General features: G+C 47.2%; 3 protein-coding genes across 6 annotated transcripts; 1 reads left to right on the top strand and 2 right to left on the bottom strand.

The window, feature by feature from the left end:
* Positions 1-15,793: 15,793 nt before the first annotated feature.
* On the bottom strand, positions 15,794-30,071 carry MED20 (mediator complex subunit 20). 4 transcript variants are annotated; one of them, XM_052648067.1, is made up of 5 exons: positions 29,941-30,071; positions 27,299-27,453; positions 23,198-23,451; positions 21,493-21,684; positions 15,794-16,083 (listed from the first exon to the last, which is right to left on the bottom strand). In XM_052648067.1, the coding sequence occupies exons 1-5, from the start codon at positions 29,952-29,954 to the stop codon at positions 15,952-15,954; spliced, it is 747 nt and encodes a 248-aa protein (XP_052504027.1). In that variant the 5' UTR covers positions 29,955-30,071; the 3' UTR covers positions 15,794-15,951. The 4 variants fall into 4 exon arrangements, with proteins under 4 accessions (XP_052504027.1, XP_052504028.1, XP_052504029.1 ...); XM_052648068.1 differs by lacking the exon at positions 15,794-16,083 and adding an exon at positions 19,790-21,244; XM_052648069.1 differs by lacking the exon at positions 15,794-16,083 and having other exon boundaries at positions 21,127-21,684.
* A 115-nt stretch (positions 30,072-30,186) lies between these two features.
* BYSL (bystin like) lies at positions 30,187-41,236 on the top strand. Its single transcript, XM_052647964.1, has 8 exons — positions 30,187-30,309; positions 30,483-30,754; positions 34,636-34,792; positions 36,867-37,005; positions 37,265-37,398; positions 37,975-38,135; positions 38,243-38,345; positions 38,825-41,236. The coding sequence occupies exons 2-8, from the start codon at positions 30,487-30,489 to the stop codon at positions 39,168-39,170; spliced, it is 1,308 nt and encodes a 435-aa protein (XP_052503924.1). The 5' UTR covers positions 30,187-30,309; positions 30,483-30,486; the 3' UTR covers positions 39,171-41,236.
* Positions 40,582-47,605, bottom strand: CCND3 (cyclin D3). Its single transcript, XM_052647965.1, has 5 exons — positions 47,324-47,605; positions 46,221-46,436; positions 43,128-43,287; positions 42,477-42,613; positions 40,582-42,004 (listed from the first exon to the last, which is right to left on the bottom strand). Exons 1-5 carry the CDS (start codon positions 47,519-47,521, stop codon positions 41,837-41,839), a joined length of 879 nt encoding a protein of 292 aa, XP_052503925.1. The 5' UTR covers positions 47,522-47,605; the 3' UTR covers positions 40,582-41,836.
* Between the last annotated feature and the right edge of the window lie 22,975 nt (positions 47,606-70,580).

Raw genomic sequence — 70,580 nt, 5'->3', positions numbered from 1 at the left:
TTCTTTAACTAACACAATGAAGCACTTTTCCACCAAATCTGTTCTGGCAAAAACACTTGCTCTCAGTGTTCAGCATACATGAAGACAATGAGAACAGATTAGTAAGATGCTTTAATTGTAGCATACTTTATGGCTTTTCAAGTTGAATGCTTAGAAAAAGGTTCATCATCTCTTGGAATCAGGAAGAAAAACAATAAGATTCTGCATAAGGATGACACTTTTTGAAGTTTGAGAAAATATATTAACACCTTGCAAAATACAATGTGTAACCAAAAGTTCCTCCAGCTTAAAAACATTAATAAAATACTATGTTCAATCCTTCATGCTCATTTCACAGAAAGGAAACAGCTAAAGGAAAACAGAATATGAAGAAATGCACAATTTTTTTTAGAAAGGAAACAGCTAATTAGAATATGAAGAAATGCACAATTACTAGTAATTAAAAAAATACAAATTAAAATCAGACATTATTAAATGGCAAGTTAGAAATGTGGACAATACCACATGTGGGGGAGGTTGGGAACACAGTGTCTGTGGGGTGTAGAGTGATACAACCATTCAGCAGCCTGACAATCGCATCCCACAACACCACTCCTGAGTGTATCCCGAAGAAGTTCTCAAATGTGTCCATAATGAACATGGACAAACCTGTTTATTGGTAGCACGGTTTGTGGTAGCCTAGGCAGCTATCACTATGGAAATGATGTGCACCACGGAACACTATGCTGCAGTTAGGAGCAACTAGCTAAATGTACAGCCCAACACACACACACACAGACACACACACACACAGATCTTAAAATGGTGCTAACCAAAAAAGTCAAGACTAGAGTAACATCTACAGCATTTTTACCGGGAGAATTCTCTAGCCAAGTTCTACAGCAGGGTGGTATGATGAACAATTTCGGAATTAAAGATACACACACACACAGAATCACTAAGTATTTTATAAAGATGTATATGGAATCAAGGACCTGTATCAAACACATTAGAGAGGGTGTTTGTGGGGAGAGGAACATGGGCATGGAGACGGGAGCTGAACAGAAGGCCTTTATACAGCAATGCTAGGCTGTGCCCAAATCACAGAGTATGAAGTCCAAATTCAGAATAATATTTTTCATTCATGTGTGTATTAATTTATTCAATAAAAGCTTACTGAACACCTCAAGTATGAAGTGCTGTGCTTAAATATAAATTTTTCTTGTTATTTTGGCTAACTTTTTTAAACCTCAAAAAATAACTGTTTTAAGATACATTTTAACTGGAAGTAGAAAATAACTTACACTACAATGTACAGTATATAATGAGAAATCCACCATTCTTAAAAGTTTTATAAATATTTTTCATGAAATAGAAATATACCTTGAAGTTCTTTAAGTGATAAACTTCAGTGAAAAATCAAAATGCAAAACGAATTTGCTTTACAGCCCTAAAAAAACTGCACTGTCCATCTTCAGCCCACAGGTAGAACGTCTTCTCTCATGGCTCTCAGCAGTGAAACAATTTCTTTTTGGTAAATAATTTTTTTGCTACTTTATTTGTTCTTTGTAATTCCCACTCCCCGCCCCCCGCCGCAAAGATATTTCAATTGCTCAGGAACACTTCTCACCAGATTTCTGTTTCCTAAAAGATTTCACAAGAGGACTGCTGGCTGCCAAGGAAGGTGTTGTAGCTAATATGCTCATTACATTGCACTGCTAACAAAAACTGATTAACACTTTCGGTGCAAAGTGACATTTCTATTCTACATCCCATGAGCATAGAAAATGATGTTTTTCTCCCCAAATTATCTGTTCCCATCTTTTTACAGGCCCCAAATGTTAGGTAGTATACATGATATTACTGGTAAACAAACCTAAGAGCAACTTGTAGGACATCATATGTCTAAAGCTCTAGAACTGTATTCAGATTTCAGATGTTGATCTAAGTGTCAGCAGGTGGGAGAACCAAAGGTGAAGAACAGGAATGGTTAGGCCAACCATCAATACTACTGGGAAAAAATCCAAACTACATGTCTGTCAATGGGATTAGCAGAATTATCACCACACACAACACATAAATTTATTCAGGCTTACAAAAGATGAGGTATTTTCATTCAATAACAATAGCCAACACTGAGCACTTACTAGGTGTCAGTCACTGTTTTAAGTATTTTATACAGGACGTCCCTGGTGGTTCAGTGGTTAAGAATCCAATCACCAATGCAGGGGACACAGGTTCGATCCCTGGTCTGGGAAGATTCCACATCCTGCGGGGCAATTAAGCCCGTGTGCCATAGCTACTGAGTCCTCATGTTCTAGAACCCGTGCTCTGCAACAAGAGAAGCCACTGTAATAAGAAGCATGTACGCCACAACTGGAGAGTAGCCCCTGCTCGCTGCAACTAGAGAAAGCCCATGCAGTAACAAAGACCCAGCACAGCCAAAGATAAAAATTGATTAATTAAAATATTTTATATGCATTATTTACTTCAATCTTGACAACAACTCAATAGGACTAGGTACTATCCTCATCTCTGTGGACTGTTTTTCAAATCAAATGCAAGCTCATTGCCTTTCAAATCTCCACCAAATGTTCTCGACTTCCACTACATCCCCTCTTCCTGCCATCCAGTCCTCACTTCTTACTTAAAAGCTTGACTGACATACCTCATATATCTCTTATGAACAGAGCAGTTCTCTTCTCTGACCAGCCTCTCACTCCTCCCTTACTACCATGGAAATTTCCTTCACGAAAACGCTCTTAATTAACCCCTTCTTCACCTGCTTATGAAAAGCAACCACTGCAGAAGTACACAGAGGAAAAAGTCAATTTGTTGTTGTTTAGTCTCTAAGTCGTGTCTGACTCTTTTGCGACCTCTATGGACTGTAGCCTGCCAGGCTCCTCTGTCCATGGGATCTCCTAGGCAAGAAGCTAAAGTTGGTTGTCATTTCCTTCTCCAGGCAATCTTCCCTACTCGGGGATTAAACCTGCGTCTCCTGCACTGGCAGGTGGATTCTTTACCACTGAGCCACCGGGGAAGCACAAAAATACCTTCCCTCCTAAACAGCAACACCTCAATAGCACTTCTTAACATCTTACAAAAATAGGAACATTCTATATTGTCCTATATCGTGACTTAAAAAAAAAAAAACTTAAAAATGGACATCTTTCTACATCAGCAATAAGAGATTCACTGCATTCCTTAATAGCTGAATGGTATTCCATTGTATGGACTCCCTACACATTATTTAGCCAGTCCCTAGCTGATGGACATCACTGTTTTTGCAGGGACAAACGATGCTATAAAGAAAAACTTTATACTCATTTTTTCATGCAAGTGTATAAATATATTTATAGGACAAATTTCTAGAAGTAAAATCTCTAGGTCACAGGATACGCACATTTAAAATTCCAACAGGGCCTCCTTGGTGGCTCAGCTGGTAAAGAACCCGCCTGCCAGTGCAGGAGACATAAGAGACGTGGGTTCAGTCCCTGGGTCGGGAAGATCCCCTGAAGAAGGAAATGGCAACCCACTCCGGTCTTCTTGCCTGGAAAATCCCATGGACAGAGGAGCCTGGAGGTGCACAGTCCACAGGGCTGCAAAGAGTTGGACACGACTGAGAATGCACATTGCAGTGCACGTACACGCACAGCCGAGTCACTGTGCTGCACAGTGGAAACTAACACTACGTTGTGAAGCTGCTGTTAAGTCGCTTCAGTCGTGTCCGACTCTGTGCGACCCCACAGACGGCAGCCCACCAGGCTCCCCCGTCCCTGGGATTCTCCAGGCAAGAACACTGGAGCGGGTTGCCATTTTCTTCTCCAGTGCCTGAAAGTGAAAAGTGAAAGTGAAGTCGCTCAGTCATGCCAGACCCTCAGTGACCCCAAGGACTGCAGCCTACCAGGCTCCTCCGTCCATGGGATTTTCCAGGCAAGAGTACTGGAGTGGGGTGCCATTGCCTTCTTCGTGTGAAGCTGCTGCTGCTGCTGCTAAGTCGCTTCAGTCGTGTCCGAGACTGTGCGACCCCACAGATGGCAGCTCACCAGGCTCCCCCGTCCCTGGGATTCTCCAGGCAAGAACACTGGAGTGGATTGCCATTTCCTTCTCCAGTGCATGAAAGTGAAAAGTGAAAGTGAAGTCGCTCAGTCATGCCCGACTCTTAGCGACCCCATGGACTGCAGCCCACCAGGCTCCTCCGTCCATGGGATTTTCCAGGCAAGAGTACTGGAGTGGAGTGCCATTGCATTCTCCGTGCGAAGCTACTATACTCCAGTTTTTAAAAGTTCAGCAGATGCTGCCAAATTTATCTTCAAAGAAACTTACATTCCCATCAAAAGTGAGACTTCCAATTTCCCCACATCCTCATCTACTACCGGCCACATCAACTTGTTTAATCTCTTAATCTAACAGGTAAAAAAAGTGGTAATTGTGTTTTATGTTATATTTATTTAAAGGAATAGAATTAGAATTTATAGCTTAAATAGGTTTTGAACTTCTTAGCTGTAGGCAAAGCTGAATGGCCTATGAAGAAAAAAGAATTTAAGAAGTATATTAACAGTATAACTAGGAACAACGTTAATGTTTAACCATTTTGGGAATAGACAGTGATGCCACCACAAATGAGTTTGATCTCTTCACTAAGGCACACTTATTTACCTTTCACTTGAAACATACAGTTATCAGTTCTTCACACTATGCCATATATTGTAGAAATGTTTCTTTTAAAAGAATATATTCAATTCCATAGTCATATATTCACTTTCTTACTTTTAACTCACAATACCCATATGATCAAACCCCTGTGATATTTTATTTTTTCATGTTGTTTATTAATCTGACCTTTGACCTCTTAGATGTGGAAGCACAAAAGTGTAATCAATATCTCGCCATGAACATCTAATATAAATAAGACAATGGATATAGGTGGTTATACTAGAACACAGGAAAAGGAGAGTAAAGAAAGCAAATGTTAGCAAAGGCCAACCACAGAAACATTCAGAACGCTAGCACAGCCCCGCATACTCAGTGAATGCTAACATAAACGAGACATCCTCTGTTCATGAATACTGCTTCACTGTCAAAAACTAGACGTCTATGATTATAATGCTATTAGCAACGATGGCTGAACTGGGCTATTCACACATTTTCTTACCTGATTTTCTTTGTGGTTACCTCCAGGTAACAATTTTTGTCAGGGAGACTCTAATTAGCTCTAACAGGGATTGTGACCTTATTATCCTGATGAATGAGGATTCCTAACTGCAAAAATAAGTACCACAAATTATCAAGCATTCTAGAAAGGTTTTGGCTCAAAACCGATATATCAGTAATCGCCTCTCTACCCTTCCTTTAATTCTCAATTTAAATTTCTATTCCTCACAGAACAAACTGATCCTTAAGACTTTTATTTCAAAGTCAATCGCTCCTGCTGCATTACCATGCTCACATCACATGGCCTATCCGAGTGAACACAGGACAGACACTACACACAGACGTCAGAGTCCCATGTCAGAGGCTGAGAGAGACAGCATGGGGCCAGGAGAGAGGGGAACACCAACGTGACAAAGCGCTCAAGCCAAGCTCTAAATGGTCTTCTGCTCACTGGCGGCTGCATTCTGAAAACACTGACGGAAAGGTAGGGCCTGTCTTTGCTTTGGAGAGAGTCAAGTGTCATATAAAAGCATGCTGTCCTCCCACCCCTCACACAAGCTGCCCAGCAAGAGAGGCACTGCTGGCTCCTAGAGACAATGACCAGGAGCTCTGTATTCTGTCCAAGGGACGGAGCAGTGAAGACCAGCTTCCTGGGCTCTAAACTATGCCAGACTGCCCTGCTAATCCCCGCTAAATCCTACAGTGTGGGGGTGGGGTGCGGTGGGGGTGAGGGTGGGAGACAGAATAGAAAACAGTCCGAAGTTGAAGCAAGGGCAGTAGCTCTGGACTGCAAGTCACAACGTTTCTGTTTGAATGGGGGAGGGGCAGGGGCAGCATGGCAGGGGATGCAGATACGAAAAGCCTGTGTGTTTATAAAAACACAACACAAAAATAAATTTTATCCGTGATTCTTCTGATGTGCTAACCAACATCTGCCCCCCCATCATTTGCCAGCCCGGGCTGCATGGAAGGCGCAGAATAGCAGGCATTTTCACACGCTGAAAATGCGAGGCTGAAAGAGATGTTACTAGAGTGTAAATTACTAATTAGCTCAATAGGAGACAAAGAGAGAAAATACCTGTCACAGAATGCTGTTTACAACTTGACACATAATAAAAACAACCCTGGAAATTTCAGAAGAGTGTCTTACTTTTCAGACTTCTATTAACATGCAAATGGCAAAGGAACAGTAGTATAGTCTTTAAAACTGCCCATGACTCAGAAACAATAACACATGACTGGAAAAAAAGCTTTTCCAATAATTTGTAATTTTCTCATCCTTGTAAAAGCAAAGTGTTTTTCATTATTATCACCAGCTTTAATAAGAGCTATATTTTATAGCTTTGATGATCACTTAACAGGGGCGGGGGTGGGGGCAGTGCTATATTTCACCTTGGTTAGAATTCAGTTCATAATCCCTTCAGCTGAAATCAGACAGGCCTCATTCTGCAGGTTATGCCTTTATCAAACGGACAGGCTACCATTTTCATAAAGATGAAGGATGAGCTGGACGGTGGCAATGGGGAGAGGGTCTGTAAAATCCCTTCATGTCACAACAACTGAATAGACTCCCCAGATTTAGGTTTATTTTGGGGGAGGTAATAGAATGTTAAGATATTTATATTCATCTCTTTACCATCAGGCAAACCTACTTGTGTTAACTGCAAGCAGTGTTTCTCAGGCAGTCTATTTTACACTTAGATCTTTTCCAGTTCCTCGAAGCAACAGAAGGGTCTTTAGGTAAAATGTGTATTTCACTTAAATATGTCTCAGTCAAGGAGTTGAATGGTGCTGTGGCTCCTGTTTTTATGCAGTAATTACCCACACATCATCCAGAGCTGGCATATGCTGAGGACCACTTTGTGTGAGCATACCGTCCAGGGTACTAAGGAGGCCCCTACAAAAGGGCAGACCAGGACAGCTTTTGCTGATGAGGAATGTTTTTCAAAATATCATGAGGACAACAAACCATGAAACCGCAAAATCCACTCAAAGTCCAATCTTGAGATTCTTTTGCTTCACATGCTTGACTGAAATCAAACACATACCAACTTGCTGATATACTGAAACCATTCTTCCCTTTTCTTTTTAAGATTAAGGGCTTCATATCCATTTTTCTTTCAAACTTACTTCTCTAAAAATACACAGGTGAGGATATGTACGGTCCCTTTCGCTGTTCACCTGAAACTATCACAACATTGTTTGTTAATCGGCTATACCCCACTATAAAAGAAAAAAAAAATACACAAGTGAGAGAAAATGATAAAATAAATGGGGCAAAATAAAACAATTCCTGGATTTGAAGAAAGGTATATATAAACTCCTTGTATTATTTTTTCAACTTTTCTATAAATTTGAAAACTGTAAAAAAAATCCAAAGTCACCGAAAAAAAACCTGAGTAAAATCCCCACAAAGAAGCTTTCTCCTAATGTTGTTTTGAGTTTCAAGCAATTCACATACAATTTACATAACTCATGCTGGGTACTTAGAAAACACTAATAATAAAAAATTATTACTTATTTTTTAAATGTCAATTGTAAGAAACCACTTTGGTGAGGGATATTGATAATGGGGGGAGGTTATGCAGGTGTAGGGTCAGGGAAACCTCTGTACTTTCCCTTCAATTTTACTGTGAACCTAAACTGTTCTAAAAAAACAAACAAACAATCCCATGGAGAAGGAGCCTGGTGGGCTACACTCCATGCGGTCGCAGAGTCGGACACAACTTAGTGACTAAACAACCACAAAAAACATGCATAAATGTCTTTAACATGTGGCCTACATAGGCACATACAAAGAGAATTCAGGGGGCAAAAATCAGCAAGCATCTGAACAGACTTTGTTTATGGATAGCTATCCACACTGAAACCTGAGTTCCATATTTTCCTCGGTGGGCAAACAATTTCTCATCTACAAACCTGTATGGACTTGTTATATACCATAGAGGTCTGCAGATGAGAGACTGTTACCCACTGAGGAAAAGCCAATGGCCTCTTTCTAGCCAACAAAGTTGACAATAATCAGTCTGAAATACAATTTGGCATCTTATTGATTTGGATTTGTTTTGTTTTAAAAATACAATTTTGTAAGGAAAAATATACAACAGTGTAAGAACCCTGATGCAATCTTTGCATCAAACACAGCCCTTATGGTGTCTGTCCCAAGTTCCCCATCTAGGAAGGACTGAAATGGTTAACAACAGAATCACAGGGCTAATTTAAGGATTGGCAAACAAGACTGGTTAGGGATAAAATAATCTGAAGAGCATGGTGATGGATCACCTCACAACAGTCATGCAGAGGTAATACTAAAGTAAACTGCCCATAAAACGCCAAGGTTCAAACCCTATCCCCACCTCACCCTACCTCCTTATAAACTAAAAGATTAAATCTATCCTTTAGTTATTACCTGATTAAAAAAAAACCATATAATCTGTACTACAAGATTATCAACTATCAAACAAGTAGCTGTAGAAATATCTGAATATAACCTTGGGCAAGTCATTTAATCTCAAAGACCTTGTATTTCATCCCATGTAAAATGAGAACAGTAGTATGCCACCCTCACAGGACTACTGGAAGGACTAAATGAGTTACAGTCTGCAAAGAGCTTACAACAGTGTCTGACACAAAAGCACTATACATGGGGAGCTACTATTACTGAGTTTACGAAGAAATAAGGTCATCTTGATTTTCGAATATAAATATCTGCTTACTATAGTATCAAGAATGGGGCAAGAGAGAACAACCACAAATACTGTACTTTTATTCTGCATTTGTTCTGTATTCTGGATAGAATACAGACTGTCCTGTTAGAGAAAATAATTAAATGCTGGAAATGTTATATATTAATGTTGTATATTAACTACAAAGGTTGCCACATTACCTCTGAAGATTTACACAAAGAGGATAAATTTTTATCTACCTGGGATGATTTAAGTGGCATATTGACTGAAGTTGCAGGATAAACTAGAGGTCCTTTCAAGATCTCTTCCCATCCAAAGAATCTACAATTAACCAGAAAAACATTTAATTATATACAACCTACTGGCTGAATAAATAAACTTAAAAGTTTTCGGCTTAGCAAATAAGACTGTAGCCAAAATAAACTGAGTAGAATTCTGCTTGATGAAAAAATGGAAATAAAACTTTAATTTATCACTGAATTCCTTACTGACAAATAGTATTATTTGTACTAAAAGAGAAATATCAACTGAGAAATAACCATTTACAGTGAGAAGGAGAGATTTAACACATCACAGCAGCATACAGAAACAACAGCTAAGGCCCAAATGGACTTTCCTCTGGTTTATCTTGTAGTTTATATTTTCTTCTTCATCATTACCAAGTAAGTCTAGAGTAATTTATACTAAGATATCAAGTACAAAACAATTATAATATAAAAATGGCAATACCACACACAGAATACAACCTACTAGCACTGCCAAACACATGTAGAAAGGACAGGGACACACACACACACACTTCATAGAGACAGATGCCTCACACCAAAGTCACCCTTCAGTTTGAAAGTTAACATTCAGACTAATCCTCTTGAAACTTAGCAGGAAAAAATAGTAATTTTTAAAAATCCTGTCAAATTGCTAAACCAATCTAGTCACCTTGAACACCTGCTCCACAGAATCTGGAATCCATGAACACAGCAGCTGAACCCAGAAATTTAATTTAATATTCTAAATTACTCACCTATATTAATGACCAATGTTTCTGATGTCCACTAATCAAGATCTAATCTTTGCTAACTATCACAGATACCATAAAGCTGATCTTTGCTATTTATACAAATATCCAGAAAACAGTGGCAATCCAAAATTTACACAACTTTGAAGAAAAAGCATCTTTGTGTATCTGAACGTACACCAATGAAATAACCTCATATAAGAGTCTCAAAAACAGTTTGTGGTTTTTTCTTAAGTAAATTATATGCTATCCTTTGGTATCATCAAATGCAAAGTAATAATCGTTCATATTTTTAGCTAAATGTAAAAGCTTCCGGATTAAAAATCATCAAAACAAAATACTTGGTTAAGAATAACCTAAGTTTTGTCCCAAATTTATCTTCCTTTAAATTCCCCAAAGTGTCTTAAATATAAAAAACTTATTCTAGAAAAATATTAATTTTTTTATTCACAACTACAAAACAGGAGAGGCAGTGGAGCTGTCCAAGGCTCCAGCATGCATTACCTTACAGGTTATGATAAAATTACTCATAAACCCATTATTTAACTGAAAGATAAATCCCACTGTAAAAGCCTCTACTATTCTAAATCTCCCTTTCTTTATTCCATTTTTGTCAAATGGGTGAGTTCTCTGTTACAGTACAAAAAGTCACACACAAAGCTAAAGACAGCTAAACCCTCAGCACGCTGATTTAAATCTCTTCCCCTGCAAACTTCCCTGGTTGGCTATTTGCCTTTCTCTGAAATGATTTCAATGTTCTCCAGCCATCAAAAACAAGTAGGCAGAAATTTGGTTGATTAAACAAAACAAAAAGATTTTCATCTTTATCTATCTCAATAACAGGGTGCTCGCCACTGAAAATAAAAATGCTGTCGAGAAAGCACTGCCTAGCGCTTGTCAGGTACCACACTGCTACAGCACAACACTGTCACACCATACAGGCACAACCACACTGGAAATACAACCCAGTTTCCTATGATCACACCACCAGTAAAAGGCAGAGCTTCTCAGCACCCAGTTGACACTTAATCATTCATACAAGAACAAAATCAAAATGGGTCTCATCTTTTCAAAGTGGACATGAAAAGTCGATTTAAAAAACCATGAAAGGTGGAAGCAGATTCAAGATTCCTTGAAGAGAGAAAGAGGTTTCTGGAATTTCCTACTTTCATGGACAAAAGGACTCACACTTTCAATACACTAACAGTTCTCTTCTCAACAAAGAATTCCTTTCCTGCAACCCCCACCTCCACTGTTACTTTCTAGTTTTTGCCCCTATCTCTAGGTCTCTTTGCACTCACCATGGTTCCTCCTCTTCTGCACCAAAGGCTCCCTACTCTTGATCATTCGCTAGAGAGTCTGTGCCCTGACCCAAGCGAACCTTCTGGAGCATCTCCCCCAACTGTGCAGTCTCCCCCAGGTTGAAATCCATCAGGCTTCCCCAAGCTTCCCTTAACTCTGTTCTTTTCCCTCACTCCCCATCTCATCCTTTAAATCCTGGGGTCCATCTCTTCCTTGCTCCTCTCACCCTATGCTTTCAGCCTTGTCTCTTTACCTCAGTCTGGACCTAGGATCTTGCTGAACCTCGGCGATTAACACAATTCCCCAGTTACCCCGTCCCAGACCGCCATCACATCTCACACCCTCACTCTCTTCTTTGAGCTTTTCTGGCCCCCGAATTGTCCTACAAACGCCCCATCTCTCATGTCCATTGCTTTTCACCCTTCCAAATCGGCCGCACTTATTCCTAACTCCACCTGGTTACTAGTCCAGTGTTTAATTCCCCTCTTCCTCACTTTCAAGAATTCACACCCACTGCCCATCCACTAACCCATACCTTTCTCAGACCTCGCAGTTTCCACCCATCGCCGGTCCTAGTCGTTCAGCTCATCTCGCTCTGCACTAGTTCACACCCTTGTCACGTCTGGCTCTTAATCACTCTCTCTCCTCTACTCCCAACTACTCCCCCAGCTCTGCCGCTCCTTGCCTTCCACTTCCAACTCCTACCCCTGTAACCCTCGCCCCACTATCATCCCCTACCAAGCTTTCCCCTCCAGAACCCTGCTCTCACACCTAACCGGGGGAGCCCTCTTCCCGGGCTCGGTCCTCCTAACCTCATTCCCGGCCCGGATTCCTTATCACCCAGCCTGGGCTTTGCCTCCTTCCCACCTCCTTGGCTGGCTTTTCCTCACTCCTTCTCTCCCTGCCTACTACCCCTTTCTCCCCTTAATCCTCTTCATCTCATTCTCAGATCCGTTCCCCCGAAACGCCCCCAAGCCTGCCTTCCCTTCTCCCCTCCAGGCTTTTACCCCAAACCCAGCGGTCGCCCACCCCGCCAAAATAAAGGGCCGGCGCGCCAGGACAGCCGGCTCTCGCCTCCCGCGGGCCCCCGCCCCGGGCGCCCCCAGCCCGCCGGCGCCGCGGTCCCGCCCCCTGCCGCCACTCCTCCCGCCCGCTAGCCGCGCGCCGCCTTTGTCGCCCCTCACCCGGTGTGTGAGGATTTTGCTTCTTTAAAGGGGAGGGCCAGTGTGCCGGAGACTCCTGTCCCCGCCTCCGAGTCTCCGAATGGGATCCCTGGCCGTCACGTCCTCCCCGGTTCCCGTCCCCCCACTCTCTGGAGCTACCCCCTTTGCGGCCGCCCCACCTCCTCCGCCCCCTCCCCCGACCCCCCTCTATTTACCGCCATCGTCAGCACGCGCGAGCTGTCACCAGGGCGCGAGACAACCGAACGCGGCCCCGCCCCCTTTCCGCCCATTGGCCCGCCCGCCGGAGCCCCGCCCCCCACGCCCCGCATTGCGCCAACGGCGCAGCCTAGGGCCCCGACCCGGCACAGACATCCTCTCCGGGGGTTCGCGCTGCGGCCGCCAAGTTTAGGGTTAGCCACCGACGCGCGGCCGACTTGAGCCTGGCGTAAGGGGCGGTGGCGTAGAGGGGCGTTGTGAATCGCGGGTCGAAGTTTGGTTGAAGCACAGGAGGGTAAATAAGGAGGTTTCCAGACAAAGAGACTCTTAAAGGTACAGAGTCTTACGGCCGTCCCTCCTCCTTAAAGGACCAGAGACTCACAAGAGCCCATCTCCGCCCCCTTCTCCGCAGCCCTTCAGCCTGCGGAACTGTAAAGGAATCTTACGGTAGTTCGCCGCACTCCTTTGGGATGGACCGTCTTTAACATCTCTTCCCACTGCCAAGCGGGAAAGCGTTCCACATTATACCGTCTAGGTTTTTGTTTTGTTCTGTTAAAAATAAGACTATCAGTTTTCACGGTGTCCGAAAGATCCTGAGTCAGCTTTTGAAGAAGTTACTATTGGTTCCCAGGCGATAGAGCAAGTGTCTCACGTTTGCCACTGATGACCCAGTCGGGATTCCGCCTTTTTATGGAAATTCCCCTAAGGAAGTGGTTCGCTGCTGCTGTAAACTGAAGAAGTTCAGCAGAAGGTGGGGATGGAGACCCCAGGGAAACAGAACTGCGGCTATTTACAAATCTACTCAACATCAGAAGAAGTTTCCTTCCCGAGGAGCCTCTTGGGTGCATTGTCCTGACATAGTTGGGGGGGAGTTCCTCCAAATAAGACCAACACTGTTACATCACCCAACTGCAAGGCTGAAACAGGTAAAGGCTTACGTTTAAATACAAGCGCAAGGAAAAGAAACACATTCCTTACTACCTACACTGGCTCAAAGCTACACACTTGTAAATATGAAACAGAGAATTAACAGAAGCCAAAGAACAACAAACAAAATAAGTGGGCAGGGCATGTGCATGTGTAAGCATGAATCTACAGCCTGGAGTCAGCTCTGTGACACTTCCAAAGGTAACTAACTTCAACACTTTAAAAACGTCTGATGAAGCGATAAAACCTAGTGATTGATTAATCGATTTGATGAGGATTTGCCATGTGGTTCAAGAGCTCAGTGTTCCTGTTCAGTGTGTGACCCTTGGCCACCGCACGGACTGTAGCCCTCCGTGGGATTTTTCAGGCAAGAATACTGGAATGGGTTGCCATTTCCTCCTCCAGGGGATCTTCTTCACCCAGGGATCAAGCCTCCATTTCCTGCACCTAGTCACCTGGGAAGCCCACAAGTTAAGACCTAAAATTTAGCACTCCCTTTGCTAACACCTTTAACATAATTTTAAGGAATTCGTATCTTACATTTTAACTCAATTATCTAGTTTCTCCTCCTGCTCCCCAAACCCTCAAGAAAATTTCTGGAGAATAAGATCGTATTTTATTCAATGTTATTTCTCTAACAAAGTTCCTGACACATGGGTGCTTTTTTGAGCGAAGGATTTTGGAGTCACTTCTGAAGGAAGGGCTGGCTTGCAAAAAAGCAATTCTCAGTACTGTAAGTATTAGACCAGTGGTTCTCAAAGTGCGGCCTGTGGAGCCCTGGTGACCCGAAGACTTTCAGGAGGATCCCTGAAATCAAAACTGTTTTCATAGTAGTAAGATACTACTTGCCTTTGTCACTGTGATGACATTGGCGCTAATGATACAAAAGTAACAATGGTTAAAACTGCTGCTTCCATAACACAAATCCAGGAAATGGCACTACATTGTACTAGCAGTCAACGCAGTCTTCACTGCCATCCAGTCACAGGAAAAAAGAATTATACCTGTGTCACTTTAAGGAGCTGCTTGATGAAACACTAAAATAAAAACTTTGTTTTATGTAAGAACATATTTTTCCAATAATACTGTTCTATGTGATTAAGTAGATAGAGACATAAAGCACTTTGGTGCCTTATAAAGTTTCTCTTGAGGAAAAGCACTTGTTCAATTTCTCTGAATTTTGAGCTGAATTAGCAATTCATGCAATACCATTTTCACTTGGAAGAACAGCTAACAGTCATTCAGCCTTGGGTATCTGACAGATATTTCCTCAGAAATAAACAAATTGAGCCTGACAGCATTTGTTAGTAATGATCAAACTCAAGCTCTCAAGCAAAACTTAGGATTTTTGAAAATGTATCTACCACTCTGAGCTTAATAGCTTCCCAAGACTTTTCTGTTGAGATTGATGGTGATATTAACAAATATGATTTTTTGATATTGTATAATGAAATGTGTCAACATTTAAAAGCTCTGCAGTATTCTCCAAATGACCAATGCATGCTACAAAATCGTGTATGGTTAAAAGAGCCCTTCACAGTGCAAAATAAACTAATCAATGTTAATATAACAGAGTACAGAAAGCTCACTGATAGAATTTGAGATTCCACATTGCAACTAACCTTTAGCAGAGTTGTGATGGAGCATCAAAGAACATCCCCTATTATTGGAAGACAGTATCACTGTGTGGTGGTGGTTTAGTTGCTCAGTCATGTCTGACTCTTTGTGACCCCATGGACTGTAGCCCTCCAGGTCCGTCTGTCCGTGAGATTTCTCAGGCAAAAATACTGGAGCAGGTTGTCATTTCCTTCTCCAGGGAATCTTCCTGACCCACGGTTTGAACCTGCAGCTCCTGTGTCTCCCACGTGGCAGGTGGACTCTCTACCCCTGAGCCACCTGGGAAGCCCCAGAATGTGTGAGGTTGGATTTCTTCACATTCTTCAACTGAATAACAAATTTCAACAGACTGACTAAAGAAGCAGACACTAGGATCCATTGTCTTCGACTATGCCAGATAGTCAAGAGATTTGCAAAAATAGAAAACAATGCCATTCTTCTAAACTTTTTTGGAAAAAAGTTACTTTTCATTAAAATATTTTATTTATGTTAACATGTGATGGGTTTATTATTACCTTTAGATGAATTAATGCTTTTTCATTATAAATAAGTTTTAATTAACTATCAATGATACAACCCACACTAAGGCTCTTTGGGGTACTCAGTTAATTTTTAAGAGCATCAAGGAATCCTGATACCAACAAGTTTGAGAATTGTGCATCAGATGGAAGCAGAAAGAATAAAAAGGCTATTTTATTTTAGATAAGTAAAACAGGAAAAGCTTATGTAGGATAGCTAACAAAAAGGTTTTATTATAGCTTCAGAGTTAACAGCTTAGGTGGTTCATCAGTGAGGAATGGAAAACACAATTGGGAACACTGAACTTAGCCACCACTGGCTGCAAGTAAAGCCACCACATACATCCGTATCAGAAACAGTTCAGAAGCAGGCACTAAGACTTGGGAACTGAGGAGAAACAGGGATGGATGTACTGCATAAAGAAGATATAGTAAATTCTATATATTTCTATACCCCCCGCCTTTTTTGTTGTTGTTGTTGTTAGTTCAGCTTCTTTTCCTTTAGGCTGTAAGAGAACAAGTAAACATCTCAACCCTATGAGTGAATATTACAGTCCCTACAACTATGCTCACTGATCTGGTTACAAAAGTACACCTGTATGATAGACACTTTCTCTGGACCCTCTCCCCACATTGCTTGGTCTCCATTACAACTATTTCCTTTGCACTGGAGCAGAATTTTAATCTGCTACCAAATAGTAATGACCCCGTAGCTTCCCGTCTTCAACATCCTAGCCATACACAGTACCTTCGGTGCCATTAAAAAGAAGCAAGAGCAGAGGCAGCATCACTTGCCTACAAGGCACTCTCACCCCTCTTCTCCCTTGAGCCTCTCAACAAGCCTATGAAACACAAAGGGCATTGTCACTCCCACTACACAGATGAGACCCAGAAAGGCCAACGTGACTGAAGCTACCTGGCAGGTTAGGGACGGTACTGTGGCAAGCACGCAGCCATCTGTCTCCTAAAGCCGTGTTCTCTTCCCTTTAGGAGGCTGCCTCGGAACATCTGTCCTGTCACCTCCACATTCCTAGCCTTGCCTTTCCCACAAGACAGAAGATGTTCAATATTGAATTCTGCCTTTATACAATCTAGAATATACATACGTGGACCCTAAATTATTTTTTAAAGCCTCCAAAGAAAATTCGGTAGAATTCATGTTAACTTTGAAAAACAGGTCTGTGCCATCTGACGCAGCAGGGCTATATTGGCAAATAAAACAGAGACCCCAAGAGAATTAGGGATCTTTGCCCTCAAAGTTCCAAGAATCTTTTCAACTCACTAATTTCATTTCAGAGGCGACCAACTATTTCTCGCCTCATCAATCACACCATCCTGAAAAATGAAAATATGCTCATGAAGCCAGATGCCATTACAACAGGGTAATCTTCAGACCCCATGGGCTGAGTCACATGGAAGAGTAACCCCTGGGCCACAAAGTGGGCTATAAATTTGCTCCTGACATAATTCCTCCTACTCATTTCTAAGAGGTTGTGTGTACATAGAGAAAAGAGGAGAAGCAGGAACCTATAGGAGGGAAAAGAACAAGGACACAGTGCAGCTTCCCAGAACCTGACTGAAAGGCCGAAAGGACTATAAAAAATGAAGGAGGGAAAACCTTGGAGGGGATGGACCCGAGATGAAGGTCCGAAAGGCAGGGGAAGCGCTCGCGTGTGCTAAGTCAGCTGGATGTATCTCACACCTGCTTTATCTTCACCTTCCTGTTCTTTCCTTTCAGGATGCTCTCCCTTCAGAGATTCTTTTTTTTGGATCACAGATCTTTGAGATACTTTAATGAACCCTATAAATCCTATTCCCAGAGAACTGTATTTCTCCACAAACCTGTGTCCACTTTCGAGGCATCTTAGGCCTCCTGAGGCTCCCTCAGGGGCTGAGAACCTGCAGTAGAGTTAGAACCATAGTCCGCTCATACTCCAGCACCAACTAATGATCAGTTCCCTCATTAAGCACCAGACGGTATCCACAATCTGGGAGGGAAAGAACGGGTAGGTTTTGATTTTTGTCTCAGAGGTAGTGACAAAAGTGAAATAAACAGGGAAGAGACTTCTCTAGATGAGGTCAAGTCAAGGCTTCATGATCGCTGGGAGGGATGGTGTAAAGTTATGGCTACTGAATGACAGTCAAACTGTGTGACCTCAAGGGTCCCTTGTAACCCAAGAGACTGATTTTGGAATGCTCCACACAATGGCAGAAACACACCTTGCAGGGAGTTTTAAGTCTTAACTTTTGACACCTAGAGGACACACTTAGGTGGGAATTTCTAACCACTCCCCTCACCTTCGGAGGCACTGGCGACCCACTCCAGTACTCTTGCCTGGAAAATCCCATGGACGGAGGAGCCTGGTAGGCTGCTGTCCATGGGGTCGCTGAGAGTCGGACACCACTGAGTGACTTCACTTTTATGCACTGGAGAAGGAAATGGCACCCCACTCCAGTGTTCTTGCCTGGAGAATCCCAGGGACAGAGGAGCCTGGTGGGCTGCCGTCTATGGGGTCACACAGAGTTGGACACAACTGATGCGACTTAGCAGCAATAGCAGCCCCATACCTTCTAGGATTTGGGGAGAAAATTTCTCACTACCTCTCTCATCCTGAAGCCTCAGGAACGAACACTGAATACAGTGGGCTGGGACAGACCTGGCAGTAGGAAGGAGTGACCAATCCTTGGGTATTCCTTCAGTGACACTCAAACACAGGGGCGGGGACATGGGATGACTTGGTCCTTCAAGGCCAAAGAAAAGCAAGCAAGCAGAAGGCAGCGTGGCAACAGGGGGGACAGAGAGTCAGAAGAGCACAGGAGAGACCGGGGCGAACACAGCCCAGGAGCAAAGGGCAGGAACCATCAAGGGATACAAGCAGCAGACGACCCACAGGAGAACACAGCATTTCCCCAAATTCTAGCATCCATCTTCCTCCTCCAGATTCTGCCTCTTGTAGGTATCACCTGTAGTATAACTTACTAGTTCCCTTTAAGAAGACTCTTTTTAAAAAACTTACTTATCCTCATCATATAAGGCAAAAGTGCCAGTTATATTTCTAATATATATTAGAATAAGGCATAAGTATTAAAATAAAAATGTATCCCACATTCCACTTAAAATCACCTGGCCCCACAGAGGTCCAGGTGCCACTCTGACACATGCTGGGAGCCATGAGTCCTGAGTTTGAAGTTTGGTCCTGACTCCAGCCTCACCTCTCAGCATGATCCCCCCATCTTATAGTGAAGGAGAACCAGGTAAATCTTAATGCTGCCCTGCAGGGCTCCAACAGGTTAGCGGATTTCTCTGTGACTGGCAAAGGTACCCACCAAGGTGACATGTGAGCAGGACCCTAGAAACATTCTGGTTTCTGCTCGTTTGGGGTTAGATACAGAGGTGGCAGGGGCAAGGCATCTGGGGAAAGAGGAGGGAGGGACAAGAAGGCAGTCTGGTGTAGAAGGAATGTCCGGCTTGAACCCAAACGCCCACTTTCTCGCTGAGTGTAAGCTTTTTAATCTTAAAATGAGGCTAACCATGCCCTCTTTCCCTTATTCAAAAGCTTAACTTTCACTCAACCTCATCTTTCAAAAATTATATGCCAACAATACTAAACTAACTCTTGAAAGTCCCATTCAGACGTAGATACAGAAGGTGGATGACATTTGGGCCCTTCCCACTAGTTATCAGTTCAGTTTTGGCAACTTTGCTAGTGGAGTTAAATTAAGAAATGTACTGTATTACTTGCCTTTTTTTTAGTAATAAGCTTTCTTTGACACAAAGGACAAAGATGGACAAGAGTACGTGAGGTGGCAACTCTTACAGATTGATCTGGTGTTCACTGGACTTAAATCTGGTCAAATGTATGCTCAAAATAAGGGAAAAGAACAAAAGTGAAGACTTTTTGGAAATTTATGAGCCAAGATTGTATCTAAAAGACATAGTTAGGGAGTTAGTAATAGAAATCCCTCCTTATAATGCATAAATCTAGAGTCATATTTACCACGTTCAATTTCTGTTTATTTTCAGGAACACATCATGCTCAAAATGCTATCTCATCTCATAGAAGATTTAAAGCAGTCTACAGCAAAATACAAATGGGTAAGTCTGGACAAGGGCCAATATAAATCAGAAGGCCAAAAACATAAAAATAAAACCATGTATTTTATTATGTATAAGTTAATATCTAAAACATATCTCCAGTATAAAATGAAAAAAGAAAAAAAAAACCCGAAGAAACAAACGAAGCCAGGGGAAGGTGAGAACAGAAAACACGGATGACAGATTCTCCAGTTAGAAAGCTGAACTGCGCTTCTTGCCAGCCAAAGTTAAGAGGGAAATGTGACCACCACCTGATTCTTGTTACAGAGCCTTAGATCTGAGCACTTAGATCTGAAAACGGTTCCTCTTCCTGGGTTTTCGATGAGACAGATCCTAGGACAACCCACAGTACATACATGAACTTGCTTCTTAAGACCAGCTCTGACTGTGACCTCAGGGTTAGCTGGACTGAGCATCTCTGAAGCAGGAGGGCAGGGGCAGGCGATGGAGGTCAAATGAGCAGCTTGGAGGCTCCCATGAGATGAGGAGTTAAGAGTTCAGGACACCCTGAAGCGCAGTGTGGGGCTCAGGTCAACTGTTTAACCCCGAGCTCTGGGCACTCGAGCACTGGAGAGGTCTTGATGCGGAGACTGACTCAAGGGGTGCAGAAGTGACGTCCCCATGTGAATAATCCAGCTAAAGTGGCTCTGATATCAGCCCCATCCCAATCCAACTCAGAAACAAATAGCTTACTTACAGGGGTGCTCTTTGCAAAATAGCAAGAATAGTCTTGGGCATGTCCATTGAGCTCCCTGGGGCAGAGGCTACTAACTGGGCCCCCACATCCATTTTCTCCTTCACCTTTTGGTCGCAGAACCCCTGGCATTTTAACTGGGCACATGACCACCCAAATAAGAGGCTCTCTATCCCTGAGCTCCTCTCAGCCAGGTGTAGCCAGAGTGACTGGAGCAACTCCAGGGCATGGCCTTTAGAAAAGAAAACTGTCCTCTCTCTCTTACCCCAGGGGAACTAGGCATGTAGTTGATGATGCTCTGAGTTGCCCAAGAACAACACCCCAGGGGTGGCTGGACAACAAGCTCAAAGGAAACCAAGTTCCTGACGACCTTGTGGAGTTAAGGCTGCCCTGGGCTATGTGATTACCTCTGTACTATTAGAGAAGAGAAAAATAAACTATCAGCCTCTGTACTTTAGCTTCTCCTTATAGCCACTCAGCCTGTGCTTTAATATCATTCACTACAGAATGGAAAGATGGCCAGAGGGGAGACTTCAAAGGACTCAGGCAACACCCTAGAAAACTGATCTCACGATTTACCTCAGCAAACAGGTCAGAAAACGACAGCCATCAAATAAGCTTGGCCTCCTGCTTCTTTCCCAGGAAAGGCCCAGCCACATCCTCTGAGTGAAGCCCCAATGCAACACATAGCCTGTCCACTGTGTGGCTGGACCAAATCCTCAGGAGCTGGTAACACAGACTGCCTTTCCACCGACACTCAGCAAGGACACCCCCATCTGACCTTTTCCCCTAAAGCAGGAGAGCTCCAGACGTCTCTGCTCTGGGTAATCACTTTCCTGAGGACAGGCCAAGCCCAGCAAGGCAGGGGCTGAAACAGCTGTGGCGGGGGAGGCACAGGAGGGACTGTGTGTGAGGCTCAGTGGAGGGGAGTCCAGCGCCCCAGAACAAAAGCCACAGCTGGGAACTAGACAGGGAGGGACACCCTCCCGTCTGCCCAGGATTTCCGGGGTCCAGAGGCCTGAGGGTGCAGCACCTGCTCCTTCTGTGGAGTGCCCCCCCGACCCCCCCAGTGACTCAGCTCAGCCCAGCAGCTGCCAGTTGCTAACGAATCCCCGCCACCGGCACCTGCTGCTGCTTGCGGATCTTGTTGAAGAGTTCCATGTACTGGACCATGGTGTCTGCTGGGCTGTAGACAGCGTCATGTCTGTTCCCAAACACTGCGGGTGCCCCTGGGGTGTGGCTGCCTAGAAAGCTCTGCAGGAACTCCAACAACAAGCTCCAGCAGTCGCTAGCTACCACACAGGGGCCATACTCCACCTGGGGACCAAGAGAAGGGAGATGGAGGGTGAGTGAGAGCAAGGACAGGTCATTTGCCCTCTGCATCCATCTTCCCCAACCCGGAGACCAGGACACGAACCTTCCAACCCAGAGTCGCCCCGCAGGAAATATCCAGCTCAAACACCAGGAATTTGAAACCCTCAGCACTGTACGCTTTAAGCTCAAACATTCTCATCTTGGGATTATCAACTCACAGCCCTACGCACAAGACCCAGAGGCACAGCTTGGTCCCTTCAAATTATTTCTGAATTTTATAGTCCCAGCTATGATGCGTGTAGATTCATGGACAGCTTGGGAAAATTCTAGGAGAGAAAACAAAGAGCAGGAGAAAGAGTCTGCGAGTGTGTATGAGTTGGGGGAATTGACAAGAGGGCAAAAAGACATATAGGCCCGTAAGTCACTTCAAGACCAACCGTTATTCCCAAGGTAGATATAACCTGGGCTCAGACCCTAAGAAATGATTACCCAACTCATGTGACAGGGGCTGAAGGATACAGATCTTAGGGTTGCTCATTCTCCTCTCCCAGTTTTTCACTGGAGAGATGGCAGGGCAAATTACTGGCAAGTACAAGGAGAAATAAGTAAAGAAACTGCCAGGTGTGTTTGTGTTGCAAAGTTGAAAACGTGGAGGATAAACAAACAGTGAGTTCCCCGTGGGTCTGGGCAAATTCTCTGTGTGTTATGAATGAAAAGAGTCAGGACATCTTAGCTCTAGAGGTCTCTGGAGTGTCACAGTAGTCATGACCACTAACGCCCTTTTCTCCACCTGTCCTGCTTTTGAGGACTTACCTATCCCCAGGTCTCCACATTTCAATTCCCTCCTTAAATGCTAATCTTGCAGGAGGTATCACAGTCCCCAGAGTCAGCAGTGCTCTCTGCCCCGAACTCCCAGAGCCATCTGTGCTTCCTTTATAGCATTTCTTACAGACTAACTTCAAAAACAGCTTGCATGTTTAGGCCTGGCTCTCTTATTAAGTCATAAACGTTCAAAAGGAAGGCCCTGCAGTTTACTTATTCTTTTTTATTTAATCTCACACAGTGCTGGGACTGTGTTAGATTGTGCAGACTCTCACTGGTCCCAAAGCCAGCTACTGTCAGACTCCATCTTTGTCATTTTCAACATATGTCATAGATGAAATCGTCACACATACCATGGAAGAAAGTGGACAGCATGTCAAAGGGAAGGGCACATCTTTGCTTCAAAACTTTGATTGGTCCCTCCGTGTAACAGTTCACTTGCCCCTCCTTGACCATCCCTCCTCTTCTCCTTCCTAAGCCAGCCTTCCTAAGCTTTCTACCTGCTGCGAAGCCAGCTCCCCATTCCCATCCTGGGCCAGAGCGTCCCTCAGTGATTGAAGAAAGGGTAAAAATAGCAGGGCAAGGAAGTGTAGCTGCTCTGCAGACAGGAATCAGGGAGGCAGACACATCTGCCTGCGGGAACCTGCAGAGCCAGGCCCTTCACCACATCTGCTCTAGTTCACCGAGGTCTTACCTCCACAGAGATGCCTCGGGCACTAGGCCCCATTGTGACCGTGCCCACCTTCACTAGGAAGTCACAGTACTGGTAACGGGTGCCCCGGGTCTCGATCTTGCTGGCCTTGGCGCTCTGGAAAAAGCCCTTGAGTTTCACCATGAGCACGTCAAAGTTGGTGTCGGCAACAAGGCAAGGGCCATTCTCAAAGAGGGCGAAGCAGCTCAAAGGGTACTCAGAATTGTGCATCACATACATCAGCTTCCCGGCCTGACCTGCAAGGGACGGAGATCCTGCTCAGCGACAAGACCTTCCTCAGCACATCCCAGAGTAGAGGCCAAAGTGCTGAATGGGGCCAGGAGGCAATCCAGCATCGCCCCAGCAGTCCTGGAGGGCGGTGGAGGCAAGGCCCTCACCAACAGCCTTTTCCAGAGAAGACCAGCAGCCAGGCAGCATGTGGCAGAACCCACCCAATCTACAGAAAAAGGTGATGGGCACAGTAGAACTTTTGACAGTCCAGATAATGGTTTATTTCATTTTCCCCCCAGCTTTTATATTTATTTCTGATAGTTGGGAGTAAGTTTTGCACCCCATTATTTGTAGTCAGCCCTGCATTTTTGCATTCTGGTTGTTATGCCTTTTAGTTTTTAGTTTCTATTTTCTTCTCTCTTGCTCTTTTTCCTTTTAGCCACACCGTACAGCATCTGGAATTTCCCTGGCCAGGGACCAAACCTGCCCCCCCTGAGGTAAAAGCACAGAATCTTAACCACTGGACCACCAGGGAAGTCCCTGGTTTAACTCTTAAGGTTGAGTGATGGGCTCACAGATGGATGATTAAAGATGATGATTAATAACTCACACAAGATTTACATATGGTCTTCTGTATAGTCATATATTACATAACAAGGAAAACAAAAGTAACAGCATTTGAGCACACATGAAGCAGCTGCTCTCTTTTTTGCCCGTCACTCCCTTCCTTGGCCTCCACCCTCTTTGAAACAGAGGAAGTGGCCCCACGGAAGCAGCACGGGGGAGAATCTGAACACAAGGCTGGACAGGAGGCCTGAGCCTTGCCTTCTGTGCCCAAGTTTAGTCTTCATCCTGAAGGCAATGGGGGGCGGGGGCAGGGGGTGGCTTGGGAGAATTTTAAGACATCTAGCTGACTTAGGAAGCAAGCAGTGCAGTACAACCATAGTAGAAAGAACCTGGAATCTAGATCAGAAGATCCAGTTTTAAATCTCAGCTTACCGGCTCCAGTCCCTGAGAAGTGAGTTTTCCAAGTCCTTAAACTAGCCCCAACACTGTGCTAGGGCTGAAGAGGCATGTAAGTAGAGGACTTAGCCCCTGGCCTCAAGAAGCTGACAGTCTCACTGAAGACTGTCATTGTCCTTCCCTGATAGCTCAGTTGGTAAAGAATCCGCCTGAAATGCAGGAGACCCCTGTTCGATTCCTGGATTGGGATGAGAAGGGATAGGCTACCCACTCCAGTATTCTTGGACTTCCCTTGTGGCTCAGCTGGTGAAGAATCTGCCTGCAATGCAGGAGACCTGGGTTCAATCTCTGGGCTGGGAAGATCACCTGGAGAAAGTAACAACTCCCCACTCCAGTATTCCAGCCTGGAGAATTCCATGAACTGTATAGTCCATGGGGTTGCAAAGAGTCGGACATGACTAAGCGACTTTCACTTTCATTGAAGATAGGTGGAAAACTTTTTAGAAGACCATGAAACCAAAGTGTTTGCCTGATGACAGACCAGAAGTCTTTGAAGGGAAGGAAAGACCTCAGGGAAGGAAGTGGTCAAAGTGGCAAGAGTCAGTTGGAAGAACCTTCATGGAAAAAATAGGATACAAAGTGGGTGGATTCAGGCAGGGATGAGAGCGCAGCAATAGGAATGAGTGCAGAGACGAGTGCGGGTGGTGTGGCCTCTGCAGGCCTCCACTGCGCTGCCACTGCCTGAATACCATCAGCTCCGCACCAACCTCGCCCCACACCCTCCCAACTGCCCGCTGCATACTCACACCTTTCACCTGGGAAGTCCAGTTCCAAACATTTTAATCCTCCAATAAAGACATCCAAAGCCGATCTGTCATTCTGTTCTCATGCAGACTCACTGTGATACTTAATTCATATTAGGGAGTCTGGAAGTGTTTTTATTCTCTTGAAAAAATTCTGAAAAGCTTTGGTCCCTGACCAGCCAGCACCCACATCACTACCTGGGAATCTGTTACAAATGTATATTCTCCACCCTACCCCACAGCCACTGGGTCAGAAACTCTGCGGGGGTGGGGAGAAGGGAACCCACCCATCTGTGTGATAACAAGCCTTCCCTCTAGCTGATGCTAAAGCTAGACAGTGTGAGAACTTCTGATTCAAAGGCACAGAGCCGGTAAGCGACAGAACTGGAACTCTAATCTAGGCGTCCTGACCTCCTTCCATCCTACCCCACAGCCCACCAAGAACCTGCTGTTTCTCCAACTAGACTGTAGCTCCTTGAAAGCAAAGGTCTGATCAGGAAAACAGAGACCAAGCCAGGGAGTGTCACACAAGTAGCATGTCATCTTGTATCTGTATACTGCTGCTGCTAAGTCACTTCAGTCGTGTCCGACTCTTAGCTACGCTATGGACTGCAGCCCACCAGGCTCCTCTGTCCACGGGATTCTCCAGGCAAGAGTACTGGAGTGGGGTGCCACTGCCTTCTCCACATCTGTATACTAGCGTTCTGTTTTCCAAATGCTTTCATAACTGTTCTCTCTTTTGATTCTTATATTCTGCCTTTTGCAGGCAAAACAAATGTTAACATTGCAATTGCACTGATCATGAAATTCAGTACAGCTCTTAAGCTACCATTTATTAACTATTTATTCCATGACAACCTTGGTTCGAAGAGCTTTGTGTGTATGAACTTATTTAACTAGGAGATAAATACTGGAATTATCTTCATTTTGCAGATAAGTGTACTGGGAAGGGTGCAAAAACGGAGCCCACACAGGTAAGTTTCTTTAGAGGGGGTTTAATACACGGAACGAAGTACAGGGGTTGGTAGAACTGAAAAATCAAATGGAATGGTGAGGTCACCCAAAGATTAGTAACACAGGGAGCCGCTACCATCCCTAGGGCTGGAAGGAAAAAGGGCAGATGTGCTGTTCTGAGAGCCAGGAACAAGGGTTGCCTAACAGGAGGTAGAACCAAGGAAGAGACACAGCCCAAGGCAGAGGGACAGGGAGAGAGGCTGTCTCTCTCTTTCCTCCTCTCTCCAATTTTTGCCAGTGCCTTTCACTGGCCAAAGGGAACTAAATGGGGGCCAGGCAAATGTAGTTCACAGGAGCAGGGCAGGGAATAAATCCCTGGGGAAATAGGCAAGTGACCGGCACAGGAACAGTCACACAGTGCAGAATTACCTAAGGATGCAGTTAGTTGTGGCAGGCAGGACTCCATTATCCGGTTCCATGATTTAGGCTTATTCACTGTGCTGTGGAACCATCCAAAGTCAAGTTACTGAAGAGACAAGACTAAAAGAACCTAGGTTCCCTAACTCCTATTCAGAGATCCTCTTTACCTCCCTACCACCATCAGCCACAATGCATCTCAATTTGAAATACATTTAAACAAAAGTTAATTCATCAATCAAGGTTATGCTAAGGTGATAGCCAAGGCCACTGGCTAGGTGTGGGAAACAGGAAGCTTTTCTACAGAAAGTTCCCCAAACTCTAAAGCTCCAACAGAATCATATACAAAGGCTTCTGAGCTTAAAAGGGGACTTTTTCAAACTTTGGAGTGCATAAAGATCACCTGTGAAATTTACTATAATGTAGATTATGACTGATTACCAGTGAGTCTGTAAGCTGGGCCAGGAACCTGCACCTCTAACAAGCAACCCAGATGATTCTGAGAAAATTAGTGACCAACACTTTGAGAAATGAAAAGTGCTTTAAAAATGCAAAAAGACTACAACACAGGCCCAGACTAAGAGATGAAGGAAAAAATTAATGAATTCAGAAACACATATACCACATATCCAAGAACACCACCCTTAGCAGACGAGCAGAAAGATTCCAATGAACATGAATGTCTATTAACTCCAAACCAGGTTCCAGCCATCCCACAGGCCCATCTCTCACTGACCTTGGCTGCCCAGGGTAGAGGCAGCTGTGTGATAGGTCTCACAGTCCACACAAAATGTTCCTTGCTTCTCTGCTCCAAGCATCTCCAATTTCCGGGTGAGGAGCTCCACAGTCTGCTGGACGCTCTTGCCCTCGGCCACGGGCATCTGAGACACACTGGAAGGAAAAGGACCAAAATCATCATTGAGTCATTCACTTGCCTGCAGAATCGTAGCTCATCAGGGCCAGTATGTGCACAGACACCATCAAACTGAACCTTCTCAGTTTAAAAAGAAGGAAACAGAGGCCCATAGTCTTGAGAACTCCACTAAGAACCAGAGCAGGTCTCAGGACACATACCAGTGCTTTGAACTTCCTGTTTAGAGCACCACCGTTGACGGAGTGTGGCAAGTATGCCAACGTTCAAGAGAAGATTTTAGGTGGCACACAGACTGGGCATTCAGTAACACAGAGTCATACAATGAGAAAGGGATTTCTTCTGCGTTTCTTTCAGTTTTGACTACATCAAGAAGAAAGCCTCAACTTGGAATTATTATTCCAATTATTATTACTTTCTTTAAGACTTTGCATGCAAGCTGTCCGGCACAGTAGCCACAAGCCACATGCGACTCTTTACATTTAAACGAATTAAAAATTAAAACCTCAACTCCTCAGCTGCAAAACCCACATTTCAAGGCTTGACAGCCACAAGTGGCTGAGAGCAGTGCTAATACAGAACATTTCCATCAAGGCAGAAAGTTTTAAGGCTCCTGGGACCAAAGAGAAAGCAAGCCTCAAGTTTCTAATCCTCAGACGTGAAAGGAAACAGCATGTACACAAATTTAACCAACACAACGAAACAAAAAGTCATTTCCAAGATTTCCTTCTATGGTGAGGGAAACTGGCTCCCCCTTTACAGAGTGGCAGGTAACAATCACCAAGGACCAGCTATGTGACAGGTAGTGCCCAAAGACCTTTCGATGAACTAACTCTTTGAATCCTCACATTAGCCCCATAAGATATACAATTATCTCTTTGTTACCAGTGAGGAAAGAAAAGTACAGAGGGGTTGAATAACTCGCACAAGGTCACACAGCTTGGTGTGGTGTGGCCGAGAGTCAAAGCCAGGCAAGCTGGCTCCACGTCCATGCTCTTAACTCTACCAGAATGCTTCCCTAGAAATACAGCTATAAATACTTTTAAGGAAAAGAAAGAGAATTAAAAGAAGACATTAATAAATAATATTTCAAGTGCTACATGGCTATTTAAAAATCTTAAGTAGAATCATATGTGGCTGAATGTTGGGGGACACTGCATTACTTTATGATCAACCAAAATCAGCTAAATGAAGCTATAGAGTTCTACTGTTACTAAAACTGTCTCTAATCTCCATCACAAAAAGTACTAACAAGTAATGATGATGATGTGCCTTATTTTGAAATATAAGAGAATCCCTAAGGTGATGCTACTGGGGTCAGAAGTCCTAGAAGCCTGAAAAAGTTGAGAAGCATCCCAACAGAGCCCTTTCCCTGCTTGCCTTCTGCCCTGAGAGAACAGGTACTTCCAGGGTTTCACGCCTCTTTGCAGCACGCTTTTTTTTTTGGTTGCGCCACAAGGCATACGGGATCTAATTCCCCAATCAGGGATTGAACCCATGCCCCCTGAAGTAGAAGGTGCCTCCTGCAGTGGAAGCATGGAGTGTTAACCACTGGACTGCCATGAAAGACCCTAGCAAACTTTTCATTCCCATTCTTCGCACCCTTCTTACACTACAGGACTTTGAAGGAGGCTCATGATGCCAACTTCAGGAAGCAAATGTGCAGTCACTGACAAATCTGCAAGACCTGGGCTACCAGGAGTTCCCACAGGCTCTTACATGAGAAGCCTAGAGCCACTGCCTTCAGATAACCTGGCCTCTAAGCCCTCTCTGGGAGAGATGCTCAAGATACATTTTTTTTAAAGCTCTGAAATCTAGCATTTTGGAACTAAATGACTCGAAGAGAATTAAGCCCATACCTTTCCCTGCCACACTGACTTATAACGTGTTAGAAATAAGTCCATAGAAACTAAACCAACCAGGTAATTAAACAGAATGGGAAACAGACCCTGAAGAGGTGATGTGCCTGTAATTCCTATCTCCTAATTCCCAACAGCTCCTTTTTTCCCTCCAGACTCAAGATCTTACAAAGGCCCAAACTAGAACCAGACACATGCTGATCTAACTGCATTTAGTGGCTGTAAGGAGGGGCAGGCAAAAACCTAAAAAAGATACTATCTCCTTGTTGCCTATCCCCTACCCATCCAAGCCCTGCCTGCAGACTGGTCCGAGTCCCGACATACTACTTTCAACCCTAAAGTTCTACCCCAAGCTTCACGGTCAAGAAATTGTACCAAGAAAAAAGGAAGGCGGTACACGATCATTAACGGGTTCTTAAACCCTTTTTCCTGCCGCCTTCCAGGAAGAAGGGGCGAATCTCCGAGGAAAGGGGCCTGCAGATTCTGCAGCCCTCGCGGTGGCCCCCTCACTTACACAATCCGAGGACATTTTGCTCATCTTCCGGGGGACTGAGGACCCTGGTCGGGATCCTCCTCCCGGGTATATTCGAGGCTCCAGGGGCCTTCAAGTCCCCAAACCCCGCCCCACAAAGTCCTCTGAAGTCCTACCAAGTCACTCCCATGGTGTCGGGCCAGGAGGATGGGAGGATCAAACAACTGAAATGCGGTGTGCTCCAACAGCCCACACGAGGAGAAACCACCTCGCTAAAGCGAGCTCCGATGGAGGCAGGCGCTCCGGAACTTACGTAAAAACACAGCGCCCAGTCGACACGCCCACGAGGAAGGGCGTGTCTAGGTCCTTCGGTGAGGTCACTGCCCGACTCCGCCCCGCCCCCGATCCCCTGGTTCGCCGCTCAGGGAATTCCCATTCGCCTGGGCACCCTGGACCCAGATCCATGAAACTAGGAAAGTGTAGCTCGGACTACAACCACTTAGAGAAGACAACGTTAAATTCGGGAGAACCCAGCTCCAGGACCCGTGAGCTTTTTGGTGGGGTGGGACGGGGCTTCTGGCACACCCGGCCTCCAGACGCGAGGGGGCGCTGTGAGCTCCGGTGGGCTCTTGGGCGCTGGGTGTTTATCGCGCAAGCGCACTCGGGGTCTTTTTTTCCTCCATACCCACGTGGGAAACTTCACGGCTTGGTTTTCTAGAAAAATGCCCAAGTTCAAGGCGGCCCGCTCGGCCGGGGGTCAGGAGAAGCATGCGCCGCTGGCCGAGCAGATCCTGGCTGGTGACGCGGTGCGGGCAGGAGCCCGAGAAAAACGGCGGGGTCGCGGAACCGGAGACGAGGAGGAAGAGTACGTGGGGCCCCGGCTGACCCGAAGGATTTTGCAGCAGGCGCGGCAGCAGCAAGAGGAGCTCGAGGCCGAGCATGGGAGCGGAGACAGGCCCGCGGTGCCGCGGGAGCGCACCACGCGGCTCGGTGAGTGGGGGGGATGGGGTACGAGGAGGAGGGTGGGTAGCTGGGGCGGACGGCTGAAAGGTGTCTGGCAGGGGAATAACTTGGAATTAAAAAAAAAAAAAAAAAACTGAGGCCCTTGGCAAAGGTAATGGGGTTGGGAGACCCAGCTCTGGGGCAGATTGAGGGTTGCCGGAGCCCTCCACGCCCATTCCTTAGAGTGGCACTCTTATAGGCATCACCGAGGTTAGGCCAGCAGGAAGTGGTTACTCACGCCGCTAAGTTCTCCTGGCATTTATTTACGTGTTTTGTAAGTAATCATGGAATGTCTACTACGCACATCCCGCCTTGCTAGGAGTTTAGATGGTTTAGGTAAAAAATTGTAAACAGGGTAAAGGTATACCTAACGTCAGGATCGTCCAGTGTAGCCCGAGAGAGAGAATTAAGTAAGCAATTAGAATAATGCACTCGTGATAAAGTATAGCTTCTCTGACAACAATAGCGTTAGTCTTGGGAGTCAGGTTTCCCAGGTTGCATGACCGTTGTGCTGAGAACCGAAAAGTAGGGAGTGCTCTGAGCACAAAGAACAATATTGTTTCAGGACTAGAAAGGGAGCGAGATTATTTAAAAGATGGTCATTTTTCTCGTTATTACTCTGAGAGTGTTGACCTCCAAGTTGCTTAATCCATTTCTCAACACTCATCTTTCATTTGTCTGTGAGCAGCGTTCACAAACGGAGAAGGCAATGACAGCCCACTCCAGTACTCTTGCCTGGAAAATCCCATGGACGGAGGAGCCTGGTGGGCTGCAGTCCTTGGGGTCGCTAAGAGTCGGGCACGACTGAGCGACTTCACTTTCACTTTTCACTTCATGCATTGGACAAGGAAATGGCAACCCACTCCAGTGTTCTTGCCTGGAGAATCCCAGGGGTGGGGGAGCCTGGTGGGCTGCCGTCTATGGGGTCGCACAGAGTCGGACACGACTGAAGCGACTTAGCAGCAGCAGCGTTCACAAACACTAGCCTCCTTGCTACAGTATCTTTACTCGGCTTCTAAGACATCACATCCCTGTTTTGCTAGTTTTTCACCTCAGTGGGCTTCCCAGGTGGTGGAACCCACCTGCCAATGCAAGAGATGTTGGTTCAATCCCTGAGTCAGGAAGATCCCCTGGAGAAGGAAATGGCAACCCACTCCAGCATTCTTACCTGGAGAATCCCATGGACAGGGGAGCCTGACAGGCTACAGTCAGGAAAAGTCCACAGGGTCACAAAGAGTCAGACATGACTGAGTACACGCACGCACCTCTCAGTATCCTTTGCTGGCTCCTATTCCTCCCCTCCTGACGCCTGCTGATGGGATCTCAGTTCCCCCACCAGGGATTGAACCCTGAGCCCCGGCAGTGAAAGCCCAGAATCCTTACACTAGGCCACCAGGGAGCTTCCTTTGCTGACTTCTCGTTTGTTGCCAGCCTCTTCCTGTAGTGCCACAGCGTTGCATGCTTGGAGCTAGTCTCTTCACCTCTGATGACTTCCCTGGTGCTGTCATCAGGGTCAAGGTTTAAATACTGTCTGTTTGGTAACTGCTTCCAAGTTCATATTCCAGCCTCGATCTCTTCCATGAAACCCAAAGTCTTATATTTCAGCTCTCTCTTTAGCTTCTCCAATTTGAAGTCTAAGAAACATCTCAGATTTATCATGTCCAGAACAAAAATCCTGACCATCTTGCCAAACCTGCTCCACTCCCAATCTACTTCATCTCAATTAATGACATGATGTCCTTCCATTTGCTCCAGGCAGAAAACTCTAGACTTGTCTCTTTCTCGCTCCATATCCAATCAATTAGGAAGTCCTGTTGACTCTGCCTTAAAAATATATCCAGAATCAGATCAGTTGGCACCATCTTGGAATACCATCCTGTTCAAACCACAGTGATCTCTCACCTGGATGACTGCAGTAGCCTCTTACCGAGAATCCCGTATCTGCCACAGTCTACTCTCCACTCAGCAACTCAGGATTACCTGATCTACAGAGACCTATATGATCTGTACCTGTTGTCAGTCTGACCTCTCCTGCTCCTTTCCCTTTGCCCTCTTCTCTCCATCCGGGTCAAACCAGCCAGTTCTAAGAGATCAGTCCTGAATATTCATTGGAAGGACTGGTGCTGAAGCTGAAGCTCCAATCCTTTGGCCACCTGATGCGAAGAGCTGACTCATTGGAAAAGACTGATGCTGGGAAAGATTGAATGCAGGAAGAGAAGGGGACGAGAGAGGATGCAATGGTTGGATGGTGTCATCAACTCAAGTCCATCCATATAGGCTTCATTGCTCCTTAAACATGGCAAGTCAGGGCCTTCACCCTGGCAGGTCCTTCTGTCCTCATACTCCTATTGGTTTCCTCCCTTAATTCTTCACTTGCTCAGAGAGGCCTATCCTGACCACCCCCATTAAAAACCGCAATACATTACCCCTGTCTCCACATCACAACTTCTCTACTCTGCTGTATTTCTTTGTCATGGTATTTGTGTTTTTTTTAACATAAAGTACATCATATTAGTTCATTGTCTGTGTTCACCATTAGAATGTAAGTTCTGTAAGGGCAAAATGTTTTTCTCTTGTTTGCTGATATATTTCTGGCACCCAGAACAGTGCCTCACATGTAGTAGGCACTGTCAGTGTTTGCTGAATGGTGGTTACATAAGTCTCAGTGGCTGCCCTGAAGAGTGGGAAGCGAATAGAGACTAAAGAGACCAGTTAGGGGACTGTGGAATTATCTAGACAAGAGGTGATACTGACCTAGGCTTTGGCAGGTCTGTGAAAGCTTTGCGAGAGATTGTGTGAGGTTCAGTGGAAAAGGACTTGGTAGTTGGTTGGGTGTTGGGAGTAGAGGGCAGTGGGCAAGGCAGGCCTGCTGCCTAGGTTCCGGCTTAGCATTGACTGGATGGTGGTTCCATTTACTTAGATGTGGAACACGGAGAATAGACCTAGGAGGGCTGGGAGTGACAGACCAAGATTGAAGTGCCTGGGGGTCATCCATGAACAAGCTGTACAAGAGGCAGCTGGCGTTAGGGTCTGGAGCAAAGAAATTGTAACCCTATGGGTACAGATTTGGGAGTTGTTAGCATGTGGAGACAGAACATCTGGTACGTGTAACGCTCCCCCTTTATTTAACTTTTATCACACAGTATCTCTGGGGGTTTTGTATGTGTGTGTGTGTGTGTGTGTGCTGCACCTCAGGCCATGTGGGATCTTAGTTCCCCAACCATGGCACAGATTGTACTTCTCACTTCCTGCAGTGAAAGCATGGAGTCCAAACCACTAGACCGCCAGAGAGTTCCTAGCAGACACTCTTGGGCTTCCCAACAAGCCCTCCTGCCAGTGTTACCGAGGTCTAGAACACACTCCTCCAGTTCCCATACTGCCCATCCAGAGCCTAGGCATCCTTCGCATCCATCGTCTTCTTCTGAGTGCCTGTGGTATACATCGTCTCTGCCACTCATTTCGACACTAATCAAGCCCTGCCACGCGTGCAAGAGAGAGGTGGTGAATGTATGCTCTAGACCCAGACTGCCTGCAGTAGGCAAGTCAGTCAACTTTTCTGTGCTTCAGCATCCCCATCTGAAACCAGGTATAATAATAGTACCTGCTCCTTACGGGCATGGTGCTTACGTATGTTATGTAACAGTTTAGTGTGTTTGCTCTCGTTTATGGCTATCACTGTCTCATTGGTTCACACGTGTACATTTTGGTTCTCAAGCAGGATGGCACGACGCTGGGGTCTGGAAGGTAGTGTGCATTTATTACAAGCGTGTGAGGCCCGGACCATATCCATAATGGTTAAAGTTGAGTTGACCTCTGAATTCCTCACCCACTGCTTGGCCTTGCTCACCCATTTCATCTCCCTCTTCCAGGTCCAGGAGTGCCGCAGGATGGATCAGATGACGAGGAGTGGCCCACCCTGGAGAAGGCTGCCACAATGGCAGGGCCGGGCTATCAGGCGGAGGTGGTCGTGGACCCCGAGGATGAGCATGCCATTGAGATGTTCATGAACAAGAACCCTCCTGCCAGGTAGGGCTGGCACAGCCTGGGATTTGGGAGAGCAGGTCCTAGTAGCAACTATGTAGGAAAGAAAGATGAGATGCAGAGAAGCGTATGCTCTGGCAGAGTTTTGAGTCCCCATCTCTGGGAAGGGCCTGAGCATTCATTGCCAGTTTGGGGAGCCACTTTGACAAAAGGACCGCTCTGAATGAGAATGATGCAGACTCAAGATAGCTCCCCGCTCTGTCCACCCGTCTTAGAACTGCCTGGATTGCCTGGTGACGTCGCTGCAAGGCCTTATTCTGTCTCTGGGCAGTCCACTCCATTGCATTTGGTCTTTTTTTTTTTAATTTTAAAATCTTTAATTCTTACTGCATTTGGTCTTGGTATGCTCAGTTTTCTTAGCAGTAGGCTCAGTTTCTTTGGTCACATCTCTTTCACACCCTAACTGTCATTTTATCCAGGGTTTTCCAGCCCTTGCACCACTGGCATTTGAGGCTGGATAGTTCTCTTCTGTGGAGGCTGTCCTGTGCAGTGTAGGCTGTTAAACAGCATGCCTGACCTGTACCCACTGGACAGCAGTAGTGACCCCCTCCCCCACTCTGTGATAACCAGAAATATCACCAGATGCTGTCAGATGTCCCCTAAAGGACAGAATCATCCCCCAGATGAGAACAAATTAGAACCACTATGCTGGGTCAAAAACATGCAGGTTTTTAAGCTCCTACGGTCAGGCTCCGGAGCCCAGGGTTTTGGCCCAGGAGAGAGGTGCCTCCAATGAGGGCCCTCAACCAGTTCATTCTGATGCTGTGATGACACTGTTCTTGGTTCCTCAGGTTGTTTGTGGGTTCACACACGCTAGCATCATTAGTATACTAGTGTCGGTGCTATTAACGCTATGAAAGACGGGGTCTGAACAGCAAGTTCTGCGGCTGTGTATTTGAGCCGTGAAGGCATGAGTCCCTTTCCCAGCTTGCCGCCCAGGATCCAAGGTGGATATCACAGAACGTGTGCTGGTCTCTCCAGAGAGCCTCTCAGGGTCTCACTCAGCACCTGTCCCTCTACTTTGGCAGCTCATTCTGACGAGCTTGGCGGGATGGTTTTCAACAGAAGAGTAAAACGGCTAGGAACAGGGGCTCCTGACAGTCTTGAGGGGTGGCAGCCGGTGTCTGCAGAGAGCCAGCTAGACCCACATGGACTCAGCAGTCAGAGGCCGCTTAGCTGGGGGGCACGCATATACTGTAAGGTACCTGGCCTTCAGACCTTGAAAGACCAGGCTTTGACTCTTTCCCCCACTCTAGACCGTGGGTGGGTTACTGACCCCTCTGCCTTTTGGTTACCATGTCTGTCGCATAGATGGTACAAGGGAATGTCTGGCTTCTGCCATACATTGCTCTAAAGTGCTGTGGTGGAAGGGCACATCTCGGAAGTCCTGCCCTTCAAAGACAGGAGTGGTTTGTATATAGACTTCAGCAGCCCCTGAAGATGCCCTTACCGTACTGAAGCCCAATGTAATGATAATTCTGAATCATCACAGTCAGATTGTGTGTAAGGAGGCTGGGATAAACTGATGATTCATCTTGGACCTCTCCCCATCAATTTTAATAAATTGAAACAGGAGAGGGGGTATGCCATGCTCTCTTCCTAATGATCCCAGCTCCCAGAAATCTCGGTATATCACTGAGGTGTGTCTGGCACTCTGAAGAGGTCAGAGAAGGGTTTTACTCCATGTGTTAACTTTATGCAGGTAGGTACGTTATCATCCCTGTTTTATAGGGGAGGGAGCTGAGGCTTAGAGAGGCAGAGTAGCCTGCCCAAGGTCACAGAGGGAGCGGAGGAGCCACGACCTGAACCCAGCGGTCGCCTTCAGAGCCCAGGTTCCTCCCCTCCATGCAACTCGAAGCTCCATCCTCAGCTGAATGACTGCCTGGTCCTTTGTGCTCTGCAGGGATTCTTTGCTGGGTGGGTAGGCCCAGCGTGGACCGAGGTCACACATCCCAGCAAGGTTGCAAGTTTATCAGGGCTCTCGAGAGACGGTGTGGGGTGTCCAGAGCTCCCCAGACTGAGAGCACGGCCCTGCCGACCCTCCCTCCTGTTCCCCCAGGCGCACCCTGGCTGACATCATCATGGAGAAGTTAACTGAGAAGCAGACGGAAGTCGAAACGGTCATGTCCGAGGTCTCAGGCTTCCCTGTGCCCCAGCTGGACCCCCGCGTCCTAGAGGTCTACAGAGGGGTTCGGGAGGTAAGGACTGAGAGGAGAGCCATGATGGGACACCCTCACCAGGGCTCTGGGGGCCCACATCTCTTGTAGGCCCAAGGGCAGGCTCGGGGTCCCTCTCCCCGCTTATGACTCTAGGCTCAATTCCTCACTGAAAAATGAGGATGATACTAGAACCTCCTTACAGGATGGTTGTGAGGACTGAGTGAGTTAATGGACGCGAGGAACTCAGATGGGTGCCTGACAAGCAGCGACGAGGATGGTTCTATTCCCTCCTGCGCAGGTGTTGTCTAAGTACCGCAGTGGGAAACTGCCCAAGGCATTTAAGATCATCCCTGCCCTCTCCAACTGGGAGCAGATCCTCTACGTCACGGAGCCTGAGGCCTGGACCGCTGCTGCCATGTACCAGGCCACAAGGTAGAGCTGATGGGAGTGGGGCAGCCTTGGGTCTGCAGGGCGGGCTGGGTGTGGAAAGGACAGGCTTTCCCTCTCTTTGTCGTTACATTCCCTCCCAGAGCTCTCTTGTGCTTCTTTATGGCATCACTTCCCCAGCTTTTCCTGTTTCCTGTTCTGGGGCCAAGGTCCTGTTAAGAACATCCTGTGATGAATTTCTAGGGGAGAGGCGCCTAACTACAGGGACACAACCCTGCAGTGTCAGGGTGGCCTCAAAAGTCCGTGGCTCCCCAGGCGTGTGCAGGTCCCTGGTCACAGCAGGGTACAGCGGACCCCTGATAGGGAGGGGAAGGTGAACAGCTGGTTCCTGTCTGTCTGCAGAGCTCTGGCTCGCCTGAAGACAGACAGTGTTCACCCCCATTCAGGTACATCTTGCAGCCCCTCCTGTTCCCTCTCTAATCTGACCTGGGTGCTGCACTCACCCAGCTCCCTCCCCGGTCCCTCAGATCTCTTGCATGCAAATACCATCCACAGTGATATTTGAAGGGCCAGCTCTTTGAACTGACCTGGGATCTTCCTCCTTCTTTCCAAAACCACTAGGATTTTTGCCTCTAACCTAAAGGAACGGATGGCCCAGCGCTTCTATAACCTGGTTCTGCTTCCCCGGGTACGAGATGACATCGCTGAGTACAAACGACTCAACTTCCACCTCTACATGGCCCTGAAGAAGGCCCTGTTCAAACCTGGAGCCTGGTTTAAAGGTGGGGACCCAGGAGGCGATTAAGAAAGGGCAGGGCCGGAGCTCTTGCAGGACCTCCTTTCTCTCACTCTGGGCTGCTAGTGACCGTGCCCCTCTGCCCCTCCCCAGGCATCCTGATCCCGCTGTGCGAGTCGGGCACCTGTACCCTCCGGGAAGCCATCATCGTGGGCAGCATCATCACCAAGTGCTCCATCCCCGTGCTGCACTCCAGGTAGTGTTGCGGGCTGTGCAGGACCATAGATTGGCCCATCTCGACAGCAGAGTCCCAGGACTTGGGGCGGGGTGGGGACACGTGGGGAAGGAGTCAAGCATAAGCCCTTGGGTTTGCAGTTAAGTCGATGGGTATATGATAACTCCACAAGATTGTCAGTCCCGTGGGAACAAGGTCCCAGGGCCTGGCCCATGCTAGGTGCTCAGTAAAGAGTTGAATGAATGAGAGACGGGGGAACGCAGGAAGAAAGTAGGTTGGGGCAGAGACATTTGGACACACTCTTGAGACAGAAGCAGTCTGAGCCAGACAAGGGTATTTGGCGTGAGTCAGCGTAGCCCGGGTAACAGGTCGACGGAGTGAAGGGAGGGGAGAGGAATGCAGAGATTTTCCTTTAGGGACAGCACAGTTTAGACCCCGTGGCGGGGCCGGGGTAAGGAGCAGCTTTCCCCCAGCGTTTCCCTGCCTCCCTTCCCCGCTAGTGCGACCATGCTGAAAATTGCAGAGATGGAGTACAGCGGGGCCAACAGCATCTTCCTGCGGCTGCTGCTGGACAAGAAGTACGCGCTGCCCTACCGAGTGCTGGACGCCCTGGTCTTCCACTTCCTGGGCTTCCGGACAGAGAAGCGCGAGCTGCCCGTGCTCTGGCACCAGTGCCTTCTGACTTTGGTCCAGCGCTACAAGGCCGACCTGGCCACGGAGCAGAAGGAGGCCATCCTGGAACTGCTCCGGCTTCAGCCCCACCCCCAGCTGTCCCCAGAGATCAGGCGTGAGTTGCAGAGTGCCGTCCCCCGAGATGTAGAAGATGTTCCTGTCACCATGGAGTGAGGACGCAGCGCTCGTCCGGGTCTGTGGAGCGTGGAAGGACTCCAGGATCCCTGCTGGTGACTAGAGGTGATTCCGAGCCTTGACAGCTGAAGACCCGGATCAGGGCCAAGACAGGTCGCGGGCCTCTGACTCCCCAGTTCTCAACAGGGGGACCTGAGTAGGGCTGGTTCCCTCTTGCGTTCTAGGCCTGCATCCCTGCTCAGTTCTGAGACCTGACTTAAGGTCCCACAGCCCAGCACTCCCGGGTCCCAGCTAGGGTTGGAATGGGTACTTCCTCTCAGGCTGGTGTCAGGTCACCGGGAGGTGGATAAAGACAAAAGGCAGGTATTCATTGAACCTCAGTGTTTTGATGTGATGGATGGAGATCTTTGCTATCCTTGTTTCGCTGGAAGCAAGCACTGCTTCACTGGAGGCGGGCACTGCTTTCCCCTCATGCTTAGCAGTGGATTCTTAGCTATTTACATGGTAGCCTCGCACTTCCCCCACCTTATTCTACAAGTCTTCTCTAGGCTGTACCCACCCTGCCAGCCCCTAGAGGGCACAGCCTTTGCCTTCCCCTGACACAAGCTACTTGGGGAGAATACCAGCAACCAGGAGGTTGTTCAAACACGAGAAGGTCTCAGATTGGTTGCAAGAGCTAGAAGAAAGCACCTAGAGGAAGGTGGAAATTCAGGATGAGAAAGGTCAGACCCAGGGTCACCACCAGACCGGTTCCCTTTCTAACTTTCTTAGCCAATGAAAGCGTTCAACCAGGGGTTGGCAAATCAGGGTTGTGTATGCCTGTTTTCTTACAGTCCATGAGAGAAAAGTGATTTTTTACATTTTAAATGGTTGGTGGTGGAGGCAGAGAAAAAACAGCAGTATTTTGTGATAGGTGAAGATTATATGAAATTCAAGTTTCAGTGTCCCTAAAATAAAGTTTTTTGGGACACAGCCACATCCATCCACTTCCATGTCCTGTGACTACTTTCACTGCCCCTACAGCAGAGACCAGTGCAGCCTGGCTAGAACCCTGTTACTTGCTTTTGCAAATATGAGTTTGTTCCAACCTAATTACTCTATTTGGTCATAAAGCAAATTTCATTTATATAGTTTTGTCTTGAGACACTAGATGAAAGCAAAAAACTACCCCCACAGAGCCAAGCCAGATGACACACAAAACGCACATGCCCAGCCCTGTGCCAGCGCCCCCAGCTCACCTTCTGGGTTGGCACCACACCCACATCTGGTGTCACAACGTGCCTTCCACATCCTTCCGACCTCTGCTTCCACAGCCAACTTCAGGTGTTTGTTTTTCAAGATAAAGGGCCATATACAGTATGTGTTTCTTAGCCATTTAATGTGTAAAAACACCATCTTAAAAAAAAAGTGTCCTTCATTAAGTATTTGAGTATTGTGCTTCAAGCCCCATTTTCCCCCATAAGCCATGTGGCCTTAATTGTGCAGTTTTGCATAGTGCAGTGCTTTTTAGAAATGTGCACATCAGGTTCTACAGCAGAACTTCCGATAACACAGGCAGAAGCCACATGGCCCACAAAGCCTGAAATGTCTGCTCTGGCCCAAGACAGAAAAGGTGGGACGACTCCTGCTCCAGACATTGATTTCTGCCCTCTTTTACCCCATGCAGTCTAGAAATAAGCTTTCCCACAGACTGCCCTCTAATCCAAGAAGCCAGAGTCAGTTTTATTCTAGAAACTTTATTATAAAGGTAGCATGATGGTCCTCAGCCACCAGCCTGGACCTTGTGGCCTCAGGAAAGACCTGTGTTAACAGGGCCTGCCTCCCTCTCTGGACAGGGGGCTTGATCATCACCAGGTCATCCCCTGCTTCATTCTGCAACGCCCCCTGCTCCTGGAGGATGGGGCAGAGGGCCAAAGGGAGAGGAGGGTATGGCCCCACTCCAGGCATAGCAGCTCCTTGGCCACAAAGATCCTCTAGCAAGTAGCAGAGGGGAGGAATACAGCAACCACCAGGGTTACCACCCCTGTGGCGGGGGGAGAAGGGCCCCACCACACCCTCATACAGTTGTACTCAAAGTAATTAATAAATTAAAACAACTTCCTTCTGCACTGACACCCCCCTCCCCCCAATCACACAGGAGAAGCTGAGCAGAAAGCAAAGCAAGGAGGTTGATTCCTGCCCCTGGACGGTGGCCGGGGCCCCTCCTAGGAGTAGCTAGGATTATGCAGGGCCTCCAAGTGCTTGGAGAGGGATGTCCACTCTTGCCCCTAATGTGTAACTAGAACATCCGAGGCTTCTTCAGAAAGATCCCAATCCAAATGCAGTAATTAGGGAATCCCCTGGCGGTCCAGTGGTTAGGACTCCGAGCTTTCTCTGCCAGGGGCTCGGGTTCAGTTTTGGCAGTTGAGAGCCCCAGAGATAAGGGAGCCCCTAGAAAGGAATGCTGGTACATGTATTACACCTCAATGTCACTGGCTGGATGCAGGCAGGAGGAGGAGCCGGACTGGCCCCCAGCCGTGGCCGGCCAGGCCCCTTAGTGCACACTGCAGGGTTAGGTAGGACCTGACCCCTCTGGCTGGCGAGGGGCAAGGGGAAGGAGCCCCCTCAGGCTTCAGCTGTGGCATGATTCTGTTCCTGCAGCCAGGGAGGGGGGTGACAAGGTCCCCTCCTGCTGTCAGCAGCCACTCGAGGGGGCCTCTCCAGGGCTACAGGTGGATGGCCGTGACGTCTGTGGGAGTGCTGGTCTGGCTGGGCCCCTGGCTGCTGGAGCCCCTGGGGGCCTTGGGCGCTGGGCTGGGAGAGGTCTGGGCGGCTTCCCTGAGGCTCTCCCTGAGGGCAGCTTCAATCTGCTCCTGACAGGCCCGCAGGCAGTCCTGGGGACAAGGGGGCGTGGTGAGGAAGGTCCGCTTCCCACCCCGCTTCCCGCCCTCCACCAGCATCTGGCAGCAGGTACAGGAGGACACCTCCCAACACAGGGAAGTCTGGGGAGGTTAGGCCACAGCCCAACCCCAGGAATCAGCCTTCAGTTCTCAGAAACTGGCAAGAGGATGTGGCAAGAGGGTGTGAGAGGGCCTGACATCTGACACCGAACCCCCACCCCCACTCCTGCATACTGCTCGGCAAGGAAAGGGTACCCAGGGGCAGTGCCTTTCGGCCCACCCGCAGCACTTGCTCTTCTCCAGACCAAGGCAGGAGATAAAAGACCACAGAAGCCGCAAAGGTGGGGCACTTGAAACCTGGAGTGGAGACCAGGTTGGGAGTGGTCCACAGCACCCTCTGCTGGAAGCTCAGGGAGAAGTGCTCCCTCGTGAGCAGAGGCCATTTGCCCAGCTGCCCAGCACTCACCACTTCAGTGCCTGTGATCCCTGCCAGCAGCTCTGTGAGCTCGTCCCCAGACGTGGAGCAGGCACCCAGGCCTTGCACTGCAGCTCCGATGCTGCCTGTGGCAATCATGGATGGTGGGTACATGGCAAAAGTGTAGTCTAGGAAAGAGAAAAGGGACCATGAGACAAGGATGAATACCAGCGTGCACCTTCTATTTCCCAGGAAGTGCCAGGCTGTATGAATAGAGCACGGGTATACTGGGACACCCCAGCAGTGCGTGGTATAAGAACAGCTGGGGAGAGGGTCAGGGTAGTAAGTGATCCAGGCCAGGAACCAGAGAGTGAATGGGTCTCTTCCTGGTATGGACACAAAATTAAGGTTAAGAAACCTGGGTTCTTGGCCTGGCTTAGTCACTGAGACAGCCTGGGCAAGTCACTTCTCTCTAAGCCCTTGGTGTCCCCAGCTACATACTCGGGTGGGAGGTCGGGGTGGGGGGCTGCAGCATCTCTGAGATCCCAGACAGCTCTGCTGCTTTCTTGTGTTGATACTGGGGGCTCAGAGGATAGAATTTTCACAAATTTTGAAGTTATGAACCGAACCTCCTAGTTCTCTCTCACGTTTCCAAGTCTTCTGATTTCCCTGGCTTGGCACATGTGTGTGGGGGGCTCTTACCTGTAGCACAGAGGGCCAAAAAGGTCTGGGCGTGCTTCTTGACCAAGGCTTGTCGGTCGCGGGGCAGAGAGAGCCGGTGCAGAATCAGGGCCAGGAAATCGTGGGCAATCACTGCGGCCAGGTCCCACTTGAGCTTCCCCAAGACCAGCACCTCCCAATCCTGGAGGCAGAGGAAGAGGGCGGGGTCAGTGGCTGAAGAAGGGAAGGGGAGGAAGTAAAGTGGAAGTCTCACAGGGAACGAAGCACATCACACTTGAAGGTCAAGACTCCAGGTCTGCTTTTGAACTTCAGGACTGGTACTGTGGAATGGGGAGTCCAGGGCAGGGAACAGCTAGGGGCACTTGCTTTGAGCATCTATTGATCAACTTCCTAGATGCCAGAACTACATGCTTTACATAAACTGACTCTTTTAATCCTGCTGGGTTATCTTTTGGGGGTCCAACTGTCCAGGCCTTCTCTCAACCTCCTGCAAGGCTCTGAGCAGGCCTCCAGTTATAGCTGAAAGAAAAGTCTGCAGACCACCATCACCAGGAACTAGAGGCTCTTCTGGTGTGAAGCAGAAAGACTCTCCATAATCTCAAGGATTTGTGAAAGGGGAGATTACTAGCCTCTCCCCCAACTCAGCATGCCCACCAAGTCCACACCTCTTGAAGAAACTGGGGTTAGCGTGAGGCCCTTCCTCCTCTGACACAGCCCCTGAGCCAACCCCAAGGTTCCTCAAAGTGGAGGTTGCCCAACCCAACCCACATCCCCTTGGGGGGGACACTGGGGTGGGGGGCTGAAATAGAGCACCCCACTCCACCTCTCTGGCTGAAACCCAGTGCTTAGTGTCATTTGAGTCTCAGGGGGAGAAGTGGAGGTCAAGGCAGACAGGATGGGTCCAGGTGATGATCCCTGAGGGACCAAACCATCTCTCCATCAGTCCCAGCCTCCCTACTACTGCTGGGTCCTGGAAGGAGACTGGGAGCCCCACCCAGTCCACTCCTCTGGGGTTCCCAGCCCTGGCCCTATTTCTGAGTTGCACACAGGAGGATTTCTTCATTGTTTTATCTCAGGAAGGAACTCACAGGTTTGACCCTTAGTGGGGTAGAAATGGCAACCCCACCCAATCTCTTTTCGGCCCTCTGTCACAGCTGCCCCTCTCCTGGCCCCCACCTAGGTGTCATGATCTTCAGCCTCTCACAAAGCCTCACAGAAATTAGCCTGGCCTGGAGCCAGAAGAAGTTGAGCAGAGAAGTTAGCATTCTACTCCCCGTGTTTATTCCAGGGGTCAAACTCCTAACTCAGAAGTCAACAAAAAGCATCCAGGATCCAAGGAAACATCTGGAAGGCAGCTCGGAGTGGGGACGCATAGGGTCCTGCGTTGGGGGAGGGTGGCCACCTTACCCTCCATCTGGGCAGAATATCTCCTGAGAATCTCAGTCCTCACTTGACAGAGAACACACCCCTAGCAGCTTCCATAACAACCCTAACCTCTGAGGCCACCTGAGGCCTCGAACACACCACCCTCCATGCAGCACCGAGCCAGGACCCTTCCTTCCTCCTCTGGGCCCCCACCTTCTTTGTGGCACAAGGATTATTTGGACTGACCGGAGCTCTCTGATGTCCCTTCCAACTCTGACCTAGGAAGTCATCGATCGGCACGCTCCACCCCCAGCTCAGGCAGGGGGAGTGGGAGGAGAGGACTTTTCGCCTGTTCTGAAAAACTGCCCTCACATAAAGGCACACATCCCATGCTCATCTTTTCACAAAAATGAAGTCCCCTTCCACTAGCCCAAACTCCTTCAGAAACATCTTGCTCTCTAGCCCTGGAAACCAGCTCCACCTTCAGACTTGCCCAAAACTACCAGATTCATCACAAAGAGCTGTGGAGCCTCCCAGATTCCCAGCTCTGGCCTCCTACTCCCATATCCGAGAGCTACTTGGCAGGAAGAGGAATCCCGTTCCCCGACAAGCAGCACTCAGGGGCCCCAGTACCCTGGCTTTCCTGGCCAGCCAATCACAGCAGCCAGCACGCTGCCCTCCTCCCCGGGAGATGGGGCCCAGAGACGCCTCTCGGGTCAAGAGAAGACTCGACTGCTGTAGAGCAAGGTGGAGGAAGGTGCCAGCTCACCCCTCTCCCCTGGGTCCCCCGAGAGATGATCTGCACGCTCCCAAATAACCTCTTCCAAATCCAAGCAACTCCCCACCTCCTCTCCAGGCTCAGTGGGGAAAGAGAACCATGACTCCCCTGCCCTGCCTCGGGAAGAGCCCAGCCCAAGTTCCCAGCAAGAGGCCCAGGGAGCCACTTCCCAAACCACAGGAGTGACAGCAGCTCCCCACAGGGTTATGAAAGACCTTGGTCAGGGTGGGTGGGCCAGGGGAGAGGGCATCATTATCACATCGGAAGCAGCTGCAGTTCAGCCAGTCTGTGCCTCGGCACTGGCCTTTGGCTAAAGGGGGAAAGATGATTCCACCAGGCCTGAAGCAGCTGCTTCTGAGAGCAGTTTCTCAGGGTGAGACTAGGGAATGGAGAATGAGGGAAGGAGCTGGTTCTCCTGGGATATAAAAGGAAGGAAGGAAGCAAAGTGGGACGGAACTCCTCGGCCCTTCCTTACAGCAGCTGGGGCCTGGCTTTAATCAGCTCTGGGAGACTTTTTGATCACAAAGTCCACACACTGGGAGACAAGATTCAACCCGGGCGGCCCCTTCCCCCATGTGAAGCATGTTCCACTCCCCCACTCCAGTGGGGGTGCACAGGCATGTCCTGCTGCTGCCAATAAATAACTCATGGTGGCTGTGTAAACCCAGAGGCAAAGTACTAGTGAGTGTAGACATGCAGTTTGACTTGTTGCTATCTGGGGGAAAGACCATGAAGGAGTGGCACCCCCTGGAGGTCAAGACAGGGGATCTGGTTCATGCTGGGAGCGCAAGCCTGAACTGGGGCCACCCTGACCATCACACCACACTGTCCCATCTTTTGTCAAAAGAAAAAGAAAAAAAGCTGCTACCCTGCCCAGGGGCAGAAAGCTTCCGGAGGCCTCAGCTTCCCCCCTCCTGGTATGTCAGGAAGGAGGCAGGGGGTGCTGGCAGGTGGGGAGGGTATGCACGCACCCGCAGCTGGCGCGGGGAGACAGAATGGTCGGTGTAGATGCACAGCTTCTCGATGGTCAGGGGCGTTGTCTCGCGCAGCTTGGAGGCCAGCAGCATGCAGACCGCACCCAGGAGCTGCAACTGCGCCTTTCGGGTGGGGACGCAGGACAGGTAACGATCCAGGTAGTTCATGGCCAGGGGGAAGACTTCCTCTTCACAGCGCTGCTCCTCACACACCTGGGGGAGGGCGCACAGTCACTTCGGGGGCAGAGGCTTAGGAAACGCAGCAGCAACTAAAGGCGAGGGGTGCGGTGCGCTGAAGGGAAGTGGAATGGGGAGCAAGACACGGGAGGGGGTAGGTGTACTCACAGTGACAAGGACTAACACGCAGGATGCGCCTTCCCCAAGGTGACACCCTCCCACTTCCTCTGCGGTGCCTCCTTTCCCCGGGGGTGGGAGTGGGGGGGGGGAGCGGGATACGCCAGAGGCTCCCTTCCTTCAGGAATCCAAACTGAGGCTGATCTGCACCCCCCATACCAAGGGAGAGGGGTTCGGAAGAGCCACCCATAGAAGCCAGAGAACTGGGACCTTACCCCCATTACTGCCACCCAGTGCACACACCCAAAAGGAAGGGAGGAGACTCCAGCGGCTGCCTCCCGCACTTTCCATTTCCCTGACGGCCGGAACAGCGCGCCACCCCCACCGGCTTCCCCGCCAGAACCCCGCGACACACACAAGGAACCGGCTCTGCGGCGGGGGCGGCCGAGCCCAGGGTTTTCCAGGCGCGCTCTCCCTAGAAGACCGGGCGTGCGGTGGGGGCGGGGCGAGGCTTTTGAGAGAAGTCAGAGGGGAGAGGGTGGCCCTCGCCCCGCTTTCCCGGCCCGAAGACAGGGTTATTTGGGGGTGCCAAATGCCTGGCGGTCAGGGTCAGAGAAGGGCAAGAAAAAGACAGCACCGAAGCAGCCGGCTAAGGGCGCGCGAGTGAAAAGTCCAGGCCCCGGGGATCTGCGCCACAGAAACATCTTGCTGATTGTTGCTGAGGATCAGGATGTCCCGACAGGGCGGCCCCGGGATGTCCGGAGCCCGGGGCGCGGGGGTGACGGGGGAGGGGAGACCCGCGGTACCTCCAGCATCCAGTACGCCAGCATCTTCCGCATGTGCGGCTTGATCTCCCTCTGCACACACTGGAAGTAAGAGGCGCGGGGCACGTAGCGCTCCTCCAGGCGGAGCAAGCTCTGCAGGACACGCTGGTCCCCTAGCAGCCGCGGGTCCGGCCCGGCCCGGGGCGCGTGCCGAGTGCCCTCGCAGCACAGCAGCTCCATCCTCGGGCAGCGCGCGGGCAGGGCGGGAGTGCGGGCTCGGGAGCCAGAACGCAGGCGGCGGGCCGGAGAGCGCGGGGCGCGGGACTGTGGCGCTGTCGCTGGCACTGCGCGGCCGAGCCTCAGCCCGCCCCCGCCGCCGCGCGCGCGCCGCTTCCCTGACAGGCGCCCCGCCCCTCGAGACCGAGTAGCAACCGTGGAATGCTCAGACGTCGCGACGCTCCGGGGGCGGGGCCTCCGGCGCCCGGACGGAAAGGGCTGGCGGGCGCTCCCCCTCCCCCGGGCGACCGCATTGGTCGGCTGGGCGCGGGCCGCCGGCTTCCGGGCGCTCCGGATCCTTCTGACCACCCGGTGCTAGAGGAGTGTGCTTTGGGGGTGGGCCTCTCCTCGCCCCCCGCCCCCACCTCCGAGCCCTTCCATTTTTGCATCTCCCGACTCCAGGCGCCCCGAAAGGTTATTCATTCATTCGTCAAACTCTACTTCACCCGCTGCTTGCTCTAGGAAAAGTAAATAATAATAAAATAGCTAGATCTTAGGGGAGACTGGTCTGAGCACTTATTAAAATCTTAATGAAGAAGCTGTGGGTTAGGTCTTATACTGATTTTGCAGTTGAGGAAACTGAAGCAGTAACTATAATAGTAGTTCGTCTGCGGCAGAGCTAGGATTGGGAAGCCGACGGTCTGCCCCCAGAATCTCTGCTCCACCCCATGGCTACTTAAACTGATCCCCGAACCAGCCTGAGAGCGGGTCAGAAAAGCAGAACCTCAGGCCCATCCCCTGACCTACTGGATCAAAATCTGCCTTTAACCAGATCCCTGGTGATTCCTGTACACACTGAAGTGTGAGAAGAGACAGTCCTAAGTCCGCACGCTTGAGAACTACAACAGGGCGGAAGGGTCATGCATTCAAGGCCTCACCTTGTCTGTCATTAAGTTGGGTGTGTGGCCTTGGACAAACCCTGACGTTGGCCTTAGTTTCCGTTTGAGGAAATGATGGGCGGAGAAACTGCCTCCTTTCTAGAGGAGTTTCTTGCTCAGATTCTATAAAATCTTTCAGGCGCCACTTTTACCTCCCAAGCTTTGGGACTTTGCAGTGTTTCCAGAGCTGGATTCCGCGTGACCAGGAGGCAAACACACCACAAGCCTCCAGTAATGCTCCAAATGGCAGGAGGCCATGGGGATCCCTGCCTCTCCTGGGGTCCTCCAAGGAGGTGAGACACTAAGGAAGTTAATTACTAGAGAAATGACACTCTATAGAAAGAGGTCAGTCCTGCGCTAAGCATTATCCCAGTGAATTGTTCTTTTTTATGCAATAAATTTTTTGTTGTTTGCATATCATGGAAATATTCAATGCATTGTAGAAGACAGAAAATACCGATGTCACACAAAAAAGTAAATAGTAAGTACTGGCAGTTTCACCATCCAGATTGTTGTCCTTCAGTCATTAAGTCGTATCCAACTCTTTGAGACCCCATGGACTGCAGCATGCCAGGCTTCCCTGTCCTTCACTATCTCCCAGAGTTTGCTCAAACTCATGTCCATTGAGTCAGTGATGCCATCCAACCATCTCATCCTCTGTTGTCCCCTTCTCCTCCAGCCCTCAGTCTTTCCCAGCATCAGGGCCTTTTCCAATGAGTTGGCGCATTGCATCAGTTGGCCAGATAACCCTTTAAAATGACAATGTTTATTTTTCTAAAATTGTTCTATGAATAAACATATTTTTAAGAATGACATCATTGTGAACTATTTTGTAAACTTTTTTGTTTTCACGAAAAAGTATACTGTCAGCACTTTTCCATCTCATTAAATATTCTATAACTTTTTAAATAACTACCTAGTAAACCATTGAGTGAATATAGCGTAATGTATTTCACCAAAGCTGTATTATTGGAAATCTAGGTAGTTTCTAGTTCCTCCCTATTAGAAATAATACTGTAAAATATTTTTGTGGTAATATTTTTGTGCACACTCATGATTATTTCTAGAAGTGAATTAATTTCTAGAAGTGAAATTTCTCAATCTGAAGTTATGAAACATTCTAAGGCTTTTGATACAGTTCTTATTACCAAATTTCCCTGCTGAAAGGCTGAACCAAACTAATGAACAAACATTAGATATCTACTAAAAAAAAAAACAACTACCAACTGGCGAGATGAAAAGTGGTTTATTAGTAATGTGTATAAATTTTTAAATTCAAGAGTTCTTGTTGTATCAGTGTGAATGTGGGCTGTGTACCTTCTCTGATCTTGTAAGTCTTCTATTCCTGTCTTCAAAAATACAAGCAAGAAGTTTCTTGAGCTAACTAATCATTGCATTGCACGCTTTTGTTAAAGAGAACAGTGTATTTAAAATTATAAAAATTAGATATGACGTTAAGGGGAGGCAAACATGTTGAAGCGTACAGGGCTTTTAGGGTGCAGAAGGGCTAAAAATGTAGCTTTTGAAGTTAGTACATAACCAAAAACCAGTTCTGTCCTGGATGTTTTTTTACTTTCAGAATTATTGAGTAGGACTGTTCTGTTAAGATGGTGCATCTTTGATGAGAGAGTAAATCATTTTTTTTTCCCCATAAGTATACTATTATTTCCCTCCATTTTACAGAAAGGGAAACCAGTACTTTAAAGTGGCTAAATAATTTGCCCAAGGTCACAAAGCTAAAGTGGTCGAGGCTAGATACAATCTAGTGAGTCTGGCTGGAGAATCCATGCTCTTAACTACTTCATTCTGCTACCTCTTGTGCTGATCTATGAGTGCAAATTGATTTATTAGTTGTTGGTTTAGTGAGGAAGGCGGACAGAAACTACCCAGTCCTGGAAGCTTGGGAGTGAGCCTACATCCTGGGGAAGAGGGCTCCTGGTAAGCCGGGCATTTTGAAGGATACCTCTGCCTCGCCCTTGACTAGGACTGACATGCCCAGAGCAGAGTCATCCGGGACCTCTGGCCAAGGTCAGCTACAAGCTGGCTGGCTGTCCTCCATGGAGGCCGGTGAGCTCAGTGCTGGGCCAGGGCAGAGGAGTTCCTGGAGGGTTGGCTGATCTGCCTGGGAACTTCACTAAGCACCTCCATCTCAAAGGAACAGGGGCTCCCCTCATTATTCATAAAAGAAGGGAAAAAAAAAAAAGGCAAAGCACTGACGAGGGCCAATATGGGGAGGAGTTTCTGCCCAGGTGCATTCAATTAGAACAAGTTGCTCAATGAAATGGCAAATGAGAGGAGGGGTGGGAATGGAATGTCACAAGCCAGATGAAAAGCTCCAAGGAGGAAGGAAACAATGCTTTCTTCCCCTTCTTCCTCTTCCCACTCCTCCTCCTCTTCAGCATTGAAATGTCCCCCTCCTAGAACTGAGGGGGTGAACAAGGTGATGGGTGAGGCTCATCACCCCACGGGCTACATTCCGTGGCTCAGTTACCTTCGGACCCATTCAGATGACAGAGAGGCGAGGCATCTTGGGTGGGGGCTGGGGCAAGTCTGCTTGCCTTCAACGCCGGGCTCTACCTTTTCTTTTTTTGTTCAATGAGAGTAAGAATAGTTTCAGCCGCAAAGGGGTTCTGAGGACTAAACAGGCAGAAAGCATCTTGCCGGTGCCCGGCCCACTGAATGCCTGTGAGCATTCCAAGATGGTAGTTTTTGTTGCTATGACTATCATTCCCTCTCTTAAGGAGTACCCTTTACTCTATGAACATACACCCAGAACCCCTCAGAGAAAAGTAAAGGTTTGAGCAGCAGAAGCCATCCTTCTAGAATGGCACCACCATTACATTTCACAGTGTAAAGCGAGTGGTCAAGGGGACGGTGATGAACACTGGAGGGCTTGGGGCCACATCACTCTGTCCCTCCACCTACCCTGGCTGTGTGACTTTGGGCAAATTGTACCACCTTTCTGTGCCTCAGTTTCCTCTTCTGAAACTAAGAATGACAGTAATGAAACTGTGCTTCTGTTGCATGGTTTTGTTGCTAAGCAAGCCTGTTGGGTTTGGTAGTTAAGCAAACCTGCTTTCTTGAGTGATCATTAACTTACAGGGGTCTCCTATACTTTTTTCTTTACTTACAATGCCCTAGTGGGATTAACTTTTTAATTACTTGCTTTGTCCCTTTACTCTGTCTCTATGAGTAATACCTCCCCTTCGAGTGGCTAGAAGGATGGAATGCACTCATTCGTGTTAAACACATGAAATAGTGCCTGGCATATGGTGAGCCATTTTTTAAAAGTTCATTGTGATTGTGGTACTTACAGACACAAACTTCTTTATGTGTACAGACTATTTATGATAATAAATGTAACACAATAGATGTGGAGGCACATGGAAAATAAAAATGCCAGGGATTACTGTAGTGGTGGTGAAGATCTGGCAAATTCTAATATATGAAAACTGGTCTGATGGGCTATTATCAGATATCCTAGTTTTCTGAGAACTGGAGACACTTATATGAATACTCTTCATACTGTTCCCCCCCCCCAACTTTTTACTTGGAAATATTTCAAAACTACAGGAAACCTGCAAGAATAGCAGTGACCACTAACACACCTTTCACCTAAATTCCTATGTGTATTTTGCTGAACTATTTGAGACCTGATTACAGACATCATGATTTCTCATCTCTACATGTTTCAGTCTGGGTCGCTTAAGAATGCAAGTCTCCCACGTAACCATGAAACAATGATCCCAATTAGAAATGTATGCTAATACAATATCGCAATCTGCATACCAAGGTCCCCAGCTGTTCCAGTAATAACCCTTCATAGCTTTTTGCTTTCTCAACCCAAGATCCATTCAAGGATTGTGTTTGCAATGTAACCTCTTTAATTTCCTTTACTTTAGAACAGTTTCTGATCCTTTAAAAAAAGTTTTTGATGTACTTCCCCAGTGGTCCAATGGTTAGGACTGTGCTTCTACTCCAGAGGGCACAGGTTTGATACCTGGTCAGGGAACTAAGATCCCACATGCCTTGCACTGTGACCAAGGGGTGGAAAAGTCTTTGAGAACATGGGTATTTTGGAAAGCCAGTTGTTTTACACAGTGTACTCCAATTTGGATGCATCTGATTGTTTTCTCCTGACTAAATGAGGATTGATAAATATTTTTATATTTTTAGTAGAAATATTACCTAATGATGTTGTGTCCTGAATGCGTATTTTTGAGTGGAAAAATCAAGCACAAAACCAAACTGGGGGCTTCCTGGGTGGCTCCGTGGTAAAGAATCCACCTGCCAATGAAGGAGACACGGGTTTGATCCCTGGTCTGGGAAGATCCCACGTGCCACAGAGTAACTAAGCCATGCGCCACAACTACTAAGCCTGTGCCCTAGAGTCTGCGAGCCGAAACTATTGAGCCCACATGCTGCACCTACAGAAGCCTGAGAGCCCTGGAGATCCTCAGCTTTCCTCAACAAACCTGCTCCTCCCACCAGCTTCCCCCATATCAGCACATGGCAACTCTATCCTTCCAGCTGCTCAGGCCAGAACACTTGGTGTCATTCTTGACTACTCTCTTTCAACTCCCACATCCACCCATCAGCAGACCATGGAAGAGTCTACTTTCAAAATATCTGTAAAATTCAACCCTCTTTCTTCTTTTCCTCTGCTACCTCCTTGGTCCAAATTCAGTTCTTCTTTGTCCTGACTGGTCTCCCACATCCAAAGCATTACTCATTTCTATGTCCAAAATACATCTCCAGTCCTTGCCTTTTCTCTATTTCCGCTTCTCCCACCCTGGTCTAAGCGGCATCATCTGTTGCCTGGATTGGGATGGTGGCTCCTAAGGGGTATCCCTGGTCCACCCTTGCCCCCTCCAGTCTAGTCTCAACCCCCAGGGCTCTCCATTCACGTAATTGTCTCTCACTCACCCTGCTCTGGCCACACTGGTCTCCTTATTGCTCCTGGACCATACCAGGCATACATGTTCCCTTTGTATTTCCTGTCCCATCCGCCTGGGATGTTCTGCATCCAGTGACCCCATGGCTCTGCCTTTGGGCTTTGACTAAAGTCACTGCTCGATTTTTCTGCTTACCACTAATCACTGACATACACCACACCTCACCTCCGTGTTCTGTTTATAGTTTGTCTACTCTACCCCACTGAAACAGAATGGTACCTGGTTCATAGTAAGTGTTTAAACTGTTTTTTTTTTTTTTTTCTGCCTGAATAAATGAATGCATGAATGAGACAAATTGGATGTGAGAAAAACACCAGCACAATCGCACGGTTGAAGGCTGCTGCGTGTGGAGGCAGGTCTGGAATTAAGCACCACCAGCACTTCCAGCTTTCCTGGATGGTGGTGGGCACAGTGGGTCCTGACAACGGAAAGAGCCATCAGGCAAAGTCACAAGGCTGGGGGCTTGGACCGGGGGGACTGCTGTACCCTAAAATGTGAGGTCCACGGGCATCGAGGTGGAAAACAGCTGTACATGCTACCTCATCAGAGTGGGATTTGAATGCAGTTGGGCACCAGAGCACGAGTTATAATCCTGAGTAAATGTATTTTTAACAGTTTTGTGCTCATTCGAAAGTTCTGTGTGCACCAGAACATCAAAGCTGGGCCTTCATCAAGCTTCCTTTTTAAGATACATTTATTTAATGAAAAACTATTAATTTTGAAAATATGAAGTAGGATGTGGCGGTTGTGAGGGCACCATGTGAATGACAGACAACTGGGAATTCACGGAAGAGGAAGAAAACAGCATATTTTGGTAATTCCCCGGCAGTCCAGTGGTTGGGACTCTTCGCTTTCACTGCAGGAGGCGTGGGTTTGATCCCTGGTTGGAGGAAATAAGATCCCACATGCCCCATGGTCTGGCAAAAAAAAAAAAAAAAAAAGGAAGAATTTTGAACCCAAAGACCTCAATTTAAGTCTCAAGACCTGGTTCTGTACCAGCTATAAACCCAGAACCAAGCAAGTGCTTTAAATCTGGGAGCTTATTTCCCCATCTATAAAAGGGGATAACAAGAGCCCAGACTGCTTAGGGGATGGTTCTAAGACCAGATGAGATAAGGCACTGGTTAAAAAACACTAAGTTGGGACTTCCCTGGTGGTCCAGTGGTTAAGGCTTTGAGTTCCCAATGCAGGGGACCCAGGTTTGAGCCCTGGTCAGGGAACTAGATCCCACATGCCCCAACTAAAACTTCTGCATGCCACAACTAAGACCTGGTACATCCAAATAAATAAATACTAAAAAAAAAAAAAAAAAAACCCACTAAGTAAACTGTGAAGTGCTAGGCAAATCTAAGGGGTGATTCGAAGAAATATCATGGAGAACCAGTAGGGATGGGAAATCCTACCCTGCCCTTCTTTGTGTGACCCCCAAAGCCCCCACTATCGCCACCCCAACTTCAGCCTTACAAACAGAACCCAGATTTTGTTGTGATATCAGATGACTGTTTTAGAAGAGGCTGGATACTCCTCTGTCTGAGAGGTTAAACCTAAATTATTCTAAACCAAATCAAGACAATTCCATAGCTGGTTTAGGAATGGGTAGTTGTCATAATCTGGCCATAAGGTGTGAAATAAGTCTGCTGCTGCTACTGCTGCTGCTAAGTCGCTTCAGTCGTGTCCGACTCTGTGTGACCCCATAGACGGCAGCCTGCTAAGGGGCTTCAATAAATGCAGCGCAAAAGATAAAAGACTCATTTCTGCCTTATGTGAGAATGGAGTAAGATATGCTAAAATTTATTGGATGGTTACTATGATTCTAAGCGGAGAAGGCAATGGCACCCCACTCCAGTACTCTTGCCTGGAAAATCCTATGGATGGAGGAGCCTGGTAGGCTGCAGTCCATGGGGGTCGCTAAGTCGGACGCGACTGAGCGACTTCACTTTCACTTTTCGCTTTCATGCATTGAAGGAGATGGCAACCCACTCCAGTGTTCTTGCCTGGAGGATCCCAGGGACAGTGGGGAGCTGGGATCCTTGGTGGCCTGCCGTCTCTGGGGTCACACAGAGTTGGACACGACTGAAGTGACTTAGCAACAATGATTCTAAGTGCATAATTCTAAGAGTTTAAAAAACTAATTCATTTAATCCATATAATATTAAACTTCTGAGGTAACGGACTATTACCATCCCATATGACAGATAGGTTAAGCAGTTTACCCAGTATCAGATACCTATGGGATCTGAAACCAGGTTTGGCTACAGAACCCACACCCTTAGCCATGTTGCTGTGATGTCCAGAGCAGCTGCAGCCATCTTGCAACAATGAGGGAAGGAGCTGACACCTGAGAATGACAGCTGAAAGATCAGAACGAATTTCTCTCCCTAGTGTTGTTGCACTGCTGATTTAACCAATCTTGGCACCACCTACCACTGGGCTTTTTGTGATGCATGAGATAGTAAATTTTCCTCATTGTTTAGGCAACTTTTACTCCCAAAATAAAAGTTCCTTTCTCTACTCTCATGCACACGATAGGACACCCTTCAATAGCAAATAGGCAAAGAGCTCCACCAAACATTCAAGAAAACAGTCATTTCAATACGAACTCTTTCAGAGAATATAAAAAGAGGGTTCACATCTCAACTCATTTTTAGTATAATTTTGATTCCAACAAGTGCAATATGAGAAAAGACAATTACACTTATGAACATGAATGTAAAATCCTAAGCAAGATATTAGCAAATATAAAAAGGGTGATATGTTATTGACTTTATACAAAAAATGCATAGTTTATTTTGAACAGAACCATTATATATTATCACGCTAAAAGATTAAAGGGGAAAAAAAACATATGATCATATCAACAGATGCCAAAGAAGTTTTTTATAAAATTCAACATCCATTTACAATAAGAAAAAACTCTTGTCAAAGTAGGGATAGATGGAAACTTTTCTAGTTTGATATAGGGCATCTATAAAATCCTACAGTAAACATCTTATTTAGTAGTGATGCACTGAAAGTAAAGTAGGCAAAGTGCCAAGGATGCCAAGCCATTGGACGGAACTCTGAAGGCTTTAGCAGAGGCTGAAAAAGACCAAAGGTTACTGGTTCCTTCTCCGTGGCCATCCTTTGTTCTCAAGGCCACCTGTGCCCAATGTTCTCAAGGTAGACCATCATCTTCCCACCCCTCTCTTATACATATTTTAAAGGTATCAGTTATCTCTTTTATTTATTTAATTAATTAGTTCAGGCCACACAGTGTGGCATGTGGGATCTCAGTTCCCTGACCAGGAATCAAACTTGCACCCCCTCCACATGGCAGTGCAGAATCTTAACCACTGGACTGCCGGGGAAGTCCCCTTAACTTGTACATTTTTTTTATGAATAGCATCATCTTTCTTCAGAGTCCTCAGACTTTAAGCTCTAGTGCCATCTTAGATTTCTTTCTTCATTGGGTTTCCTGTACCCAATTAGTTCCCTGGGCCAATAAAACCATTCCCTGAAGCTCACTTAGATCCCACTATTCCTATTCCTCTGGTAGGCTTTTGGCAAATTTCTTAAAATTTGCCACTAGTGGTCCAGTGGTTGAGAATCTGCCTGCCAATGCAGGGGACATGAGTTCGATCCCAGGGTCAGGAAGATCCCATAGGCCTCAAGGCAGCTATGCCCTGCACCACGACTACTGAGCCTAACAGTGTTCTAGAGCCTAACAGCCGCAACTGTGGAGCCCAGGCACCACACCTCCAGAAGCTTGAGTGCCCTAGAATGTATGCTCCTCCAAAACAAGAGAAGATCACCACCGTGAGATGCCCGTGCATCACAACTGGCAAGCAGCTCCTGCTCTCCTCAACTAGAGAAAGCCCTCTCCCAGCAACAAAGGCCCAGCACAGCCAATAAATTAATTAATTAATAATTAAAAAAAAGACTTCACTTTCCAGTGCAGGGGCTGCTGGTTTGATTCCTGGTTGGGGAACTAAGATGCCACATGCCTCAGGGCCAAAAGTCCAAAGCCTAAAACAGAAGCAGCACTTAACAAATTCCATAAAGACTTTAAACATGGTCCACATCCAAAAAAACAAACAAACAAACAAAAACCCAAAGCAAACCCCCTTCACAGCAGAGAGAATTCATCTCTCTGAAGAATCCGTTTGCATAATCTAAAATTGCTTTCTGCAAACCTGAAAGTCTAATGCATGCATGCTCAGTTGCTCAGTCATGTCTGGTTCTTTGCCACCCCATGGACTGTAGCCTGTCAGGCTCCTCTATGCATGCCATTGTCCAGGCAAGAATATTGGAGCAGGTTGCCATTTCCTCCTCCAGAGGACCTTCCTGACCTAGAGAGCAAACCCGAGTCTCAAGTCTCCTGCATTGGCAGGTGGATTCTTTACCACTGAGCCACCAGGAAAGCCCAAAGTCTAATACGCTGTCTTTAAAATGTATGTACATTTGGCATGAGCTCCATAATACAGTCATAATTGCTAAAATATAAAAATAATGGTGTAAATTATTAATGGTTAAGGAAAATGAAACTCCATGGAAGTGATATACATCATAAGACTGACCCCAAAGGAGTTTCAAACCCTCTTCTGAAAGGCCGGGGCTACATTACAATTACAGAAGCCTCCCTCAGAGGCTCTAGGTCTTCACCCTGCTTCCAGATAGATTCAGGATCCATGGCCCAGAGCCATCAGATTAATCTCTCATAGACACACCTTTCTTCTCCAGTCCATGGACCTGCTTATCAGTCAAATTTAAAAGTCAACCAGCCTGTCTTTTAAAGTTCTTCAAGAGTGCCAAGGCACCCTATCCCATTTTATCTTAGCTGGAGCACTCCAGTCCACCTCAGAGCCTTATCACCCAACACTGGCATCCTACTCCTTCCTTCAAATCTACCTCTTTACTTTAAGGCCTAGCTCCTGGCCCACCAATTCCAGGAACTTCCCAGGTTGTAAGATTGAAAGATTCACAGGAATTTTGAGCCAAAAAGGTTGATGACACCCAGTCATACAACCAGTATGACACCCAGGCTTGATGACACCCAGGCATACAACCAGTAAAAGGGTGTTACAACTGCAGCCATGAAATTAAAAGACGCTTGTTCCTTGGAAGAAAAGCTTGACAAACCTAGACAGCATATGAAAAAGCAGAGACATCATTTTGCCGACAAAGTCAAAGCTATGGTTTTTCCAGTAGTCATGTATGGATGTGAGAGTTGGACCATAAAGAAAGCTGAGCGTTGAAGAATTGATGCTTTTGAACTGTGGAGCAGGAGAAGACTCTTGAGAGTCCCTTGGACAACAAGGAGATCAGACCAGTCAATCCTAAAGGAAATCAGTCCAGAATATTCATCGGAAGGACTGATGCTGAACTTGAAGCTCCAATGCTTTGCCAACCTGATATAAGAACTGACTCATTGGAAAAGACCCTGATGCTGGGTAAGATTGAAGGCAGGAGAAGGGGACAGCAGAGGATGAGATGGTTGGATGGCATCACGGAGTTTGAGCAAGCTCTGGGAGCTGGTGATTAACAGGGAAGCCTGGTGTGCTGCAGTCCATGGGGTTGGAAAAGAGTTGGACATGACTGAGTGACTGAACTGAACAAACTGTGCTCATTGTATTCCCCAAAGATTGGAAACTCCTGGGAGTAGGTATCACATTTATTCCTAAAGTTTGTTAACCTCCTGTAGGATAAAGACATGGCTGTGGTTCCAGACTTCCTGCTCAGGCAACTCCCCTGTGTGGAAGGCCTTTCCTCCACCTCTTGTCAGTCATTTACACTGGCAAAATCCAGTTTAAGATTCCGAAATCAATAACCTCAGGTATGCAGATGACACCACCCTTATGGCTGAAAGTGAAGAGGAACTGAGAAGACTCTTGATGAAGGTGAAAGAGGAAAGTGAAAAAGCTGGCTTAAAACTCAACATTCAAAAAACTAAGATCATGGCATCCAGTCCCATCACTTCATGACAAATAGATGGGGAAAACAATGGAAACAGTGACCGACTTTTATTTTCTTGGGCTCCAAAGTCACTGCAGATGGTGACCACAGCCATGAAATAAAAGATGCTTGCTCCTTGGAAAAAAAGCTATGACCAACTTAGACAGCATATTAAAAACCAGAGACATTACTTTGCTGACAAAGGTCCATCTAGTCAAAGCTATGGTTTTCCCAGTAGTCATGTGTGGATGTGAGAGTTGGACTAGAAAGAAAGCTGAGTGCCAAAGAATTGATGCTTTTGAACTGTGGTGTTAGAGAAGACTTTTGAGAGTCCCTTGCACTGCAGGGAGATCAGACCAGTCAATCCTAAAGGAAATCAGTCCTGAATATTCATTGGAAGGACTGATGCTGAAGCTGAAGCTCCAATACTTTGGCCACGTGATACGAACAGCTGACTCACTGGAAAAGACTGATGCTTGGAAAACTGAGGGCGGGAGGAGCAGGGGGCAACAGAGGATGAGAGGGTTGGATGGCATCACCGACTCACTGGACATGGGTTTGAGCAAACTCCGGGAGATAATGAAGGACAGGGAACTGGTGTGCCGCGGTTCACGGGGTCACAAAGAGTCAGATATGACTGAGTGATTAAACAAGGGTTGTTAATGAGCAGAAAAGATCCATACTTCCCCCAAACACACAAATCCAAGCCAGCTGACTTTTCATTTTTAAAAATACTATTTATTTATTTGGCTGTGTCGAATTATAGTTGTGGCATGCAGGATCTAGTTTCCTGACAAGGTATGGAACCCAGGTACCCTGATTGGGAGCTCATAGTCTCAGCCACTGGACCATCAGGGAAGTCCCCAGGTGACCTTTTCTTCCTTTTTTTTTTTTTAAAACATTTCCTCCAAGAGTGTTTGTATCATTTTTTCTCTTATTCATTCATTTATTCCACAGATCTTCCCTGACACCCGATCAAATGCCAAGAACCTCCTAAGGCCATGACCAATACAAGAACAAATAAAAGACAGCTCTTTTCTCTTAAAGGGAACACAATCTCCTGGGGGAAACAAAATGTACTTTGCTTTCCTTCTTAATAATTTACCTTTACTTGATTCTTTAATTGACTCAAGTATGTGGCTTTGGGGGCTTTGACTCATCGTGTGGCCTGAAAGTTCTCTGAAATCAGGAATTGAATCTTCTAAATTTTTTTGTATCTAAGTAGACTATGTTCCAGTTAGCAGCATTTGTCCTAGTATAATTATAAATGGTGCACCCTTTCACTCTCAAAAGTGTCCCAGATTGGAATAACAAGTGTTGCTGAGGATATGGAGAAAGTGGAGCCCTCCTACACTGACTGCTATGGGAATATAAAATGGTGAAGCTACTTTGGAAAACAACTTGGCAGTTCCTCAAATGTTAAACAGTTACCATATAACCTAGTGATTTCACTCCTAGGTAGATGCCCAAGAAAAAACCATACATCTACACAAAAACTTGAATACAGGTGTCAGAGCATTATTATTATTCACGACAGCCAAAAAATGTAAGCAATCAAATGTCCATCAACATATGAACAAATATAATGAATCATATTTAAGAATGCTCTAATGAGTGATATTCAGACAATGGAAGATCACTGAGACATTCGTAAAAAGGAATGAAGGGACCTCCTTGGTGGGCCAGTGGTTAAGAAGCCAGCTTCCCCTGCAGGGGGCGAGGGCTGGAGAACTAAGATCTTAGATGCCCTGCAGCATGGCCAAAAAATAAATAAAAAATAACATAACATAAAAAGGAATAAAGCACTGATGCATAGTACAACATGAATGAACTCTGAAAGCATTATGGTAAGAGAAGGAAGCCAACCAAAAGCCCCATGCATAGTATGACTCCATTTATATGAATTGTTCAGAATAGGCAAATCTATGGAGGCAGAAAATAGATCAGTGGTCAGCCTAGGTCTGGGGTGGTGCTGCTGATGACTGACTGCTAATGGGTACTGCATTTCTTTTGGGGATGATGAAAATATTCTAAAATTAGATTATAGTGATGATTGCACAAGTCTATAAATACCCTAAAAACCACTGAGGTGTGCACTTTATATAGGTGAATTCTATGATATGAAAATTATATCTCAATAAAACTTTTTAAAAAGCATTCTAGACTTCCCTGGTGGCCCACTAGCTAAGACTCTGTGCTCCCAATGCAAGGGGACCGGATTCGATTCCTCGTCAGGGAATTATATCCCACGTGTGCAACTAAGAGCTTGCATTCTGCAATTAAAAGATCCCACATACTGTAACAAAGACTGAAGATCCCGCGTGCTGCAACTAAACCCTGCAACAGCCCCCCAAAATAAATGGATACCCCAAAAAAGGTGTTTCCAATTGGATAATAAATTATATGGTCACCTTTTATCTAGGGAGGCCTTAGCATGAATTATTGAGAGCACAGGTCTTTTGAGTTAGACCTGAGCCTGAATCCCACCTTTGCCACTTAACTTGTTATGTGTCCTGGGAGAAAGCCTCAGAGACTTGTTGTAATGTAAATAAGGTTATGCATGAAGAGGGCTGGCAGCCTCCCAATCCCATGTTCAAAGTCCTCAACTTCTAGTGGCTATTGACACAGGGAAATCTGATCTAGAATGGATGGGGGGACCGATGGGTGGAGCAAGCCTGAAGCAACTCAAAATTCAGGGGACTCATCCCACAAATGGTATGTTGTTCTTAAAAAGGAACTCAAGGAGAATCAGCAGACTGGGTTCCCCGCTGCCCCCCATTCTGCTTGGTTATTCTGCCTGCACATTTGGTGCTCTATAGGGTGCAAAGCCCTGGGCTGAGCTTCCTGGAGAATAATGGGGGAGAGGTCAGGATCTCCACTTTCAGGAGTTTCTCCCCCCACCCCCCAGCTCCCCCCACCTGCCCCCCACCCCCACCCCAGCAGTAGGAAGCTGGGTGCGTGCAGAGGAAGAGGCCACCTGCACAGAGGCCATGTAAATAACCCCAGGCTGACCAGAAGCACCGCTGGCTGGTCTGCGTGTCTCTAAGCAGATAACCCAGACTTAGTCAACCGTGTGCCCTCCATTAAATGTGTCCTCTACCGCCTATCATCGGGCGCTGAGGTGTGTCAAACAGTCCCAGGGATGCCTTAATCAAAACACTCATCCACAGTCCCCCACCCCTGGTTCACCTGCCTCTGGAAGTACAAACATCTTCCAGGCCTTAAGGCCCTGGTTTTCTCTTCTCACCTAGCACACCTCTTAGACCTCACTCCATTCCTTCAGCCTCAGCTCTCACGCTTCTCTAGCTCTAACCTCCATCCCAAACTCCCAACCCACACCCTCTACCCGATGTCACAGGGACGCCTCAAGCACAAGATGCTCAAAACCTGTCCTCAGTGAACCATGATCCACTGTTTCACCACGTGGATAAAACGTGGACAGTATTCTTTGTCAGCTCCTCTGGCTCAGGCTCCACATCAACCTACAAGCCGATCCTGTTACCTCTTCTTCCAACCGTCTCTGGAATCTAGTCCCCCGACTCTAGCCTCCAGCACTCTTGCCGAAGCTGGGCACTCCTGCCATGCTCTCTTCCCACGGTCCTCCACCACCACTCACCCTCTCAGCCTGAGTTCCCAGGATTGTCCAAGTACGCTTTCAAAACTTCAGGAATGTACAGACATTTCCTTTACTTCTTTAAACCTTAAAATCTCTATGTCTACAGGGCAAAATCCAGATCTCTTATCTGAAATGCACACGCAAAGTCATCCATTTAAAAAAAAAAAAAAAGGTTGCCATGATCTACCCAAAATTCTCTCTCCAGTCTTATCTCCCCAACAACACGTTCCACCCACCCCCACCTATACTCCTGGGCCACTGAAGTGTCCAACATGGATGTTTCTGCTCAGCTCATACACTTCTTTCTGTCTAAAACCCCATTTCCCCACTGCTCTTAAAATGCTCCATGTCCTTTGAGGCCAGCTCATACACCACCTCTGCAGAGACACTCACTTCAGTTCTTCTGCTGAAGTCTGAAAGGAGCTGTGGGATGAGACAGAGGCCACTCTGACCACTGACCAGCTAGGGGCAGTTTGCCTTTGACAAGCCACCATAATCCAGGGTCTGGTCCTCACCTTTGCAGGAAAAAGCGTTATTCTTATTATTATTTACTTGGCTGTGTCAGGTATTAGCTTCAGTTTCCTAGATTTGGTGCAGGATCTTTTAGCTGGGGCAGATGGGATTTAGTTCCCTGACCAGGGATTGAACCCAGGCCTCCTGCGTTGGGAGTTTGGTGTCTCAGCCACTGGACCACCAGGGAAATGTCCAAGAAAGTGTGCTTTTTGAAGCTGCCGGGGGAGGAGACACAACTGCACTGTCTTCAGCGAATACCAGAGAAAGAAATGGATGGGCCAAACAGAGAAACAGAGCTGCAGATGAGTAACAGCTGATCTGCCCATGCCGTACTTGACGTGGGAAGTCAGACTCCAGCCAGAGTGTGTCACGGTGAACGAACAGCCCACCCTCAGCCAAGGCACCCACTGTCCCTCCAAAAGACCATGTAGAGTAATGGCCCAGAGAAAGAGTCAGGAGTTACTGAACTGGGGTTGAAGACCCAGCTCGGCCACTTACTCTGTGATTCTGGATGACTTAACCTAGACTCTCGGCTTCCTCATCAGTCCAAAGGGGCTAGGGATCCCTTTGTCCTGGCTATTCCTTCTGCCTGGACCACCCTTCCCCTAGATTCCCTCACAGCTCCCTTCCCCCTTGTCTCATGTCTCTGCTCACTGTTCACCTTCTCAGAGACGTTTCCTGACCTTTCTAGATAAACAGGAATCCCTTTTCTCACCCCAGGCATTCCTAGCCTCCTAACCCTGCCACATCCAGGCACCAGGGCTGGACCAGAGGAAAGTGCTCAACAAATGTAACAGAATGGATGAAAGAAGCATACAGACCTCAGAGAGGCCTGAGGATGTAAGGTGTACAGACCTGAGCATGGCCCACACCAAGCAGTGTCACACTTTACGAGGAGAGCCTCCAACTGCCATGTATCCGGTACCCAGAGATGCTGAAGGGGAATTGGGGGCTCAGAGTCTTGTTGGAAAAACAGACAGAAACCTCAGGAGAAGCGCGCCTGCTCCAGCCTGTGTGTGTGTGTGTGTGTGTGTGTGTGTGTGTGTATGTGCGGTCTTCCAGCAAAGACTTAGTGATGCTTAGTGAGGTGTGAGAAACTGGAATATTTGGTATGTGGTTCAGCACAGCCAGCAGGTAGGGCCCAAGACAGGATGACAGCAGGAACAGAGGCCAGACAGAAAGCAGGGCTGACCATGAAGGGCCTTGTGGCTACAGCAGTATCTGAGTTGTGCTCCAAAGGCAATGGAGAGCTATTAAAGGGTTTTCATCTGGACTAGAGCCTGAGTTGGAGAAGACAATGGCACCCCACTCCAGTACTCTTGCCTGGAAAATCCCATGGATGGAGAAGCCTGGTAGGCTGCAGTCCATGGGGTCGCTGAGGGTCGGACATGACTGAGCGACTTCACTTTGACTTTTCACTTTCATGCATTGGAGAAGGAAATGGCAACCCCCTCCAGTGTTCTTGCCTGGAGAATCCCAGGGACGGGGGAGCCTGGTGGGCTGCCATCTAGGGGGTTGCACAGAGTCGGACACGACTGAAGTGACTTAGCATAGCATAGCATAGAGCCTGAGTACAGAAGTGTTCAGAGTTTGGGAAGGAGTGAGCTGAGTGAACAGTTAAGAGGTTCTTATAATAACAGTGAGAAATTGCAAGGACAGCTTATGATAACAGAAGAAATGCAGGAGACAGAAACACTAAAAGTCAGTGGCCATTTGGGTGGTGGCCGGGGAAATAGTCCAGGCTGACCATCCGGAATCTGGCTTTGACAATTTGATGGAAGGTGTGTCTGTTTCTTCCGATTAGGAATCTATGTGGAAGAACAGATTTAGAGGGAAAGACCCTCTGAAGTCTCCATATTCACATAAAGTCCCACACTGGCCGGACATAATAAACAGATGCCCTTTACAGAGCTCTTACTGTGTTTCTGGAATACCAAGTCTATTTTCATTCCCACGACAATCATTTAGGATAGGTGTTACGATCCCATTTCACAGGTAAAGAGACTGAGGTTAAAAAAATATAAAATAACTTCTAAGGTCCACAGCCAAGATGGACCCAGCCGGACTGTGAACTCTGGTCCTAGCTGACGATGCCCTCCTCTCTCCTCAACCCTGACCTTGATGTCTTGAGTCTGGACATCAGGGATACAAAACTCTGAAGTCCTTAGCACAGGCACCCCAACTCCGGACTGGAAGCTGCCACCGAGGAAACCTGGTGGATTGGAATGAAGAGATATGCCACACTCAAGGGGTAAGCAGAGAAAGAGGAGCTTCCGAAGGAAATTAACAGCCAGAGAGGTGGGGAGAGAAGGAAGAAAGAAGCAAAGAGCTGACGCTGGGGACTTTCCTGGTGGTCCAATGGCTAAGACTCCCAGTGCAGGGGGCTCAGGTTCGATCCTTGGTCTTGGAACTAGATCCCACATGCCGCAGCTAAAGATTCCACGTGCCACAACTAAGACCGGGTGCAAATAAACAAACACGTAAAGAAAGCTGACAGCAGATCAGGACGCTCCCAGAGGTCAGCAGGGGTGGGTCCTCTCCCTCAGCGCAAGCAGCACCCCCAGCCCCACTGACGCATTCTTTCTGTAGATATGTTAACAGAGGCCAAGGGTTAAGGGCAAGACTTCCTTGGCTCCCTAAGCCTCTGGATCTCTTTAAATCAGTTTGCATATCTCTTCCAACCCGTCATGTATGGATTTTACAGTTTACATCAGAGCAGAGGATCTTAATGTCAATTCCTGGGAAGTTTCTCCCAGGTGGACCTCCTGCAGGGTGGAGTGGGGAGCTGCTGCATAGCACAGCGAGCTCATCTCTATGCTCTGTGATGACCTGGAGGGGTGGTGGGATAGGGTGGGATGGGGTCGGGGGAGGTGGTTCAAAAAGGAGGGGGTATATGCATATGTATATATACATAACTGATTCATTTCGTTGTACAGCAGAAACTAACACAATACTATAAAGCAAATATACCTCAATATATAATATATATATTTATATTAGGCCTTTCGACTCAGACCTAGATTTAAATAGAAGCTCTTCTGTATGATCTTGACCCTCAGTATTCTTACCTATAAAATGGGGATACTATAAGCTGCTTGCAGGGGTGGTTCTGAGACAGGGCAATGCATCTCTGATGTCCAGTTTATAGTATATGTTGTCATTATTACATTGTCTCCAATTACTGCTTGGCCTCACACCTGATCACCTGGGGAGCTTGAGAAGAATTCTTTTTTTGGTGGGGGGGCCCACTCTGCACAGCTTGTTGGGATCTCAGTTCCTTGACTGGAGGCTGAACCCAGGCCACAGGAGTGCAAGTGCCAAACCCCAACCACTCACTGGACTGTCAGGGAAGTCCCAAGCTTGTGAAGAACTCTGATACCCCTGCTCCACTCCAAGACCTAGAGACCGGCATCTCTAGGCCTGGGGCCCAGGTTTGTATGCTTATCCCCAGGTGGCTATAAAACACCTCCCGGGCTGAGAGCCACAAGTCCCCCTTCACCCAGGAATTACTCTCTTCAAAATGGCAACCCACTCCAGTATTCTTGCCTGGAGAATACCATGGACGGAGGAGCTTGGTGGGCTACAGTCCACAGGTCGCAAAGAGTCGGACACGACTGAGCGCCTTCACTTTCCCCTGATGCCCATATACCTCCGCACTGAATTTCTCAGTCGATCCGGGAACTATCCCTTAGAAAGTAGGTCTGTCTCTCAAGATTGGACATTCTCAGAAGAGGGCCACCCCCTCCTAGGATGAATGTGGTTATTCCCAAACCAACAATCCACTGAGTCATGCCTCTCACCCATTTACAAGAATTTCATTTTCAGAGGTCACCTCGGAGCTTTCTAATGTATTCACATATTCCCTCATTTACTGTCGCCCCCTTTAGCTCTCCGCATCAGTCGCTCCGTTGTGTCTGACTGTTTGTCACCCCATGGACTATAACCCGCCAGGCTCCTCTGTCCATGGAATTCTCCAGGCAAGAACACTGGAGCGGGTTGCCATTCCCTTCTCCAGGGGATCTGCCTGACTCACGGATGGAACAGAGTTCACACACATCTGGGGTGAGATTAGAACCAATGCAAAGAAAAGACATTTAGCAGGAGTTTATCCATGTCTCCTCTAGGTATTAATATCTGCTTTGTAATTCATGATAACAACAGTTATATATACTGTATGTCAAGTGTGGTTCTAAATGTTTTACATAAATTAATTATCTTAATTCTCAAATTTAGTGTTATCCTCACTTTACAGAGGAGGAAACTGAGGCACTGAGAAGTGAAATGACTTGCCCAAGGTCCCACAGCTAGTAAGAGGATGCCAAATTTCAACCCAAGGAATCTGCGTCTAGGATCTGGATTTGATGATTCAAGGACAAGCTAAGGAGACTTGGACTGGACAAGCCCCATGCAGCCTCAAACCAGCGACCACGGAAGAAGAAGAACTGACCTTGTCCTCAGGCCTGGGGAGAAGGCGGGAGGAGGAGGGGTGAGTCCCAGGAAATCAGACCAGGGGGTCACAGCTGACCGCAGGCCAAAGGCTTCCTGGATTCGCTGGCAGAGGAATGAGCAACATGGAAAAGACATTCCTCCAGGAAAAGACAACATTTTTGAGGGTTTTTCGGCCTCATCTCTGATTTCAGACCCATGGTTTCTTTGCTGAGTCATGGAGGACATCGAAAGGGGTGGGGCAGTGGTGGAGTAGCGTGTCCCCTCTCCCACGGCTGGACTGGCCAGGGGCCTCCTGGGCAGCCCAACTCCCTGCCCCTGGAAGGCTGACACCACCCAGCACCTGTTCTAAAAATAGTTCACCAGGAGGAAGTAGCTGCTATGCTGTTCTTCTTCGTCTTCCCCTGAGTCTCTTCAGTGAATAAATTAAAACACGTATGAATGCTTGAATGAATAACCAAGTAAGTAAGTAACATTTACTGATCCCCTACTGAAAGCCTTGGAATCAGACACTCCTTGGTTTCCAGCTCTGCCACATGACCCTAGACAGGTGATGGAGCCTCAGTTTCTTCATGCATAAAATGGGGGTATTTGGGGACTTCCCTGGGGGTCCACTGGTGACTCGGAGCTCCCAATGAACGGGTCCTGGGTTCGATCCCTGGTGGGGAAACTAGATCCCACAGGCTGCAACTAAGATCCAGTGCAGCCAAATAAATAACTAAAAAAGTATTTTAAATGGGGGGTATTTGTTTCAGCCTACAAGCTTAAGAAGAAGGCCATGGGAGGTAAGACAGGCAAAGCTCTTGGCACCCAGTGGACATCCCATTATGGTAACTCTTGTGTGCCAGGCACTGAGAGGGATTGGAAATCAAAGAGGAATACCCCACGACCCTCTAGTTGGCGGCCTGTGGGAAGGGAAATAGAAATACAATGAATCAACACAAAGGATGGGTACCAGAAGACAGGCCAGGTCCCGAGGTGAAGGACACAGAGAGGAAAAAGACCAGCTGCCAAGTTGGGATGGGGGTAGATCTGGAAGATTCTGCTAAAGTTCTGGTGCAGGGCTTCTCAGACAATCCCCTGCACAGAATCACTCAGGACTTGGTGAAGATGCAGACTAAGATTTAGCAGTTCTGGGTGGAGCCCAAGAGTCTGCATTTCTTTTAATTTTTATTTATTTACTGGCGGTTCTGGGTCTTTTTTTGCTGCACGCAGGCTTTCTCTAGTTGTAGCAAGCAGGGGCTACTTTCCAGTTGCAGTGTGGGGACTTACTGCAGTGGCTTCTCCTGCTGCAGAGCACCGACTCTAAGCGCAGGGCCATCAGTAGCTGTGGCCCACAGGCTTAACTGCCCTGCGGCAGGTGGAATCTTCCCAGACCAGGGATGGAACCCGTGTCCCCTGCACTGGCAGGCAGATTCAGGCTTAACTGCCCTGCGGCAGATGGAATCTTCCCAGACCAGGGATGGAACTCATGTCCCCTGCACTGGCAGGCGGATTCTTATCTACTGGACCACCAGGGCAGTCCAGATTCTGCGTTTCTATCCAGCAACCCCAGCAACTGGGGATCAGGGGTCAAACTTTGAGTCCACGGCAAGGCAGCTGACAGCTGTCCACACATTCGCAGATTCCTGTTATTCTCTGTATCCATTTTAGGGCACCTGCTCAAAGTGCCTTCAGAATGTGTTAACTTGAGCCCCTCCCCAGATCCCAGAATCAAATTCTCAGACACACTCTGGTAACTCTTGTCCATTAAGGTTCATATCCTTGAAGATGGTTATTTATTTGCTTCCTCCAGCCTTCCCTCTTTCTAGGCCAGATCGTCCAAATGCTTCAGATGTTTTCGCATCCGGTATTTTGTAATGAATTCCCTTTAAAAGGTCATAGATTTAGGAGAAAGAAGTTTAATTATGAGCCTTTTTTTTTTTGAGCCTTTTATTAATGTAAACAATTTTCATTCCATCTCAAGGAGTAGGAAAGGGGAAGCTATTAAAAAAGATTAGAATATTTTTTTGCTGATTTGTCATAAAACAGTGATTATCGACGAAGATAACATTTAGCTGACAGCAAATGGCATAAGACATATCACTAATTTGAAGATTATTTTCGATAAATCACTGCATCAGAAAACACAAATTGCCCTAAAATCATATGGTTCACATATGGCAGGAATTTTGATGGAGACTTTCCCAAATGTGACAACTACAGGGAAGCCTGACTTGCTGCAGTCCATGGGGTTGCAGAGTCAGACACAACTGAGAATGAACTGAATTGAACTGAATCCTAACATTTATATGACATTACCAGTCACTTGTAATGCTGAAATAAACTTCCAAACTATTGATAATTTTAAAAAACTTCCAATCAACTGTGCTAAATAACACTGAGTTATCTTTTTTATTTTCTCTATGGAGAGTGTCATAAGAAGACACAAAAAAAGGAAAATGCAGCCAAAAGATGTAAGGAAAAGTAACATAGAGGAGAATCAAGTAATTAACACAAATGTTTTATTATTTTTCTGGATTTTGTGATGTTTGTGACATTTTTGAGCCTTCACATTTGTTCTAGTATGTCGAGATTTCATTTTAAAATCTAAATAAATATTTGTTTCTGTACCATTTATATTTGTGATATTTGTACTATTTTTCTTAAAGCAGGCCCCCCAAATTATATAAGGTTTAGGCTGA

Source organism: Budorcas taxicolor, chromosome 11, assembly GCF_023091745.1.
Source record: "Budorcas taxicolor isolate Tak-1 chromosome 11, Takin1.1, whole genome shotgun sequence".
Taxonomy (NCBI): domain Eukaryota; kingdom Metazoa; phylum Chordata; class Mammalia; order Artiodactyla; family Bovidae; genus Budorcas; species Budorcas taxicolor.
The sequence above is the reverse complement of the archived record's forward strand: the minus strand, read 5'-3'. Positions and strand labels throughout refer to the sequence as shown.

What these genes read in the sequence shown, in the direction of transcription:
- MED20 (XM_052648067.1), bottom strand. An exon ending in CTCTACCCTGGGCAGCCAAG is followed by an intron (nt 23,452 to 27,298) that starts GTCAGTGAGAGA and finishes CGTCCCTTGCAG; the next exon opens with GTCAGGCCGGGAAGCTGATG. An exon ending in CCCGAGGCATCTCTGTGGAG is followed by an intron (nt 21,685 to 23,197) that starts GTAAGACCTCGG and finishes CTTGGTCCCCAG; the next exon opens with GTGGAGTATGGCCCCTGTGT.
- BYSL (XM_052647964.1), top strand. Translation starts at nt 30,487, where the DNA reads ATGCCCAAGTTCAAGGCGGCCCGCTCGGCCGGGGGTCAGGAGAAGCAT. An exon ending in AACAAGAACCCTCCTGCCAG is followed by an intron (nt 34,793 to 36,866) that starts GTAGGGCTGGCA and finishes CTGTTCCCCCAG; the next exon opens with GCGCACCCTGGCTGACATCA. An exon ending in TCTACAGAGGGGTTCGGGAG is followed by an intron (nt 37,006 to 37,264) that starts GTAAGGACTGAG and finishes CCTCCTGCGCAG; the next exon opens with GTGTTGTCTAAGTACCGCAG.
- CCND3 (XM_052647965.1), bottom strand. Translation starts at nt 47,521, where the DNA reads ATGGAGCTGCTGTGCTGCGAGGGCACTCGGCACGCGCCCCGGGCCGGG. An exon ending in TGGCGTACTGGATGCTGGAG is followed by an intron (nt 46,437 to 47,323) that starts GTACCGCGGGTC and finishes GCCCTCCCCCAG; the next exon opens with GTGTGTGAGGAGCAGCGCTG. An exon ending in TCTCCCCGCGCCAGCTGCGG is followed by an intron (nt 43,288 to 46,220) that starts GTGCGTGCATAC and finishes CTCTGCCTCCAG; the next exon opens with GATTGGGAGGTGCTGGTCTT.